General features: G+C 43.9%; 1 protein-coding gene across 5 annotated transcripts; it reads left to right on the forward strand.

Annotated features, from left to right (window-relative positions):
- The first annotated feature begins 4,120 nt into the window (after positions 1-4,120).
- On the forward strand, positions 4,121-47,595 carry TGFBR1 (transforming growth factor beta receptor 1). Of its 5 annotated transcripts, none has more exons than XM_046673057.1 (10): positions 4,121-4,321; positions 8,032-8,277; positions 11,182-11,424; positions 16,307-16,537; positions 20,338-20,505; positions 22,466-22,622; positions 24,380-24,504; positions 25,531-25,661; positions 28,813-28,934; positions 44,670-44,745. In XM_046673057.1, exons 2-10 carry the CDS (start codon positions 8,142-8,144, stop codon positions 44,728-44,730), a joined length of 1,374 nt encoding a protein of 457 aa, XP_046529013.1. In that variant the 5' UTR covers positions 4,121-4,321; positions 8,032-8,141; the 3' UTR covers positions 44,731-44,745. The 5 variants fall into 5 exon arrangements, with proteins under 5 accessions (XP_046529013.1, XP_046529029.1, XP_046529039.1 ...); XM_046673073.1 differs by lacking the exon at positions 44,670-44,745 and adding an exon at positions 46,569-47,595 and having other exon boundaries at positions 4,123-4,321; XM_046673064.1 differs by lacking the exon at positions 4,121-4,321 and adding an exon at positions 5,573-6,145.
- The last annotated feature ends 24,022 nt before the right edge of the window (positions 47,596-71,617 follow it).

A 71,617-nucleotide genomic window follows, 5' to 3' on the forward strand; every position in this document is an offset into this window, starting at 1 on the left:
GCCATGGCTACAGTTAACAGTAAATGCTGTTGACTCTCTTTAATCTGTTGTTAAACAGATTCCCCAAATCTGCTAAGCAATTATCTTGTACTTGTACGGTTTGTTTTATTTTGAACCTAAATGAAGGCCTTTGTATTAATTGCCCCTATTAAATCTCATTTTGCCATTTAGGCAGCCTATTCTTAGTGTGCTTTTTTCTGATGTCAGTTAACATTGTATCTGCCAATTCCTTGGAGGTTAGGAGACTAGGAAATGGAGGTATTGTGGAAAAACAAGTGATTGAGAATTTAGGAGTGCCCCCATTCTTCCAAGACGGAGGTGTGTGTTGAATTATAAATGATGCTTCTTAAGTGTTTTAAAGATGATAGAAGTAAATGGAATTTGTCTGGAGAAATGTCTGGGTAAATCAGATTTTTGTTTTGAACCCCAAAATTTGGGAGTGAAATGTTACCTGGGCTAGAGGAGAGTTTACTTTCGCATTGTCACGTTGTGTGGTGCTCGGTATTTTGATGCGCTCACTTTGATGTTACTGCCTCGGGGTAACCCCAAGTGGGTGGAGTTCAGAAGAACCGCTGAGGCGTTTGAGGAACAAAACCCAGGGCAGTAGGCTGGGGGGAGCTGGTGGTCAGGGTTTTAGCTTTGTTCACAGAGATATGCAGCATATTTTAAAAAAAGAGGAAAAGAACCTATATGGTATGCTTTCCCCAGAGGCAGAAGAGGGAGAAGAGAAGCCAGGCCTCCTTGAGAGGGCGCATGGTGTTCGGGGTGCAGAGGACAGAGGAAGGCAGATTACTCAGGAGAACTGGAGTGGAGGAACAGACTAGACGGTAGATGTTAACGGGGGTTGACATCAGTACCGGAAAGTCTTTGCTCTAAGTTCTGACTTTTGCCTTCGCCATTGCCAGCAGTGGTGTGATCTGCTAAGCACACTGAGTAAAGGGCATGTGCACCTTAGGCCCTCTCCCTACCTTTTGGTGCGTGTTTGTAGTATTTGGAAATATTCACTGTGTGGGAAGGCATAGTTGTGCTATAGTAGGCAGGGTGAGGGAGAGAAGGGTCGTCACCAGCAAAGTCGGACGGTGAAAAGACTGGAATTCAGTCTCTGTGAGAGAATCTTCATCCCCCTCTTCCTTTTTCACTGCTAAGCTGTCTCAGCAAGAAGAAACCTAGGAGTTCTTCCAGGATTCCAAGGGGCTTTTTTTAAAATCACAGATACCACTGTTAGAGGAATGCTGCTGTATTTGGTTTGAAAATGTTGACTTTGCGCTAAAAGGCAAGTCAGGCAGAGTGTTTCCTGGAAGGCAGTTACAATAGGAGTTGGGAGCACAGGTGCAAGGCCGGGAAGTTTAGAGATGTAGATCTGAGAGGGAGCAAAGGGCTGAGTGTGGAAGTCGGTTGGGGAAGTGTAGTGTCAGGTACACTCTTAAAGAAAGAGGTGTCAGTGTGTCTCAGAGCCTAAGCAAATTCAGAAAGAAGATTGAATTCGCCCGAAGGGCGTTACTAGTGAATCTCAACAAAGTGTTTCAGTTGAGTTCTTGATGGGGGGCCGGGGAGGGAAGATGGGTGGTGGAAGCCTAGAGAGACCAAGTAATAAGGGTTGGGAAAGGAAAAGAGTATTGAAGTGTATGCATAAACGGGGGCTAAGTTGCATAGACGCTGTCTCTCTAGGCCTGGGAAAACAAGGTTTCTGGTACTAATGTTTATTTAGTCAACAACGCTAATAGAAATGTGTGTTCCATGTACTATTCGCAGGCTGTCTACATTTCCACTTCTCTAGCCAGATATATGGCCTTGTGAATCAACCCTTGGTTGCCCTGGCATGAGAGAGAAAAATAGTGTTTCGATGTGTGACCTCCAGACACATTGAAATGAGGCAAAGATGGAAATTTCCCTTATTGTTGGGACCAAGAGCCAGAATCTCAATTTAGGATTCATCACTCCGATACTATTATACAGCAAAGATGGTAACCCCAAGGGTCCTGCTGTCCCTTTACTGCTGTCACTTCCTTTGACAGCTAGATGTTTGGTTTCTGACAGTCCTTCACATCCCACCAACATCTTCAAACTTTGAAAATTCTGTGATTTATTCTGCAGGCTTTGGGAATTTCTACTGCTAGTAATTGTATTTCCTGGCACAGAACTGACAATTTTCTGTGAACACAGTAGCGTTTCATCGCAGTGCTAAATCATAGTGAAATCTTTGTGAAGACATTTTAATGGGGCTCAAGCTTAGGTTAAATTTTAGTTGCAGGAGAGCTACCAATGCAAATGATTCAAGTGATGATTAAATGAATTATACCTTCCATGCCTAGCCAAGTTTGCACATGCATAGGTTGCAACAACTACATCATGTCTTACCTTTCTGTCCAGAGGCTGGAATTTTCTTTTGACCTTGATTGTGAAATGTATTCAGATTTCAGAAATGTTAAAGTGTGGGGGAAATGTGCATCTTAGAGTTGAAGACGCTGTGGCCACCGGTAGAGATTGGGGCATGGAAGCAAAGGGTGGCCAGGGTAGGACAGAGATACTAAACAGGGAATCTGGTTCTTACCTTTACTATCTAGCAGGACAGTCAAGCTCTAGAGGTCCATCCAAACAAGAAGCTGTGCTATTGAGCCACCAGGGAGTCTTGAAAGGTTGGAGTCACTTACCATAGGGTGCAAGTGCAGAAGAGAGCCCACATATAGTTTATTAATAGTGAGAATTCATATCCAGCTCTAACCTGGGTGGAGTATTGTTGCAAATCATTTTGGTACTCTTAAATTTTGGTTTCTTCATTAGTAAAATGATAGAACTGAATCAGAACCAGCTCATGAAGATTTCATGCGGTTCTGTCAGTTTAGGACTCTAGTGGAATTTTAGGCAGTCTTTTTGGAAAGAGGTGTTTTTCTTTGGTGGCCTACAAATAAAAACCATGTTTGGAACAATGCCATTTATTGTATGCGATAATTCTGTATCTTCATATAATTTTAAAATGTGTTAATGTACAGTATCTTGTTCGACGATTTCAATGAGGTGTTGAAATAGGTCAGGAAGGTATTAACGTTCATGTTACTGGTGAAATGAAGCCATTGTGGTTAGCATCTTGAATAGGTATATAAATCTGATGATCTTATTAACATTTGGGGACGCCAGCCACCAAGGAGGAAATCCTGCTACTGAGGAGGAAAACCCTGTCAGGACAGCTTTCTCACCTTCATCCATCTAGCAAGTTGACATATTCTCCAAGTTCTGAAGTTCTGACTTGACTGTCCTGTGAAGCTTTTCCTGATCTGTCTTCTGCCTGGGCAGAGGTGAAGCCCTTTGATTAGTCTCCCGAAGACTCTGGATTTTAATGATCTGTTTAATGTCTTACTCGTCCACCCTGGCGAACTCCTTTAGTCCAGATGCCTTGTCTTCTTCGTTCCTGCACCCCGTAGCCCACATAATACCTGGCATATAGAGAGCTCGATGAAAAAGTGCCAAATTAAGTGAAAGAATCCAGTGGCTGGGCTGGTGTTAAAAGATGCAGCAGAGTAGGGCATGAAACTCGGGCTCTGGCGTGGGAGGAGCACATCAGGGTATAGCACTTTTAGAGATGGTGCCCTGTGCGTGCATTTAAAAGCTAAAAAACAACCCCTAGTTAATAAAAGAGAGGTAGCGAGGGGTCAGATCTATTAATAAAATAAATTTGAATTTTAAAAAAATGGTAATTAAAGCTCATGAATTCATGGGAATTTTTTAATTCCTGTTTTATTTTACCCTAAACTATATTACTATATCATATACATTTAACAGCAATCTTATATTCAATCATGACTCTGATTTAGAGTGCTGAAATAAAATTTTTAAATTCCCGCAGAAAATAAACCCTTATTTGGTTAATTTTTGTGTTATATGATGTTTATATTTGTCTAGTAATCTGTTCTTATTGAAAGACTCTTGTTAAAAGAAGCCCTTTGGCACTGACTTTCTCAAACTTGCCATAATGTAATGGCCCCTTTGAAAGGAAACGTGCAAAATGTCTTTTTCATAATGTTACTTAAATTGTATAGACATGAAACTAGATATAAAACTTTTATGTTTTTGGCTCATTTACAACTATAAATCAAGTCTGCAAATTAAATACAAAGACAACTACAAAACTAGCAGAATTCAAATTAATACAGTTATTCAGCGTGACAGATGATGTTTAGGTTTCACAGTAGGCAAAAATAGCCGTAGGTCTGATTGCATTTTAAATCCGTTTCTGTATTTTAACTGCAGTGAGCCTGAAAGCTGCAGTGCCGGGTCCGTAAATGCTGTTGTGCAGTGTGCTGTTCACGACGTCAAGGCCTTGTTTGTAAGTTCAGGATGGTCAGACCTCGTACCTAACCAGAACACGTGCCAGCAAGCCTTCCTCAGATACCAGGTTTTATGTGGTGTCAGCTGTTATGTTCACTTGAAGATGAGGTTAACATGGTGACATTGCTGAAATCTTTATTAAATGTTTTTCTAAACCAATTAAGGCTGGAAGTGAGAATGGAAAACTGTCATTGCTTACTTACAGCCACATTTATCGCTAATGAACTTTTCCAGATTTACCACAAAGATAGGACCTGTGTAATACTTGTAGCTTGTGTATGGTATTGGCTGTTAGACTATTGGCTTCTGAATATACCGTGAATATACCATGCCTGTATCACCATACGCTCTGATGATTCAAGTTCCCTGTGGTTTTCACTCTTTCAATTACAGTTACTGTGAAGCCTTTGCTCACGCTGTGCACCGTGAGGACCTTTGGCCTGTAGGAGGTCTTAGCACAGCTGGAGAAGCAGCTGTGGAAGCCTCCTGACAGTGCTTGTTTAGATAGTGGTTACTTATGTTCCAATTTCATTTTAGATTATCTTTTAAATGAAAATATTTTTTAAAATTTGTACACAGTTCTCAGACTCCCCTTCTCCCTCATATTTGTGACCCCCTGTTTGGGAACCACTACTTTAACAAATATTTTTCTTATCACCATCTAGGAGCCCAGGAGTCAAAGATGGGAAAACAAAACAAATTTAATAAAACTTGGCCCTTCTTAATACAATGAGAGACATTTTTTTTTTTTTAAAGATTTTATTTTTTCCTTTTTCTCCCCAAAGCCCGCCGGTACATAGTTGTATATTCTTCGTTGTGTGTCCTTCCAGTTGTGGCATGTGAGACGCTACCTCAGCGTGGTCTGATGAGCAGTGCCATGTCCGCGCCCAGGATTCGAACCAACGAAACACTGGGCCGCCTGCAGCGGAGCGCGCAAACTTAACCACTCGGCCACGGGGCCAGCCCCACAATGAGAGACATTTTAATAGCAAACTATAAGTAGATTGATTTGTGCTATCCTAAGGTAGATTGATTTGTGCTGTCCTGAGGTATGGAGAGAGGGCTGTGGGACCACTGAACCGAGCTGCCGAGTTAGCTTAAAGGCAGGGAAGAGGTTTAGAGCACATGATGGAAAAGCGTTTGTTTGCATAGGGTCTTAAAGGATGAGAGGGTGAGTCTAAACTAGGCAGAGAGATAGTGTGTGTAAAGACCAAAGTCATAAAAGACGTGATTTTCATAGTGGTGAGAAGTGTGTGGCCCTAGATGGTGTTTGTAATATGAGTGATAAGCTGGAACCCAAAGTGAAAGTCTTAATTGTTATACCAAGTGGTTAGCTCTTACTTCGCATCGTCTGTGGGAGCCGTGAAGATCTTAGCACTGGGAGTGTATTCACGGCGGTGTTTTCTATAAAGCAGTCACCACAAGGTATTGTGACGTTCTCCTTCAGGAGCCATTGGAGCTCTTCGAGGGCCGTGACCATGGGTTAGTAACCTCTGTATGTGAAGCTTTGGGTAGAGTAGCTGATAAAGCTAACGTTTGGAAAACATTGGTTGAATAACTAATCATGAGTAAAGAGGGTTCAGGAGAGAAGGATGACAATCTCCTGTGGTGGTGGTGGTTTTAATCTTTTGTGGGTGACAGACCGCTTTGTGGTTCTGTTGAAAGCTACACACTTTCTCCTTGAAAATCCAAATACGTACAACTTTTGGCTTACAGTTTCATGGGATTCATGTACTCCTGAAGCCAGTTCATAGGTTTCTGCTTCAGAATCTCTCCTTAGGAATTATACCCAGGGAACCTATAATCACAACCAGACCTCACCGTGAGTAATTACTGTCTCCTTTAACAGTCTTTAAATGTCAGATTATGATTGTGTCTCTTTCTTATACTTTTCTTGAGTTCTTGTCTTGCTGGAGAGGAGTTAATTCAAATAGCTGAACTATCTATGAAGAAAAACAAATTTTTTATAATGATCAAGGTAAAACTTGGGTGGTCTGTAAAGATAATAGACAAGTGTGCTAATTAAGCCAGAACCAAGAAGCAGCTGCTTGAGGAGGTCCTGGCATTCCTGAATTTGGGTTTAACAAGTCAGTGGGGGGTCCCCAAGATCACCCTCAGACTCGATGATTTGTTAGAAGGACTCAGGACTCAGGAAAGCTGTTATACTCATGATTATGGTTTATTACAGTGGAAAGATACATATTAAAATCATCAAAAGGAAAAGGCACATGGGACAAAGTCTAGGAGAAACCACATGCAAGCTTCCAGGTGTCTTCTTGCCATTGCTCAGCAATAGTGTGACACCATGCGTGAAGTGTTGCCAACCAGGGAAGCCCACCAGAGCCTTCATGTCCAGGATTTTTACTGGGGCTCAGTCACACAGCCTGGCAGCATTCTTATCAGGGAGAATCTTTCAAAGGATCAGAGCTCATCTCCTAGGAATTGGCCAAGGGCCAGTCCTGAAGACAGGCCTGTCTTGGGAATGCGCAGGGTTTGAGCAGTTCAGGCCTGCTGAGTTAACCCTTTCCTGCACACGAGTTAGCTGTTCAGAGAGTTAGCTTTCTTCTGGCCTGCCTGTCTGCCTAGCCACTCTTTCTAGACAGAGTAGACCTCCTTAGTCTCATCGTACATGGCTGTTCCACATACCTGGACTCGTCCCTGTCTTTCCCAAGTGATTGGAAAGTTTGATTGGAGTTAAGTACATATCTCTGCTTTGCAGTTTCCTGAGATCATAGTGCAATGTTAAGTGCCCATTCTGTCACTCATTCAGCAAGTACTTTTTGAAGGCTGCTATGTACTAGGCTGAGTGCTAGATGTGGATTTACAGAAATGATTAATATGGGTCTCTACCCTCAAGGAGCTTAGAGTTTCATAAGGAAGAGAAAAACAAAAACAGCGATTCTGGTAAGCAGTGTGTGTTTTGGGGAGCAGCTACCCTCGTTGGAGAGCATGGTGGAGAGTGTGTGTGTCTGTGTACGTGGGAAGGCGTTGAGGATAGTTGGGGAAGACTTCCCTAAAGGAGTCACTCCATGAGCCGTGAAGATCAAGTAGACACACGTGGGCATGGAGCTAGTGTTCTCTAGTCATTTCTGTAGCCAGGTTGCCTGTGTGGTTGGAGCATGTGTGTGTGGTTACTGGTACAGTCTTGTTAGCTTGTTGAGAACTACCCTCAGCTACAAGATACATGTCTTTCCAGGGTTTGTACAAAAGAAAAGAGTGTCTAGCTCAATATGTATCTATTTCCGTTACTCCGTTGCCATAAATCCGCCTAAATGACATTTCCAATCTGCGTTGAGTAGGTAGTAGTATTTTCACACGTTGCTCCCCGGGGGGGAGTATGTGAATGCACAGTTTTGGGCTAAGAATGAGTGTAATCATTAAAAATTTAAATGTCCTTTTTTCAGATGGGAGGGCAGAAGCTTTCCTTACCTTGATGAAATTGTATGTAACAATTTTTCTATACTTAGAAGCAAAAAAGTTTTAGGAAAAAACCTGGGTCGGAATTTCATCATGTTTGGCTCCTACATATGTATGCTCCCAACAGAATTTGGAATTTCTAAGAGTAATAGAGTTTTGTTTTTTGAAGAGTACAAAGAAATTGTATGATTATAACAGGATTAGGGATGTATTATTGTAGTGAATATGGGATAATTTCAAATTGTTAACCTTGAGAATTTTTTCTAATAGAATCTTGTTCTCTTTTTCCAGCATTACAGTGTTTCTGCCACCTTTGTACAAAAGACAATTTTACTTGTGTCACAGATGGGCTCTGCTTTGTCTCTGTCACAGAGACCACAGATAAAGTTATACACAATAGCATGTGTATAGCTGAAATCGACCTAATTCCTCGAGACAGGCCGTTTGTATGTGCACCGTCCTCAAAAACTGGGTCTGTTACTACAACGTATTGCTGCAATCAGGACCATTGCAATAAAATAGAACTCCCAACTGTTGGTAAGTTGTTGTGTAAGGTTTTTTTCTTGACACTATAAGAAAACCTCTTAGACTCTGACTATGATTTTAGTTATGGAAGGGATCTTAGAAGGCATCTACCCCAGCTTGTTCAGTTTAGAGGCGAGAAGTAACTTGTCCATAACTGAGAGTTATAAGACCAGCCAACATCCTGACTCCTGGGTGTGTGTTCGAGAATGTGGGTCCAATAATAGACCTTCTCTGAGATCTGGAATGCTTAAAAGAGGAGCCTCTTAAACGGGAATCCTGACAAAGCCCGCCACCGCGGGATGTCCTCAGAGTGTCCCTACTTTGTCCTCAGAGTGAATTTCTTCCTCCTTGTATAATGCTCCAGCCTTTTAAAGCGATCGATTATGGGTGGGAATTGAGAGCAGCACTCAACAGTCCAAATGCCTTCGTTTTGTGATTTCACCTTGTCTTATGACCTTTGTCTAAATTATTGTGTATGATTTGTAGGTTTTTGGTCCTTCACCGTAGTTTACATTTGAAAATGTCTTGGCAGAGCCAGGAATTTGGTGGCTTCATAAACTCTCAGGACTGGATTAATTTTAAGATTCTGGTTTAAGATGTTAGTTTGAGCTCATGTATTTAACCTTCTATCACTTTCCTCAAATCCCAAATTCCTAACGTAATAATCAAAGCAATATAAACATGGGGGAAACATATTAGTGCTAGGAGAATTAATGGAAGAATGCCACTCACACACCTACACTCGTAAGGAACTTTTCCAATTTATAGTGCAGATGACGTCAGACTAGTGGAGAATCGAAAAGAAGCGTTTTAAGTATTTAAGTATTTTAAGAAGAATTTTACTATGAAAAGAAGTGAAAGGACCTCTTACAACATCCCACCAGCACCTTAAGCCGAGAGGCTGTGGGTGAGATTAGGTTACAGGGGCCCAGTCGCACTTCTCCTTTCGGAAGCACCTGGTGTCAGCGCTCCGTGGGCAGACCTCAGCGCTCACTTTTCTTCCACTCAGGCAGGCAGGTGTCGTGCTCTTCACGTCGGAAGCACCGCTGTAGCCCAGAGGAGAAGGGCCTGCCCTACCTGTTACAGAGGGGAGGCAGTCCTCCACCTCCTGCAAACGGCCACAGCAAGGGAGAAGCAGATCTTCAGCATGGGGGAGCTCCCCATGGCAAGGCTCTGTCAGACTAATTTTTCTGATTTTTATGTAGGCATCTGCAGTTCTCATACGACAAAGAAGATGATAATTCCAGAATTTCCCATTTCTGTTATTTGGCCTTGAAATATCTGAAAGGAGACTCATGGACCTTGTGAAGAACTCGCTTCGTTGCTAATGCTAAACATTTATAAATCCCTCATCCCCAGTTCCCTGATAAGCAAACAGCAAAAAAATTACCAAATGAAAAGATTCAGTGGTTCAAAAGGAGTGAACTGAACTGGATAAATCAGAGTAGATGTCATCCTATGAGACAGACTTACCACATGATAGGGAAGAACTTTCAGGCGGCCCAAAGTCTGTTTTCAGTTATTCACTGTGAAATGAGACATTTCACAGTTGTTAAAGATCGCTTTCAGATGAGAAGCGCAATTGATGAATTAGTTTTGAAAAGGCAATATTGAAAGTGAGCAGCAGACTGGATCCTGTAACTTTATACAGCGTGAGACAAGCTTAAGGCAAGACAAGCTCGAGAAATTGTTACAATTCAGAGAAAAAGACAGTTGGAGAGAGAGAGGACAGATCGAGGTGATCCAATATGCTTAGTTTAAAAATTTCAGAAAAAAACACAAAAGCAGACAGAAGAGGGACGAATACTATGCAAAATGAACGAAAAAATATTTAACCCAAATACATATAATGAAAAAAATATCAATTTCAAGAATAAAGAAAAAAATCAGTATACGCATTCAGTACGAGTGAACACTGGTTACCTATACAAGGGGAAAAAAAGATTTTTTTGCTTTTTTAAATAACAGAAGGCAATGGAACATCATATATTGTTACCCCAAATTCTTTAGATAAGCCAAGGTTTTTCATATAAAAAGGCAACCACCAGCCATCTTTAGATAATTATTAAATGTGTAAGGATCCATATACTCTTTCTGAAAGAAATTGCTAGAATTAGGATTCTATATCATGAGAAATCAATCCAAATAAAGATCTCAAGAATGGCAAAGACTTGATATGAAAGAAATGGTGGTGAGCAATGAATCTTCAAGACTCAAGATGAATGCCAAAGTAGTTGTAATTAATGTTTCTAAAACATTAATTATTAAAAGATTATAAGAAAATAAATGATCTTGAATTAGAAGTCCAAGTAGTTAAAATAGACTAGAAAGTATACACATGCAAACTCTCTTAAAAAAATGACAAAGGATATATTTTGCATGAACAAAATTGATGGAGATATATATACACACACACTAAAATATGAGTTGTTTTGGGGTGGAGATTGTTTAGTTTTTTACTTTTGCTCATCTCAATTTATACTTTTTTTTTTTCCTGCTATGAGCTTATACTGGCCTTGGAATAAGATGACAAGCCAAAAGTACTTAAAAAAGAAAAGACAACTTAAGAAGATGTTAATAAGACTTGTTCCAGATGATTGGTTCCTTCATTAGTCACCTGAGAGAGACAAATGTTGCTAGTCCTAGAATGTTGCTGGGAGCTGACCTTGTTCTTTAGATGAGGGCTGAAGAATACAGGAAGAATAAGTGGATACTGACAGAGCTGGTGGTCTTAAAAGGAGGGCGAATGGGAGAACTCTGAACCATTCACCTGTTTTGGGTTAGAGCCCTTTGGGCTCCTGTAATGAGGCTCTGTCACTAACGGTGGTGTGGCCAACTGCAGAAATTGTGGAGGCTTAGGAATTGTGGATGCCACCTACAGTGTCTTTATTGTTGTTGATGTTTATTTCACTTGAGGCCCTTTTTCAGGAAAGCCATCATCTGGCCTTGGTCCTGTCGAACTGGCAGCTGTCATTGCTGGACCAGTCTGCTTCGTCTGCATCTCACTCATGTTGATGGTCTATATCTGCCATAACCGCACTGTCATTCACCATCGAGTGCCAAATGAAGAGGATCCTTCATTAGATCGCCCTTTTATTTCAGAGGGCACTACGTTAAAAGACTTAATTTATGATATGACAACATCAGGTTCTGGATCAGGTGATGTAATTGTTTTTCCTTGTTCCTAAGAAGCCTTGTTAAAATTAACTGTATTATTTATTTTATTAGTTGGCTAAGCCAGTTGGCTTAGTTCATTGAAACTTGGGATAGAGTGAATACTAATCCAGCTTTGAGCCTAATCAAGGTCTTTAAGCTTGGTCTGTATCTGATTGTGGCTAGTTTAGACAGATCAGAACTTTTATTGTTGAAATAAGTCAGTAAGTCAGCTTCAAGTGTGTATAAATTTCAGAGCATTCTCACCTTCTCATGACTCCACAGATAGTAAGAATAAGGACAGTTATTCTCATATAGGTGAGGCTGAAGTTGAAAGATGTTCAAATGATCTGTAGCTACCCATTCTATTCAGAGTTGTTTAGCTGCTTTATTTCTGTGTTTGAAAGCAGGCATGACAGAAAATGTGTTTGCAGTTGTGAGGGTTGTTTGCCTTTTTAACAAGAAATTGCTGTCTTTTGCTCAGGGCTAATTTTTTATTAAAATAATGAGTTTTTAGTTATTTTTCTCACTTCAGAAAAAAGTCTAGCCACGTTGTTATTTCCTGTAGCTTTATGGGTCCACAGCCCCTGTGGTGTTGCTCTCTGCAGTTCCGTTTGTTGGGTTTTGTGGGGTCAGAAATAGCCTGGTGAACTGCCGGAATCATCTCCTGAGGTGCGTTTTGGCATAGCAGGGCTTCGCCTGTAAACCGAAGGGGATTTGTCTTTTACTTTTTCTTGCCTGTGCTTTGGAAGGATAGTAAGAGAGGAAGACCTCTGTCCTTTACAATGTTGTAATTTGACACTCGGCTAGGAATCAAGAGATCTAGATTCCACTGCAAGCTTTGTCATTGATTGGCTGTCTGACCTTGGTTAAACCGGGTTTCCTCTTTGGGCTTCTGCTTCCTCATCAGAATATGGAACAGGTAGTGTTGGTAATAATACTTAAAGTGGTTTGTTAGGACTTTTAAATGAGATATACTGTCCTTTGAAAAGTATAAATCAGCTTCAAATAAGGGGCTAGATTCATGGATAAAATGAAGATTTGAAAAGAGAGAGAATGAAAATTTCACTAATTTTATAGTCAAGTGACTAAAGGAACATTAAAGCAGAAATTGTGACTGGGGGAAGAATATGACTGAAGCACAAGGTCACATCTGATCAAACAGAAAGTTCACACAGTGACAGATGTCTCTTTGTTTTAAGGAAATCACTATATATTGATGCATATCATATCAGTTCGTTCAAGTGTGGGGAAGCCAGTTTCCTGACCTGAAGTCTTCTGTGGAATTCGGCCGAGTATATTCAGTAAGGGAGTTCTGTCCGTGACTGCTGGGACGCAGACGGGCTGGCGCCGGGGCCTAGGTCTCTGAAGGCAGCCTTCAGGGAGCCCTGAGACTGGTGTGAGGAGGGAGGCACTGAGAGGTTGGCTTGAGATGGAGCAGCCTTAGTACTGAAGGTGTGAGCCTTTGGGCAGCAGTGGTAGAGGAGTGGAGAGAGACTGTGGAGGGCTTCCTGAGGTTTCCCATTGATTCTGCGTTAGTGCAAAGGGTTCCCAGAGAAGATCGGCCCCATCCTATAAGTCATCCTGGACCAAAAAACTATGACAAGCAAGAACCAAAGTCACAGCAAATCAGGGTGGCTACAGATCATTTGGAATTAATCCCCTAGACCTGTTCTCTGGTTGCCAAACTTACATCCAGGGAAATCAGAGCCACTCATGCTACTGGGCACAGTGGTATGCATGAGGCCTCAAGGGGAACAAGCCTACCTAAAGAATTAAAAGGGATTACTGTCTGGGTGGCAGTTGACTTCTGAATAAGAACACATTCATTTACCTTTTAAGATATAGACATGAAGTAAAGAATGGAATTATTTTTCCATTTTATCTGTATCTCTAGATCCATCAGGGCCCACAGCTCTGTTGTCTGAAAGCGTCTCCCCCTCCTTTGTGCCTTAAGCCCGAGAAGCTTGTCCATATGGTTTGCTGGCTCTCTGGCTTTGCACAGTTAGCTGATGCCTCTTGCCTGAGTTCTCTCATCTTTAAAATGAAAGTTATGGACCCTGTCCTGTGCTCGTCGTCAGACTGTTGTGAGGTTCAAATGGGACAATGTTCATGTGAAAGCATTTGGTAAATTGTGAGGTTATGTCCAAATGTCAGATGTCACTCTTTTTTTATTTTTTGAGGAAGATTAGCCCTGAGCTAACTGCGCTAATCCTCCTCTTTTTGCCAAGGAAGGCTGGCCCTGAGCTAACATCCGTGCCCATCTTTCTCTACTCTATATGGGGGACGCCTGCCACAGCATGGCTTGCCAAGCAGTGCCATGTCCGCACCCAGGATCTGAACCGGTGAACCCCGGGCCGCCAAAGCGGAACATGTGCACTTAACTGCTGCCCCACCGGGCCGGCCCCAGAAGTTACTCTTATTGAAAAGATATTTGGAAGAAAAATCTGACATACATTATCAATTTACTGTGTTGTACAAAAAAGCTTAGTTTAAGGCCTCCTTTCCCTGTCCTAGTTCCTTGTGTGCTGAATGCCTCCAGATTTATCCAGCCAGAAGCTAGCTTTTGTTGAATGATAGCAGAAAATGCCGTCTCTTTCCCTTCTATTCATTATAAAGCCTTCACACCACCTTGTGCGTGGGACTCACGCCTGTGAGTGAGTACAGTGTCTATTCATAATACCCTTTTTAGTTCTTTCACTCATTGAGGGAAAAGTAAAAGTAGACATTTCGTGTTGTGAGTTCACATATTTAGCTCAGTACCGTGAGCATAATTGAGGAAAAGCCGTATCTGCAGCTCTCAGAGACCGTACGTTTTAACTCGGGAACTGCAGGGAAGACGGTGGGGAGCTGAAGTCTGGCAGCTCAAACCTTGAAGCTAACCCATGCCCATTGCACTAATTTGAATCACAGGTTGTGCATGCACCTTATTTAAGCCGCCATTAGATTAGAAAGTGTGTGTGAGCATGCGCACATGTGCCAGTTTTTGAACGAGAGTGAGTCTGCCAGGCCAGTGTTCGTTATGTCTTGTTCATGCTTATGATCTCTTATAAGGTACACGTGGCGTTCAGGTCTTATTTCTGTTCACTGCCTGTGAAGCTGCTTGGACCGTTTCCCTGTTGAAGTTTTCTCTCAAGCAGTTCTAAATGTACAAAAGAGTAAAGCGGAGAATATAGAGATATGAATTAGGCCTGTTTATTTTTGTCTTTAGAAGAAAATTTACTTTTAAAAAATGCCCAGGTATTCATGTGGCTTATATTAACCAATTATAGATAATATGATGAATCTAGATTTGGCTTTTAATTTTAGTTCTGCGTCTGGAATCCAGTGGTGTTGGGGAAGACAGGAACTTTCCTTGTCCTCTTGGCCTTTCTTGACCGTCCCATTTTTGGGAGTCCTGAGTGTGTCAGGCGTTTTCAGCCTCCAGTCTGCGATTCCTCTTGCTGCTTTATTCCTTGCCTTTCTAACTTTCAGGGTAGCCTCCTGAAGTTAACTGTTAAGTGTATGTTAAATCTTTAAGTACATGGTGCGGCCCTGTTCAGTTAGCGAATTAGTGTCTATGCTCAACAGCATAATTAGGATTCAATTTATTAATACAAAAGAGTTCCTTGATTTAGATAAGGATTTTTCACAAATCTGTTATTAACTAGCAGTCTCCTTATAAACATAAAAATAATTGTTTATAATTAGACTGCTGATTACTTCATAGGAGATGGGGAGGAAAGGACCCATTTGAGAAACTTAAAGATGAAAAGAGGAAAACTTCTGATCAGTTTGAAGACTTAACATTTGGATTTATAAGCGTTTCACATCAGGGAACCAAAGAGAGCTGATAATTTCATTTACTATCATTGGGTTAATTTGATCAAGCAGGGAACTCTGAATTACGTCTAATAGATTGTATAAGTGACAGACTAGTGTGGAACATGCTGTACACTAGTATTTTCGTTGTCATCATTAGTATAATTTAAGATGTCAGTTCCTTAGTCCTTGGGGGTATGATATTAAGTTAATTGGCATAGTCCCAAATATAGTGTTACTTAAATGTTGTAGGTAGTTAGCAAATTCTTTTCTGTAAATGAAATGTGTGGCAATATTTAAAAATATGTATTTAAGAGTAAGGCAAGTTCAGTTGGTGAAAAAATGCCAGTGACCCGTTACCAAGGTAAGTTACTCGGCATCATTCTTTGAGCTACTAGTGTTGCCTAGGCCTAGTTCCTAGCACGTAAATTGCTTGTCTTGAAATGGTTTCTGTGATAATTTTTACTGATTAAAAGTTAGGCCAGAATTTACTTCTGTGTTCCTGGTGTTCACATATTTTCTCTTTCCATCAGTAAAACCGTTACCAGATTCATCTTTCTAAAAGAAGACTTTTAACTTTCTTCTCATTCGTGGCCCCGTTTCAGAACTCTTTACTGGTTCGTCTTTTACCCACAGCCTTCACTCGTTGCCTTGCGCCTGGCATTCACTCTTCGTATTCTGGTGATAGCTTACCTGCCTTCTGTTCCGCTGCTTTGCCGCATACATCCCTTTCCTGTTGATCTTGCTGCTTCCCTAACCTGTGACCTTCATTTCCTCCTACCTAAACATCTTACTCACCTCCTCCTTTTCTCCTTCTGTAAAAGACAGGCTAAATTCAACTTTACAAAGCCTACCTTGCCTGTCGAGGCAGGAGTTTCTGGATTCTTTTATTGTATTTATTATTTTCCTTTTGTCGTGAGTTACTGTTTTTGAGAACGCACTCTGTAACTCCTCAGTGAGATTGTAAATTCCTTCCGGGTAGAGCTAAAGGGCTTATATGTTTCTAGTCACCCTTTAATGCCTGTCATGGTGTTAGAAATACCATATTGATTGATTATTATCGAATACTGTTTATTTTTATCTTTAGGTTTACCATTGCTTGTTCAGAGAACAATCGCGAGAACTATCGTGTTACAAGAAAGTATCGGCAAAGGTCGATTTGGAGAAGTTTGGCGAGGGAAGTGGAGAGGAGAAGAAGTCGCTGTTAAAATATTCTCCTCTAGAGAAGAACGTTCATGGTTCCGTGAGGCAGAGATTTATCAAACTGTAATGTTACGTCATGAAAACATCTTGGGATTTATAGCAGCGGACAATAAAGGTCAGTAGCGTTCGCTTCTCCTCTGAGTATAACAAGATCCACTGAAGGCTTTTTACAGGGATGGCTGCTAAAGCCTGTCAAGTTTGATGAGAAATAGATGTTTGTCATGTAGATTAGATCCCTCAGGTCGATTAGGATGTCTTAGGAGCCTTTAGAAACAGGAACTTCAAGAGTTTCTTGACTCTTGACGCCGTGTTACTCAATCTCTAATTGTTTTATAAAATGTGAAGAGCTTTAAAAAGCCTGTTTCCTTCTAATCTCTTCCTGAGCGTTAGGGCATTCTCATGTACACTAGTGACCCTATTTATATCGAGAGGAAAAATAACTTCTTAGTGTATTCTATGTTTTCAGTTGCCTGGGGCTTCATAGATTAATCTGTTAGGTAAACTCAGTTAAATTGAGAAGTGGTTTCTCCAAAACCACCTTGCCATCGGTGACCACGTGGACACTTTCTTGCCTGTGGCACAGATGCTAGAGGCCGAGGACAGCTCAGATGCCGGGGACGGCTCAGATGCCGAGGAAGCAGGGAACTGAGTGATCGTCAGAGCACGTGGGGCCTGAGCAGTGGCTTCAGCCTGGACTTCAGCTGCTTGCTTGCTTCCTTACTGCCTTTGTGCCCACGATTCCTGCTTTGATAGCGGCTGTCGGAGACTGTGTCACAACTCTCCTCATCGTCAGCCTGAGTCAAATATATTTCCCAGCTTTCCTATTTTTAAAAAAATGCTATTGTTATCTTTTGTAGGTTGGCCAGACCATAGTCGTGTTTTTTCTTCTGTCCCTTCCCATTTTCTTCAACAATGTTTATTGCTTCAAGATGTTGACAGTGTTTAATCTCGGTGATTATGGGTGATTTTATGATTTTTCTTTTTGTTTCTCTGTATTTTCAAATTTATTTACAACGAGCATTTATTATTTATTTTTTAAGGTTTATTTATAGAAAATTTCCAATATCTAGAAAAGTAGAGACTAGTGTGATGAACCCCCATCACCCATCTTCACCAGTTAAGTTCACTGCCAGTCATATTTGATCTCTGATTCTACCTACACTGCCCCAACTAAATTATTTCAAGCCAATCCCAGATAACATATCTTTTCATCCATAAACATTTTCAATTTGTATCCTTAGATTATGAGGAATCTTTTTTATGAAACAACCACACTACCACTGTCAATTTTTAAAATGACATCAAATATCTAGTCAGTTTCAAATTTTTGCAGTTGTCTCCTATTTTTTTTTAAACGGTTGGTTATTCACTTTAGGATCCAAAGTCTGCACATTGCATTTGGTTGACATTTATCTTAAGTCCCTCAAAGTCTAGGTTCCTTCTCCATCTTTTTTTCTTCTTTCAGTTTATTTGTTGAAGGAACTGGATTGTTCGTCTTGTAGGGCTTCTCACATTCTGGATTTTGCTAATTGAGTTCCCATAGTATCTGATCCTACTCCTTGTATTTGAAAACTGGTAGTTAGAGACTGAATCTGACTTAGTTTTCTGGTTTCCTGAAAATATTGTATACTTCCGATCTGCTGTGTCCTTTCTACCGTGTCACACCAGGAGGCATGTAGTGTTTGGTTACCTCTTTTCTGTGATTTGGGGCAGTGACGGATGTGACGGATGTAGGCAGCGATTATCAATGGCTGCTACCAGTTCAGTATTACTTAATTTAAAAACAAAACAAACAAAGCAGTGATCCTAGTCTGACCAAGTCTTCCGTTTTCATTTTCTTCTGTCTTTGAGACTAGGTTCTCCACCTCTCAAAACAACCTTTATTATGTTCTGTGACTCTAGGCTTCCTTTATTTCGTATTTCTTGATAGTCGTCTTTGTTTTCTGAAACTCTTCTTACTGATTTGTGTGAAGTGTCTAATTCTACAAATAGTCATTGCTCCCTTAAAGAACTCACCCACATTTGCGGCTTGATGCTCCACTGTGGTGGCAGACTTCCAAATCTGCATTTTGAGGCTCAAACCTCACCCAGGCCCACCATATTTTAGGCATGTTTCATGTTGCAAACACACTGGCACAAAACGCTCCTGCTGCTGTGCGCGGAACTTTCTCTTCCCACTTGCTCAAGCAGCAGCCGAGCTGGTGCTGTCCTCTGGTGGTCACCGTGGGAACCAGCTGACCCTGCGGGCTCTTCCCTCCCCTCTCCTTTCTTCTTTGTCAGGGTTGGCAGACTTTGCCCAGAACCTAGCCCCTCCACCGCAGTTCCCTTTTCCTTTACCCTCCGGACTGAGTTAATTCCACCTCAGACGACCCTTTCTACGTGCATAGCCTCTTATATCTCCTTTCTCCTTCTGCCTCTCTTGTCAGTTACCTCAGTCTCTGTTCATCCATCTGCCTGTGTTATTTCTTTCTTGTATTTGTGAACCTTGCACAATTCAGTCCTTGTTAATAACTATGCGCATAAAGCCAGTGATGCACCTGTCTCGAGGAAAAGAAAAGGTATATGTTTGAACAGAATCAGTTTATAAGGTTTATGAAGAACAAGTTTATAAGTATCATGAACCTCTAAATTCTTTTGAAAGTACCCAGAAATCCCCTCCACAGTCTTCTGAGAACATCTTCTTCCTTAATCTCTTCTGATCAGAGTTGCTTTCCTTGAAGTAAAATACAGAAGTTGTTTTATGTCACTTTGGGTTTTTTCTTTTTCTTTTTTTTTTTTTAGAACTAATAATGAAGGAAACAGCACATTTTAAGTTCTTATGTGCCATGCATTGTACTAAATGCTTAAAAAAAATCTATTATCCTCTTTTTTAAGTCTTCTGAACTGTCTTGTAAAATAAGGTATTCTTGTTACGTAAGAGAAGAAACCGAGGTTCGTTGGTTAAGAAACTTGTCTGAGGTCCCGTAGTAACAGCCAGACCCTGATTCCACCCCAGGTCAGAATGACTCCAGGTGTGCGTGTTGCGCTGAATTGTGCTGCTTCCTGCTATTGTCATGCTTTTTTTTTTCATGGTTTCATGAAATAGTAGGTTTTCCAGCTATTTCTAGGTTAAATAGGCTCTTGTGGACCAGCCTAGCCTACAAGCCTAGCCGGAACCTTTACCACGATTCCCATGGGAAAACAAATTCACGTATCCACTTAGAAACGAACTTTTGGAAGGTGCGTTCCTAGTTGTCGAAGTTCAAAATCACCTTGTGTAAAACTGGGTTCACTCCCAGCTTTTTCTCCTCCTGGCACTTAATTTCCCTTCTCAGCTGCCTCATGTGTCAGGGATACCCCACTGTTGTTACATTTTTCTAAGCTGGAAGCCTTGGAATCATGGTCGTCTTGTCTGGCTTCTTTGTGAACTATATACAGAGTGTGTCATTAAAGCTTGCATTTCTTCATTTAAGCTCACTTTCAGTTTTGTTCCATACTGTTGCATTCCCACTGTGGCCACACTGGGCACCACATACTTCTCACCTTCCTCCCTCCCTCCTTCCAGAAACAACCATTGAGCACCTAAGCTGAACCGGGCATTTTTCTAGGCACTAAGGAGTCCCAGCTCTGCTACTGTCTGTGTGGACTCAGGATTGCCGTCTTTGAACTATGATGCCTTGTCTCTTAGATGGTGTTAGTTATCCTTGCCTTATCTCAAGAATGAGGGGCTTACTCTGAGGATCTAAAGGATATGTATGTAAAAGTATAAGACAAACTGAAAATAGAAGAAAATATGAAGGAAATATATACAAACTTAAAGTACTATCATTTTGTAGTTGTGAGAGTCAAGATTGAGAATAAAAAGTGATCACTTTTGAATACATAAATAGTAAGTGTTCTCCAACCCATCTGAAACATTGTTATTCTACTTTGTAGACAACGGTACGTGGACTCAGCTCTGGTTGGTGTCAGATTATCATGAGCATGGCTCCCTTTTTGATTATTTGAACAGATACACAGTGACTGTGGAAGGGATGATAAAACTCGCTCTGTCCACGGCAAGTGGACTCGCCCATCTTCACATGGAGATTGTTGGTACCCAAGGTAACTTAGAGCAATCTTGTTATTTAAGCCTTAAATTCCCATGAATCTAATGTCTGTTCAGAAAATTTTTGTAGGAAGTTAGCCTAATTGGAGATGTTTAAAAGTTAGAGGTTTTAGATGAGAACATTTTATCTTTCTGTTGAAAATCTCAGGTGGAGTTAGGAATCTGGGAATTTGTTTAGAGCTTCTCTAGTCATTGTAACAACACTGGTATTTTTGTGAGTTCTTAAAAGTAGCATTCAGTCATGGGATTTTGAGGATCTTGATTTTAAAATTCGAGTTTAAGAGAATGTATTTTTATGTGTAGTGTCAAATGAAATGTGAAAATGCTTTGTAAGTATCAACATGCCATATAAATGTTATCTGGTCATCTGACAATTATATTTGTCCCTGAGATAAAGAGACTGCATGAGATACTTTTGCAGTTGAAAAATTAAATACTAAGTCTTAGTTATGGAATTCTTATGCTGTGGCTTCTGTGCTGTGCAGGGGAACAGATGCTAATGCCTCTCCGCTCTGGTTGTTATCCACCTGCTACCTGAGGGCCCCCGCTCCCCACTGCACCATACATGTGCCATTTTGTGTCTTAGCCAGCCCCATCTTTGTAATTATTATCATTGTTGATTATAACAACTCTATTGAATTATAATTCACATATCATATAATACACCCACTTAAAGTATACAATTCAGTGCTTTTTAGTATATTCACAGAGTTGTGCAACTGTCATCATAGTCAATTTTAGAACATTTTCGTCACCCCAAAAAGAAACCTTGTCCCCATTAGCAGTCCATCCTCCTTTCCCCCGAACTCCTCAGCCCTAGGCACCCGCTCGTCTACTTTCCATCTCTAAGATTTGCTTATTCTGGACGCTTCATAGAAATGGAATCATGCAATATGTGGTCTTTGAGACTGGCTTCTTTCTCAGCATATTGTCAGGGTTCATCCGTGTTGTAGAATGTTTCAGTACTTCATTCCTTTTTATGGCTGGCTCATAATTCCGTTGTATGGATTCATCACACTTTGTGTATCCATTCATCGGTTGATGGACATTTGGGGGCTATTATGAATCATGCTGTTATGAACATTGGTGTAAAGTTTTTGTGAGGATGTAGTTTCAGTTCTCTTGGATATATACCTGGGAGTGGAATTACTAGATCATATTGTAACTCTAGTGGTTTGAGGAACTGCCAGACTATTTTTTCCAAAGAGCCTGTACCATTTTACATTCCCACCAACAGTCTATGAGGGTTTCAGTTTTCTACATTGTAATAATTTTTTTCTTTTTGAGGAAGATTAGCCCTGAGCTAACTGCTGCCAATCCTCCTCTTTTTGCTGAGGAAGACTGTCCCTGAGCTAACATCCATGCCTATCTTCCTCTACTTTATATGTGGATGCCTACCACAGCATGGCTTGCCAAGTGGTGCCATGTCCTTACACGGGATCTCAACCAGCGAACCCTGGGCCACCGAAGCGGAACATGCGCACTTAACTGCTGCGCCACCGGGCTGGCCCCTAATTATTTTTTAATAACACTTTTTCTAGTGGTTAGTATTCAAGGTTGTACATTTACTAATGAGTACATTCCAGTTTATAGGCAAAGGAAATGACCTAGATTCTTGGTTCTTGGACTGAAATATCAGTCTGTGACTAGGGTTCCTATAAATTCATAGGGTTTCAACAAACAAACTAATATCTTTAACCCCCAGTCTTTGAGTTGTTAAACTTACATTTTTTGAACACTGTCGTTTGGAGCATATCATTTTCTTTGAAGAAATGTAATTTCAGGAACTTTTGGTATAACAGTTGACTTGAGGTTGCTAAGTGACAGCGCAGGTGTTGTGGGTGATGTGGGCTGAAATGCTTGGTTCTGGGATGAGAGGAGAGGCTTTGGAACCTAAAGTGAGAGTTGTGATTGGTATTGCCTTTTAAGGAGTCATGTTTAATTTTTTTTCTTTAGGAAAACCAGCCATTGCTCATAGAGATTTGAAATCCAAGAATATCTTGGTAAAGAAGAATGGAACTTGCTGCATTGCAGACTTGGGACTGGCAGTAAGGCATGATTCGGCCACAGATACAATTGATATTGCTCCAAACCACAGAGTGGGAACAAAAAGGTACACTGTGAAGGAATAGTGTTCAACATGTTCTGGAATCAGTTTCTCTTCCTTTTTCTTCTCATTTGTATATACTTATCTTTTCTGAAACTCAAACTTGTACTTTATTAGATTGTCCACGGGTAGAAGATCTCATGATCTTGCCTGCTCTGAAGCCAAGGCTACCTGACTTAAAAGATGCCTGCTGAGGAAAGGTGGCCTTTCCAGAAAATATTATCATTAGTTATGTTATTACAATAGCAGCAGTGGCTAATGTTTATAGGGTACCTACTATGTGCCAGTCATTTTAACGAGTCTTTTATATATATTAGTTCATTTAATTCTCTCCTCAAATGCTGAGCTGTAGGTAACCAAGCTGTGTTCATGTTTTCACTTCCTAAAAGTATGCCTTTTTCTCTTCCATAGAACTTTTGCATGTGCTGTATCCTAGAACATGCTTCCCCCTACTGTTTCCCTGACTTGTACTCACCCTTCCTTTCTCTTTGGAAGCCTTTCCTAGGCTGTTAGGTCTTCTTGCCAAGAGCTCTCCTAGCACGTTGAACCGTTAAGGCACTTACCATGTTGTAACTGTCCATTTATTTGTCTGAATATTCCATTGGATTGCAGGCTGCTTGAGAGTGGCCTTGTATTCCCAGCATCCATCACAGTGCCTAACTTATAGTAGGTCCTCAGTAAACATTTGTTGAATCCATGAGTCCTCAAAAGAATCTAACTAGGTAGGTGTTACTATCTGAATTACTCTTAATTCAGACAAGGATACTAGCACGTGGAGGTTAAGTAATGTGGCCAACCTGATACAGATGGTAAGCTGAAGAGCTGAGATTGGAACCTGGGCCTTTCTGCCCCAGGCTTGGCTCCGTATATCACAGCGTGTTGCCACAACATGTCTTCAGGCTGCTTCTTTAGCCTTGAATAGAGCCACGCTTTATTCTGTCTAGTTGTGTTTATGATTTCTGGCGTTAACAGGGACTCTCAGAACCCTCACTCAGCGGTGTGTCATGAGCAGAAGTTGTTCAAGAATTGCCTTCATTTTTACTGGCCGAGATTATACACTCAGGGTTCTGGGACAGTGGTTGCTGCAGGTCCTCATGCATCCTGATCTGTATCCTTAGTAGGATTTGTAAAACTTCAGAACCCTGCAATGTGGCATCAGTAGGAGGACGGGCATTCATTTTAATCTATTATTTTGTTTCCTGGAGTATCCCTGCCTTTCCTTTCATCCTATTGTATGAGAAGACGTCTAGATTATAGTCCCTGCAAAGGACATGACAAAGTACATTAGGACACTTGTCACAGTCACAGTTTTTAAGTGTGTGTCTGTCATTGAAACTGAGATGAGGCAGACAGCATGAAATGCTGTTTCAGCTTCCCCTGGGCTTTAGTTGACAGCATTAATTTGCAAACTAGTGTGGATATATATTTTTCTTGAGTCTAATATGATCTCAGTTCTGTAATATTGTAGGTATATGTCTGTCTACGTACAGAGAGATGTCTGCAAGGATGTCTATCAAAATGTTCACACTGTGTGGTAGTAATGGAATGATGTTTCACTTTGTCCTTTATGTCCTTTGGGAAAATTTCTCTAAGTAGTATGAGTCATTTTAAAAAACACCTAAACCATGCTGAAAGGGGAGAAAAATCTTAAAGTTAATACTGATTTTTCTTTATAACTATCAGGAATAAAAGAAAACTTATGAAACAGTTCAAAAGTAATGTGGCCACCACTCCATTAAATAAAATGCTGACTTCTTTTTTAGGTACATGGCCCCTGAAGTTCTAGATGATTCCATAAATATGAAACATTTTGAATCCTTCAAACGTGCCGACATCTATGCAATGGGCTTAGTGTTCTGGGAAATAGCTCGACGATGCTCCATTGGTGGTGAGTTGCTCCCTCTCCCCCAGTGGTGTGTCATGAGCAGAAGTTGTTCAAGAATTGCCTTCTTTTTTACTGGCTGAGATTATACACATCAGCAGTCTGAAATCGTGTTCACTGGGCGATCACTGAGAGAGCCAGAGAGAGCAAAGGAGAGAAAACTTGGAGTGAGGGGCCTGCTTCATCCTAGTGTGTTCTTTTCCTGTCTCTGCTTGAATCTTGGGAAGCCTCAGAAACCAACCCCTTTTTTCTTGGAATATAGTTATTTAGAATGGATGAACGCTTGAGAGGCCACCCAGGAAGCTGTTTCTAGCATGTGCTTGGGTCAAACTAACTTTTTTCCCCCTGAGATTGTGGTTCTTTTCTCCGACTTTTAGCTAAAACGAGATATACAGAATGCAGTTATACTGCCATTCCATTCCATTCCATTCCTGTTAAAAGTAAGTTTTAACTTCTAAGTTTAGTTTTAGATTGAGCACTCTTGATGTTTACTGGAGACATCTCTCTTCTCCCTGGGGCGCAGGCGTGGCTGAGACTCGGGCCTGAGGTGTTTGAGGCCGCGGGGCCAAGTCTGTCTCTGCATGGTGGCAGATAGGACAGGTGATTGGCAGTGCAAGTAGAGGAAGGGACTTGCACCTCAGGCTGGCCTTGTGGGAGTCACAGCTCGGTGATAGAGTGTATACCCCTGTACCAACTGAGAGGCTGTGCACTCAGAATAGAAACTTGTTTCTTGAACATTAGGGCTCTAGGGAACACGTCAGTCTGGGATCACAGCTCATAGTTAGGCATCATTAAAATAGCCTTTGCTGATCCCTGGTGGTGTTTAGTTTCAAGGTGTAGGCCCAGTACCAGCTTGGGGAGGTGGGTTGTGGAAGCAGATAGACCAGGCTGTAAGGCCTGTCCCGCTCTCCTGGTTTAGTGGGACACTATAATAGGGCTCACAGGTGTTCCTTTTCTGTCTGGTCAAAGAATGCTCTAGCATTATCTCAGTAAATTCTTCAAAATAGATTTTTTTCTTCTTGGCCTATATAGGAATTCATGAAGATTACCAGCTGCCTTATTATGATCTTGTACCTTCTGATCCATCAGTTGAAGAAATGAGAAAGGTTGTTTGTGAACAGAAGTTAAGGCCAAATATTCCAAACAGATGGCAGAGCTGTGAAGTGAGTGTTTCTTCTGGATACTATGTGATTTTCTAAACTGCTGCTGCTTAGGAATTTGCTAGGAAATTTACTGTTTTTCTTTAAGGAAAACAGACACAAGGATTCCCTTTTCTTTCCTTTTCATGGCAACTAAACCAATGAGTAAAAAGAGAATAATTTGGCTTCCATGTTCAATTTTAACCACGTTGGAAAGGCTATCATTGCATCAGAACCATGTGTGGATCTGCCAGTGAGCCGAAGCGCTTCCCTTCCACCCGGGCAGCGGAGTGCTGGACGGACTCGGAGACCTGTGTTCCAGACCAGTCCGGCTGCCGTTCAGTCTGCTTGCGGCGAATCACTTTCATTCTCTGGACCTCAACGTGCCTTTTTGTAAAATGAGGAACTTGGATAAGATGATTTCGAAGATGATTCAGACGCTTTTACATCGTATTCGTCTGATTGCCCGTATGACTGTTCCTGAGGGATTTGGGGAAAATGCTTTCCAGCAGTATCCGAGCTTCTCAGCCATAGCTCTTAGAAAAGCTTTACAAATGTTTTTGTAGTTGTAAATTTAAAGAGTTCATAAGCCAAATTTTATTTAATCTGTCCTTAATTGCTAGCTGTTACTATTATAATATTGGTGAGGCAGGGCATTTCCTTCCAGATTTGAATTTTGTAGCTTAGGAAGAATAAAAAGCTGGTCGCTTAAGTAGTTGATTTTACATTTTAAAATAATGTAGGACTCACCAGAACCTTTGACATCAAGAGAGCTCCTTAGCTCCTTCCAACACAGTCAAGTATCTAGGCCCAGATGAAGTGCATCTAAGTGAGCTCAAGGAATTTGCATTTTTAACAAATTAAATTGGGCTCTATTTTGTCTTTTAAAAATTGGATCTTGATACTGCAAAGTATAAACTTGAAGTATGTGTGCACTCATCCAATAATTAGAGCAGATTGGGGCCGGCACTGTGGCTGAGTGGTTAAGTTCGTGTTCTCTATTTCGGCGGCCCAGGGTTTTGCCACTTTGGATCCTGGGCACGGACATGGCACCGCTCATGAGGCCATGCTGAGGTGGTGTCCCACATAGAAGAACTAGAAGGACCTACAAGTGGAATATACAACTGTGTACTGGGGGGCTTTAGGGAGAAGAAGAAGAAAAGAAAAGATTGGCAACAGATGCTAGCTCAGGTGCCAATCTTAAAAAAAAAATTATTATTAAACCGATGGCTTTTTAAGCATGAAGAAAAGTTAGCAGTTAACATTAAGAGCACACTTAGAACTTGCAGTTACTATCACATCATGCTGAATTAATGCCATCTCTGTCATTTTTGGGTATCCTCCATTTGGTTAGTTTTCTGTGTACTTTCATTAATTCAATCTTTCACTTTTCTAGGATTTTATAAATCTCCTCTCAATAGTTGAAACACATCAAGACTATGAAACTGATCGAATGCCTAAAGAAGTGTCTTCCGGAACCTTCTGGCCTTTTCCAGTCTGGACTGGCTGCTCTTAGCCAGCTGTACAGCTTTCATTTTGGGCTAACCCTTGCCTTTCGTCCTGGGGTTCCCTTGACCTGTTCCGGTGAAGCTCCCTGCGCTCCATGTCTTCCTGTTTCTTGGTTGGCTCATTTCTCCCTCTTTCAGGTCTCTGCTCAGATGTTACCTTGTCAGTGAGATGTGACCTCTGTACCTATTTAAAATCGCACCCTCCTTCCGTGTCATATTTTATCTCTTTCTCTAAGTGATGTTTCTCCTTAGCACTTAACACTGACAGTCCGTGTATTTTATTAATTAATTATATGCTTTGCACTCTAGATTATAAGCTTTGTGAGCACAGAGATTTTGTCTCTTGGTTCACTGCTGTATTCCCAGCATCTAGGATGGTAGATGGTAGGCACTCAATAAATGTTTGTTGAATGAATAGAAGTATGTGCTGGGCACTTGGTCCTTTTTATCTGGAAATGAATGTTCATTTCTAGGAAATGTCCCTGACCTATTTCTCTGATTTGTTCCCTCCATTTTCCTCTGTTCTCTTTCTTCAGTTCTAGTTAGGAAATTAGACCTCTAGTCAGACCTCCTGGACAGGACTCTGATTTTCTTATCTTTTCCCTCCTATTGTCCATTTCTTTGTCTTTTTTCTCCACTTTCTGGGACGTTTTCAGCTTTTATCTTTTTTTTTTATCAGGTTTTCCTTCCAGTTCTGTAAAGTTTTTCCAGAGTCAAGCCAGAAACAAAAGCCCATCCCTGGTAGACCCTGCATCAGTGTTGTCTGATCTCTGAGCATAGTAAGGATAGATTGTTGGTGTTTTCTTCTCTCTGTGCAGCTTCTCTTTCTCCAAGTTGCTGTTTTCTGTCTGTGTCAGCTCCTGCATTTCATAGTACTTTCCCCAGGTGTCTGATAGCCTCATGCTGTCTTCATGTTTAAGAGCGGGACACTGACAGCCAGGAGGACGCTCGTGTGCGGGAGGCGGCTCACTGACCATGGGCTTGCGGGAAATGTCACTGGGTTGCTTCCTTGGGCTGACACTGACGCCGGTCTCTTCAGGCCTTTCCTCTTGGGCTGCTCACTTTGCCCAGAGAAGATTCTCCCGGCCTCTTCCCTGGCGGAGTGTGCACCAGCTGCTGCCTGTGTTTTGGGGAGAAAGCGTACGGTCTTAGCATTTGGTGGGTTGTCAGTGTCGAACTTTGCCCTTCCGTTCCCCAAGCCGGAAAGCTGTGTTTCACCCTCTCAGATACAAACCTCTGCTCTTCTGCTGGGGTGGGGGCAGTCCCCCGCTCTGTGAAGGTGGGAGGGGCGGGTGTCTGGGGTTCTAGCTCTTGTGGTCGATCCTCCTGCTTTTAGCCTGAACTTCACCCCACAGGTACTTGATGCCTTTGAGGGGAGTTTCAGTGTGAGTCAAGTTCCTTCTTTGCCCCAGCACAGCTCTGGTTAAGGTTCAGTTTTCTCAGGTCTGCTCAGTCAGTGCCCCCGTCCGCTGCTTTCCAGCTGCTCGCACCAGTACCCTATTGATGAGAATTTAGGTCATTCCTATTCTTTTCCTGTTACAGATAATGCTGAAACAAAAAAAACTTGTACACACATCATTTAGAAAGAAACTTTACAGGTAAAGATTCTTATCCAAATCAGTGGAAGTGGTGCGTGTGTTAATTATTTTTCCTGTGTTTTCTTCTAGGCTCTGAGAGTAATGGCTAAAATCATGAGAGAATGCTGGTATGCCAATGGAGCGGCAAGGCTTACAGCTCTGCGGATTAAGAAAACATTGTCACAGCTCAGTCAACAAGAAGGCATCAAAATGTAATTGTGCAGCTTGGCCTGGGCTCTGCTTTTCCTTCAGATCTGCTCCTGGGTTTAATTTGGGAGGTCAGTTCTACCTCACTGAGAGGGAACAGAAGGATATTGCTTCCTTCTGCAACAGTGTAATAAGGTCAATTAAAAACTTCCCAGGATTGCTTTGGACCCAGGAAACAGCCATGGGGTCCTTTCTGTGCACTATGAACGCTTCTTTCCCAGGACAGTTACAAAATGTTGTGTAGTCTACCTTTATCTTTTATTAACACAAAACTTGTTTTTTTAAAACATAATTGCTGGTCTTAACTTTAGGTAGCTCTGCTGTGCTAAAGATCGTCTTTAAGGGTAAAGGAACTGGATTGCTGAGTTATATGAAACATTTCTTATTTTTAAAGAAAGTGATTTACTCCTGGTTAGTACATTCTCAGAGGATTCTGAACCACTAAAGAGTTTCCTTGATTCAGACTTTGAATGTACTGTTCTATAATTTCAGGATCTTAAAACTAACACTTATAAAACTCTTATCTTGAGTCTAAAAATGACCTCATGTAGTAGTGAGGAACATAATTTATGCAATTGTATTTTGTATACTATTATTGTTCTTTCACATATTCACAACATTACATGCCTTCAAAATGGGATTGTACTATACCAGTAAGTGCCACTTCTGTATCTTTCTAACGGAAATAAGTAGAATTGCTTAAAGTCTGTATATGTTAAAACCTGAAGTGTTTTAACTGAAAAAGTTTATTTATCTGGGTAACTCAGACGTTTTCTGTTTTGTTTTTTGGAAGTTTTGTGGTGTGTCATTCAGTATTCCATTTTGAAAATGCCTTTCTCCTACCAAAATGTGCTTAGCCCACGAAAGAAGTGAAGTGTCATTAATTGGTAAATTATCATGGTCATGTTTGAATATTCTCACATCCAGCTTTTGCATTTTAATTATGTTGTCTAAGTATACTTAAAAAAATCAAGTGGCACTCTAGATGCTTATAGTACTTAAGTTAAAATTTGTAGTGTACAGGCTAATTTTTCTCCAAGGGAAAATCTGTCTAGCTACTTGTGAAAAGTTGTGTTGCATTCTGTAAGCCATTTTGTTCTTTATCTGATCAGAGACAGTGTTATTTTTTTAAGAAATGAATTACATTTAAAATTAGAATATGGTTAATGTTAAATAATAGGCCTTTTTCTAGGGAGGTGAAAGTAGTGAATAATTTGAGTAGATGACAGGTGTGCGAGAGAGTCACCTTTGTTTTGTAGGAGTCGCTATTCGGTGGGTTTTGTCTTTGTAACAAGGTTAGAGTAGCGTGTTCTGAGGTCTCACCACACTCTGAGGAAGGCAGCTCTTCATTCCGTCTTTCCTTCTGCACACGGAGTGCGGCTGTGTGGTTCCATGGCCATGTCATGAGTTCAGTGCACCCTTGATATTTGGGAGAGAGGAAGCTAAAGAATATTCTGAGTACAGGTTCTCCATTTGCGGATGTTTTCAGTCAGATTAGATGTTTAAAGCAAACTGGTCATGGTCTTCTCACATTAAGTTGAAATTAGCTTATAAGGACTGGTTTTTATTTCCAGTGCTAAAAGTCTTTGTAGGGCTTGTACCATTTTCAAAGTTCTCTTATCACTGTGATCTTATTCTGAGGGAGGAAAAACTGTCATAGCTGTGAGGCAAGACATTGACTTTATAGTACTATCGATTTCCCATTTGAAAGGGTCAGAATAACCCTGACAGCATTTTGGTCAGAAAGAGACAATGGCCATTCACGCTGACTGAGCTGCATTCTGATAATGTCTTATCTCTTATACGTAGAATCAATTGAAAGACTATTTGGTCTTAAACCAAAGTAATTTTAGAGTGAATGACATATTACATAGGAATTTAGTGTCAATTTCATGTGTTTAAAAACATCATGGGGAAAATGTGCTTAGAGGTTAATATTTTGACTCCAAATTTGAGTTTTTTCTGTAGTTACCATGATTTCATCAAAGCAAGTGAATGAGTTTGAGAGGTTTGTTTTTATAATTGTGTTATATTTCCTGTTTCATCTCTAGCTCTATGATCAGGTACTTTTTTTTTTTTTTTGGCCATTTCTAAGCCTACCAGATCTGCTTTATGAAATCCAGGGGACCAATGCATTTTATCACTGAAACTATTTTTATATAATTTTAAGAACATACCAAAAGTTCCTGTCTGATTTAAAGTTGTGACACGTGATTTCTCACTTTCATATAAGATAATAAACTTCTGCTGAAGGTATTGAGTCAAAGATCGAGTTACAGTTATGGTGTTCTTGCCTAAGTGGATAAAATGTACTTTTGATAAATCAGGGAATTTTTAAAAAGTTGGAATTTAGTTCTAAATTGGGTTTATTACTGCAGCTAATTCCTTTTTTGGCTAATGATGGTTTGATAAACCCCAGCTGTCTAATATTGAAAATGAAAGTAACTTAAACAATGAAATAGATCATGATTACTATGGCCATAACTGCAGATAAATTTGACTAGAGTATTAATTTTGTTATTTAGAAACAGAAGCCTTTATTTATACTGCCTATCTTCAGATGCTCACCTTCCAGGATTCAGCTTGGCTGAAATACACCTGCAGGCAAATTGCCTGTCCACATCCATTTTGTCAATATCCCCAAGGAATAGGGGTGGACAGGTGTCACTTGGTGGGGCGCAGACATCCTAGCCCTTCCTTCATAACTTCAGCTGTTTCTCCCCACCTGCCTGCCTGCTGGCCCCTGGCTCAGAGGCCACTCTCTTATACCACCTGCCCCGCCCTGGCCCCCCAGCAGCCTTTGACTGAATAGCTGCTTTTGATATCTAAGTGAATGGTGGATGGATGTTGTGGGGTACTTCCGCTTCCTGGAGCCATTGGATGTTGCTGGGAGGGGTCTCCACGTTTGGAGATTGGGTGGATGAGGGCCCTACTGGCTGCCCTGCTTTGACTTCAGCCGTGGCCAAGGAGGGGGTGGCAGCCAGGTGGCGGCTGAGGGACAGTGGGAGTTGTGCCAGAAGCAGTGGCCAGTTGTATCCTCTGTAGGACAGGGTAAGTCCCAAAGAGCTGAGCCTGTAATTCTGCTGTAATGATAGTGCTCAAGAAGTGCCTTGAGTCGTGTACAGTGCCGTGCCACCAAGAATTCCAAATTTCAGTTCTTACTACAAAATTTAAGTGGTCACTTGGCCATTTTGCAGTTCATGCACGAGTTACCTTTTTTCCCTCTACATCTGAGAACTATCACGTAGAATATTTTGTAAAACAAGATGGCAAAGTGCTAATTAAAATGCACAACAGAATCAGTACCCCATTAGATGTGTCATATCGACAGTTTATTTTTGTCCTTGCACTGAAAGAGTGATTGTAAGTCAGCTGTTCCTTTCGCTTCTTGACTGTGGCAGTGTTGTGGCTCCAAATTGTAGAGATTCCAGATAATGATTCTGTTGCAGCTTGGTGGAAAATGCCAATTCAGATATTTCTGAGATCCTGAATAGCTCTGGACATGTACTGCAGCTTCTTGTGTCTGCTTTGGAATGCTGGAGTATCCATGGGCCCTCTCTCTGGCAATGCTGGACTTCTAGGACATTCTGAGGGTTGTCAGTACATTTAAACTTTTCAATCCCATTATGCAATCTTATTTGTAACTATAAACTTTTAAAAATGTGGTTAATAATATTCAACCTGTTTCTTAAAGCTTAAAAAGAACTTCAGTGAATTTGTTTTTATTTTTTAACAAGATTTGTGAATTTAATTATCATGAACCATGTTTTGATAACCCTTTTTCACATTGTGCCAATGGAATGGAGTGTTTGATATTTCTTTATATGTCAAGGAGATGCTTCAAAATGTCAATTGCTTTAAACTTAAATTACCTCTCGAGAGACCAAGGTACATTTACCTCATTGTATATATAATGTTTAATATTTGTCAGAGCATTCTCCAGGTTTGCAGTTTTATTTCTATAAAGTATGAGTATTATGTTGTTAAATTACTCAAATGGTACTGTATTGTTTATATTTGTACCCCAAATAACATCATCTATACTTTCTATTTTCTGTATTTTATTGTATTTGTGCAAAATTCTTTTGGCTTTATCACTGTAATCTCTGTCCTTTCAGATCTGTACAGAAAATGTCCATATAAATTTTCTTTTAAGTTGAATGATTTTGAGAAACCTGTAAAGAGGAGAGAAAAACAAAAACTGCAGTTCCCCATAAGTTTTTTAAAATTGTATATTGTATTTGTAGTAAATTCTGAATGAACTGTAAATAGGAAGTAGAAGAGTGATACTAATGTCAAGTCCTAACACTACAGTAGGAAAATGGAAGCAATGCAAATAAATTACTTTTTTTCCCATGTGCTAGTGGCATCATTTAAAATAAAGCACGTACGTTGGAGTAAATCCTGCTGTTAGGAAGTGCGGTGGCCGTAGGTACAGTCGGATCTTTGGATTGCTGCCCAGCACAAGTTACAGGATTGTCACGTGTTTGAGAAGTGCCGCCTGCCTAAAGGTGCGTCTGCCAGTGTGGTGGTTTCTTTCCACTTGCTCGCGGTGTTGATCTGTCGGGTCAGGATGGGACCCATCTACCTGTGAACTGCTTTACTTCTGGCTCAGCAGATGCACTAAATTTATGTTAAAGTGGTGTTATTATTTTGATTTAAAGTTTTTCAGTGATTTTCAAAGGAAATTTCGAGTATTTTCGTCTTCTTTCCTAATTTAAGGATTTGTGAGAATAGGTACAATTTGTAGAATAGGCTTTTTTTTTTTTTTTAAGTAGATTTGAACAGTTGGTGTCCTGAGCGTGAGCGCTTGGCTGATGAGAGCACTGAGGCAGTAGGCGTAGACGGAGGAGCTGTGGTCCGCAGACCCTGGACTGACTCTGAGAGGCTGTGCAGGTTGGACTGCGCTTGCCTTAAAGACTGGTCACTTCAATTCAAAGACTGGATGTAGGGATTTTTTTCTTTCTTCATCATAAAGAAGACATCAGCAGGATGTAGTGGAAAAAAGTGAAATTATTTTTAAAACGTTGCAGATTCAGAGAAACAGCGGACCCAGCTTCTCCAGGTCTCTTCTGCCTTTGGTGTTTCTTAACTGGAAACAGGGATTTGGGAGATGTGGCCTCAGGGACAGATCTGGCAACCCTGTACTTTTTTAAAGAACAGTGGGGCTCTTCTGGAAAGCGAGTAGAAAAACTTGATGTTACAGAAGCTAGGGCTCAGTCCTGTGGGGGTCAGCCCGTGATTTTTAAGAATTAGGAAAGATACAGTTAAATAATATTAAATCATCATGGAAATAAAGGATTCTTTGTGTGAGTTAAAGAGAAATGGGAAAGGGAAGAAAGTGAAGATAACTATTTTCTGTTATGAAAGAGTGGAACTATAAAAAGGGCGATTGGCAACTTAAGTGTTTCAAAGAGGGGAAGGGGACAGAGGCAGCTGGGGGAGGGCGAGAAGAGCAGGAGCTGTGAGCAAGTGTCGGCATGGCCCAGGAGTAAGATGCGCACGCGCTGCGCCTCGCAGCACAGAACACTCAGGCTCTGAAGGTTGTAATAGATGGTGTGCAGGGAGCTTGGGTTCCATGTTTAAAGGGAGGAGTGGATTGATAGGCTATAGGAATCTTAGACATTTTGAAAGGAAAAACAATGTGGGACGGGTAGGTAAAATTAGAACTGCCGCTTGGCGCTCCTGGTACCCTTAAGAGGAATCAGGTGGTCATCGGATTCACAGGCTGGAGTGATGTGGGCACTCCATGAGTGATAGATGAAATGCACTTTTGGGATTTAATTCCAGATGCGAGAGGTGATTGGCTAATACCTAGCGTTTGAGTTTTGTCCAACTGCTTTCATATGCATGATCTCACCTGATTTTTGCAACTAGGACAGATAGAGACCAACTGAAGGTGTCCTAAGGAGGGTACACAGGACTGAGAGGAGCCTGGCAATCTTGTCCTCTGGATGTGGATTTGCTAGACGGGTGAGGCCAGAGAGGGCAAGTATTGGGAGGCTCAGGAATAGCCTCCTCTCCCTCGCTGGCCTTTCCACCTTGGGAGCTTCTCTCACTCAGAACGTAGAGCTCAGCATGTCCCCTGGGAGCTCTGATTTGGGAGGCCAGTGGCAGCTGGCCAAGCCCCAGAGCCAGCCTTGGTATTCATTTCAGTCTCAAGGATAGTGAGGCCTTCTCCTCATAGCAAAGAAAAAAAAGCCCATGAAGCTGAACACACTCAGGATTCTCAATAGGCAACATCTACCCAGATCTGCAACAGGCTAGAGCAATTATAAGCAGTGTAAGTCGAATACACTCTGGATGACCTTTAGGCTCACTTCTCTTGTTCCTGAGTAGGGGAGACACAGGAAGGACACATGGGTACAGCCATTGCAGATTTTCCTATGCCAGGCTCACATCTGTCCTTCCTTTTCCAACTGTTGGTCTCACAAGAGTGTAGGGAAGGTGACTCCTGCTTCCCTGAGCTCCTGTAGCCAACTCAGAAGGGGTGGGCATCCTGGGGCTGCAACTCAGGTTTGGGGCCTGCAAATTCTGGAGGAAGTTGCCACTCTCCCCACTAGGCCCCAGAATCTCTGATATTCTCACATCCAATCTTAACACCTGCTTGGGATAACAATCTTCAGATCTCTGAGTCAAGACCACCAAGGACTGGGTGCTCAAGAGCGATTCCCATACTTTCAGGAAGCTCCAGAGACTGCCGGTTGGGAGCATTACAGGATTTGGACACAGCTAGCTTTCAAAATGAAGGCAAAAAATAAAAGAAGATGGCAAAATAAAAAGATAAAAAGACTAAGACGATTTGTTGCCTGTGGATCTGCCTTACAAGAAATATTACAAAAAATCCTTCGGAATGGAAATAAATGACACCAGATAGTAACTCGAATCCATAGGATGAAATGAAGAGTACTGGAAATGGTCTGTATGTGAGTAAATAGAAAAGACTGTATGAATGCATTGCTACCATAGCAAATTACTACAAACGTACCGGCTTAAAACAGCACCCCCTATGATCTGACACTTCCATAGTTCAGAAGTCTAAGTATAGTGTGGCCCGGTTGGTTCTCTGCTCCACATTTTAGAAGATCAAAACCAAGGTTTTGGCTGGGCTGCATTCTTCTCTAGAGGCTCAAGATGAATTGACTTTCAAGCTCATTCAGGTTGTTGGCAGAATTCAGTCCCTGTGGTTGTAGGACTGAGGTCTCCATTTCCTTGCTGACTGTCAGCCGGGGGCTGTTCTCAGCTCCTAGAGGCCGCTCACCTTGCTTGGCTGTTGGCCCTCTTCCCCCATCTTCAAAGGCAGCGGCAGCAGTTTGAGTCCTCATACTGCATCCCTCTGGTCTCCCCATCTGCTGCATCTCCTCTGCTTCTGTCTTCCACCACATCTCTCTCTGATGGACTCTTCTGCTTGCTTCTTCCACTTTTCAGGGCTCATGTGATTGCATTGGGCCTGTCTGGATAATCGAGGATAATCTCCCTATTGAGCAACCTTAATGTCATTTGCAAACTTCTTTCATAGCAGTACCTTGATTGAATAACCAGAGGAGGAGGATCTTAGAGAGACGTTTGCCTACCACAGTAAATATATTTTTTCTCTTCTTTAAATGGCATATTATTATATAAAGCAATAATAATAACACTATATTGTTGAGTTTATAACAGATGTAATGTATATTACAATAGTAGCACAAAGGAGGGATTAGGAAATGGAGCTATATTGGAACAAACTTTCTATATTTTGTTGGAATTATTGGAATTACTTGAGTATTAATCCAAAGAAGATGGTGATAAATTGAAATGCATGTTTTTGTAGTCCCTAGAACAACCGCTAAACACTCAAAAAATACAGTTAAAAAACAACAGAAATTAAAGTGGTACTCTAAAAAATGTTTAACGCAAAAGAAAGCAGCAAGTGAGGGAAAGAGAAGCAAAAAGATGAGACATTTGGAAAACATATAGCAAAATGGCAGCCATAAATCTAACCGTACCAATAATTTCATTAAGTGTGATTGGACTAAATACTCAAAAAGTAGAAATTGTCAGAATGGATAAAAAAGCAAAGCTCAACTATAGGGTGCCTACAAGAGACACTTTAGATTCAAAGATACAAATTGAAAGTAAAAGTATGGAAAAATATATACCATGTCAATAGTAATCATAAGAGAGCTGGAATGACTATATTAATATCAGACAAAGTGGGCTTTGAGACAAGAAATAGTACTAGAAATAGCAGACATTTCAAACAACAAAAGGGTCAATAAATCAGGGAGATATAACAAGTATTGTTATCGTGCAATTATTAATTGTACCTAATAGAACCCCAAAACACATGAAGAAAAAAGTGACAGATTTGGAAGGAGAAATAGACAATTCAATGATAATATTTGGAGATTTCAATATTTCTCAATAATTGAGGGAACACCTTGACAAGAAATATATAAAAGAGAACACTCTCAGCCAACTTGTCCTGACATTTGTCGAACAGCATTCACCAACAGCAGAACACACATTCTTTTCAAGGCCACTTGGAACATTCTCCAGGGAAGACCATGTTCTGTGCCATAAACAAGTCTCGATGAATATAAAAGGATTGAAATCATGGAAAGTATCTTCTCCAACCATGATGAAATTAACAGTCACCAACAGAAAGCAACTTTGCAAATCCCCAAATATTTGGAAATTAAATAACATTTCTAAATAACCCATGTATTAAAGAAATCACAAGGGAATATAGAAAATAATTTTAACCAAATGAAAATGAAAACATATCAAAATTTATGATATGCTGCTAAAGCAGTGCTGAGAGGGAAATTTATAGTTTTAAATACCCTATTTAAAAAGGTATTTAAATCCCATCAAGATAGATGCAAAAATCCTCAACACAATATTAGCAAACTGAATCCAGCAACAAACAAAAAGGCTCATATACCAGGAGCAAATGGTATATAAGCTGCAAGCTTGATTCAACATCCCAAAATCAATGTTTTACACCATATTAATAAAAAGGGATAAAACCCATATGATCAACTAAATAGACACAGGAAAAGCGTTTGACAGAATTCAACATCTGTTCATGATAAAAACTCAACAAACTAGGAGTAGAAGGCAACTTTCTCAACCTAATGAAGGATTTTCCAATCTATGATAAACCCACAGCTGACGTACTTAATGATGGAGGAGTGCTTTTCTCCTGGAATCAGGAACAAGTCAAGAATATCCCCTCTCATCACTCTATTCAACATTGCAGTGGAGATTCTATCCAGCTCCTGCTTTCCCTCCCCCTAAAAAAGATTAAAGGCATTCAAATTGGAAAAAAAAAAAGTAAGACCACCTTTATTCACAAATGACATGATCCTGTAAGATCCTAAGGAATCCACCAAAAGAGCTACTACCGAATTTAGCAAGCTTTTAGTTTTCAAGTTCAATATCCAAAAAGATTGAAATTTTCTATATTAGCAATGAACAATCCTCCAAATTTAAAAAATTTCCACTCACAATAGCATCAAAAAGAATACAAGAATACATTTATTTCACTGAAAATACAAAAATTGCTGAAAGAAATTAAAGATGTAAGCAAATGGAGAAATATTCCATGTTTGTGGATTAGAGGATTCAGTACTGTTGTAATGGCCATTATCCCCAAACTGTTCTGCAGATTCAACTCAATCTCTATCAGTATTCCAACAGGATTTTTTGTTTAGGAATTGATACACTGATCCTAAAATTTATATGGAAATGCAAAATATCTAAAATAGCCAGAATTAATTCTGAAAAAAACAAAATTGGAGGAACTACCTTACCCACTTTTGAAACTTACTATAAACCTGCAATAATCAAAACAATGTTTATTGGCATAAGATAAGCAATATAGAGCAATGGAACAGTACTGAGAGTCCAGAAATAAACCCTTCCATATGTGACCAAGTGACCAAAAAACCAACCAAACAAAAAAAACCAGACAATACCAAGAGTTGATGAGGATGAGAAAAACTAGAAACTTCATACATTGCTGGAGTGGAAAATGGTACAATCCCTTTGGAAAACAGATGGGCAGTTTCTTAAAAAGTTTAATATTAACCTATGATGTGACCCAGTAATTCCATCTTTAGGTGTCTGCGCACAATTGGGTTGCCAGACAAAATACAGGACATCCAGTTAAATTTGGATTTCAGATAAACAATTTTTCAATATATATATGTCTCATGAAATATTTGAGACATACTAAAAAATTGTTGTTTATCTGAAATTCAAATTTAACTGGGCATCATGTATTTACTTGCTAAATCTGGCAACCCTAATCCAAGAAAAATGAAAACATCCACACAAAGAATGGTTGGTGAATGTTCATAGCAGCATTGTTCATCATAGACTCAAATTGAAGCAATCGAAATGTCCACCAGCTGGTGAGTTCATTTTCTAAAAAGTGTTACATCTATTCAATGGTTTACTATTCTATTCAGCAATAAAAAAGAGTGGACCACTGGTACATCTTGCAACATGGATGAACCTCAAAACCATCATGCTAAGTGAAGTAGGTGGGATGCAAAGACTGCCAATGGGTGTGAGGCAACTTTTGGGGGTGATGGAAATGTTTTAAAACTGGATTTTGGAGATGGATGCACAACTCTATAAGTTTACTAAAAATCATTCATTGGAGCCAGCCCTGATGGCCTAGTGGTTAAAGTTCAGCGCTCTCACCACTTCAGCCCAGGTTTGTTCCCCAGTCGTGGAACCACACCATCTGTCTGTCAGTAGCCATGCTGTGGTGGTGGCTCACACAGAAGAACTAGAAGGACCTACAACTAGAATATACAACCATGCACTGGGGCTTTGGGGAGGAAAAATAAAAAAGAGGAAGATTGGCAACAGATGTTAGCTCAGGGCAAATCTTTCCCTGACAAAAAAAATCATTAATTGTACGCATATAATGGGTGAATTATATAGTGTGTAAATTGTACCTCCATAAATCTGTTGAAGAAATAAAATCTGTCTCTGCCACTCTTCCCACCCAGCATGCTGTTGAAGCACCCTCGTGTTCCCTGACACACCCTCCTTCTCCCCTCTCTGCTCAGGCTCTGCCGGAACTGCACCTTCCTCTCCTCTGCCCTGCTAACTTGAACCGCCCCCAGGGCCCAGCTCAAATGTCCTTGCCTGCACCCTTCACGGTCCTGCCTGTTGGCAGATCACTGGTCCTCTGCAGTATTTCCAAATCACTTGCTCAACCTCTAACCGCACTTCATTCCCACCTGAACCCCCTCACGGGGTTTTAGGGCTCTCCCTCTTCAGCTTGAAGGAAGCAGATGGCTTTCGCACCTTTCCCTTTCCGAACACCTAACGTAAGAACTAACAAAATAGGTTCTGTGATTATGGGGAGGCTAACTCCGCTGGACCCTTGGGCTCTCAGGGAGCACAGTGTGTTTGGGGTGCCCTGTCAGAAGCACAAGACCACTTCTTGGGGGAGTCTTCTCTCTGTAGCTCCCCGCCACGCTCCGTTTATGAAGCCGCGTCGTATAGTACGTGTGCTTCCCCCTGAGCCCCTGTATCAGTGTTGTGTCCTCGATTGGTGCCGTGACCTGTCCGTGCAGCGAGATATGGCACCCCGAGAACAAGGGTCATGTCTCATTCATTTCTGTGAACCTGTTGCCTAGCCCAGGTTTCACTCAGTGCAGTCCCCGAGAAGAGTTTGTGGAATGAATGAATGTCCGGTTAAAGGAATCCTAAAAGCACAAACTCATCTGAGAGAGTGCAGCCATACTGCTGGATGTTTACTTTCTAGAAGCAAAGTCCTTCACCCAGATGGAGGCCGGCAAGCTTTTCACAAAGGCGGTCCAGCCCCAGCTTCCCCTCGTCTCGGAGAAGACCTTTTTGTGTGCTTGCTCACCACCCCACCAATCTCTAGCTTCCCTCTTGCTATTCCATCTACTTATTCCATCAGCTACTTCCATCTCCTTCTATTAGTTTGTATTTTTCTCCTACTAGATGTTGTTTTTTCTAAACAATGGGCTCTCCTTGGAACCCAGCACCTTTTAGTGAGATGGAAGTTTGGGGCTTTTTGATTTAAATTATTGGAAGTCAAAGAATATTTTTATATTCTCAATATTTATTGAGGATTGACTATATAACAAATCCTATACATCTTGTTCACCTCTTCCCATTTCTTTTCTTGTACTGTCTTTCCAAATGAAAAAGCTACCAGAATTCTTATTTACAGCATTCCAGACTCAGCCCAGCTTATGAGTTTAGTGAACCAGATGATTTTAGAAATCTTTCCAGCTCTAATATTTTGGGATTTGAATATGGGGTTTACTTTATGCTTCTTTTTTAAACCAATAAATGAATGAAATCTGCTTTGATCTTACTGGGATGTTAATATTTTCAACCTTTCCTTTAAAAAAGAACGAGAGTTTGGTTCATTAGATTCCAGGGCCTGGGTTTTAAGGAATGTGTCCTCAGCGTGGACAGTGTGATGTGGAAATCCAGTGCTTGCTGAACACAGGTTGGGTTTAGCAGGATGGCCCACCAGGTAGAGTGCGGTTCCTCTTGGACCCTTTGATGCCGTAGCTGTGTCTGAGTCATTCTCAGAGCCACTCTGTGGCTCTGTGACTCCGGGTGTAAGGGCACTTGCACAGTTTTTGATGTGTGGTAGGCACCCAGTAAGTGTTTGTTGAATGCCTGCATGCCAAGTCCATGTGGTCTAACTTCTCCCAGAAATGCAGACATTCATTCTATAATTTCCAGGATAGAGGGTCACACTGCGTCTCTCTTTACCCATTTTCGGTGACCAGGGGTGCATCCACTATTTCACAGGACAACCTAAGTTATTTTTGGAAAGTAATACTTACTAAAGGGTCTTTCTAGTACCCTATCACTCCTCTTCATTGGGCCCACACACCAAGCCTTTGCCCCAGTACAGCCGCGTCAGAAACTTGAGACCACGTCCCTTGGGTCAGCTCTATGCTTGGGGACAAAGCATCTCTCAGACTACTGCCCGTGCTTTCCTGAGCACCCCTCTGTGTGAGGATACTTAACTCGCTAGGGATCCATGCGCCCTGGAGAAGAGAAACCAGATTTCAGGTCTGTGCAGGTCTCAAAAGGAAATGTTATTTATGAAATTAAACGAAAAGCCTTCCCAACTCAGCCTGTTCTCCAAGAAGTCTTCAATAGATGGCAGTGTTGGTCTTTCATTGGTTTTTGGTCTGTGGGTTTTTGTCGTTGTTTCTGTTTTTATGATTTAGAACAGCTGAGGTCCCGGTCTAGCTTTAGATTGTGGGTTCCACAAAAAGTAGTTCTTTTTACTCAATCAGTCTGTTCTGTTCAGGGCCTCACCAAAAACCCTAAGTCCCCTAGGCGGGCTAATAATTAGGTAAATCGTCAAACTAATATTCTATTTAAAATGTTTTCATTACAAAAGTTGTACATGCTTATAAAAATTCAAAAGATACAGAAGTGTAGGAAGTAAAAGTGAATGAAAGTTTTCCTATGCATGTAAATTACATAGACAACATTACATATATAAATATCGTTCTGCAACTTACGTTTGCTTCTACGTAGTGTGCGTTCCTCCACGTCAATACAAAACATCTTCATTCTTCCCGCTTTCAGAGTTTATCACATTTACGTTCTGTTCCAGAACTACAGTCAAGTCTTTTAGGCTTGAACTCCTGAGTACTTAAACGCAATAAAAATAGCACTTATTATACTGTGGTTCTGTAAATATTAATCACTGCAGAACAGAATGTGTTCAGATCTTTAGAGGAAGAAAGCCAGTCCCGTGGATGGAACCCCTACCACACCACCGCCAAGGTTCAAGGCTGTCTTTTCACGTCATTTTTATTTTCCTTGGCTTTCACTGCTTTTTGTTAGTTTGTTTTAGTCTCATGTTTCTTCAAATCTCATTCTTACATTCCTTTTGCTTTGCTCAAGCACCTCCTTGGGTAATTTGTAAATCGAAGCGCATCTGTCATACGCTTTCCCTGCATAGCTGAAAATCTCTTCTCCCCTCTCATGGCTGGTTTGGCCTGGAGTGTCATTTAGGCTCAAATTCATATCCCACTGGAATTTTAAAGGCATGGTTTACAAGTATTTGTAATATGAAGTCTGATGTTAGTCAGATTCTCATTGCTTTGTAGCTGACCTATTTTCTTCTTTCTGCAAGCTTTTAAGCCTTTATCGTTTTTCCTGGGGATCTAAATTTCCACAGCTGTCTAGGTCTGGATCTTGTTTTTATTTATCCTGCTTAGTACCCAGTGGGCTCGTTTAATCTGAAGATTTGTGTTTTCTCCAGCTCAGAAAAATTTTGTTATGTCTGATTTTCCTCCCTCTTTTTTTTTTGCTCTTTCTGTCTCAGTCTCCTATTGAATGAATGGATGGTGACCTCCTGGGTCTTTCCTCTGTCTCTGGACTTTTCGTGCATTTTTCGCTGCTTTGTGTTTTTCCCATGTTCTAGGAGATTTCACTGAATTCTGATAACCAGTCTGGTTTTTGGTCTTGGCTATTCTATGATTTGTTCTGTTTGCCGGATTTTTAAATTTTGACAATCATTTTAAATTTCCAGAAGTTATTTCCTGTTCTCTGATGGCTCCTTTTTAATGGCTGCCAGCTCTTGATTTAGAAATTTAATATGCGCTCAAATCCCTCCAAAGATACTCAGAGTTTTCTTCTTTAATATTCCCTACTGCATCTTGCTTTTTTCCAGGATGGCTCCTTTCGTTTATTTGTCTTTGTTTAGCTCTTTCATGCTATTGGTCTTCCTCAAATGTTTGCTGACCCAGGGCTTTTGATCCTCTTTCACAAATGAAGGACTGGACAATCTGTCTAGAAGGCCGGTGAGCCCCATTTCCCCGCGAGGCCTCTCCCTTGAACGGAGGGCTGGCTACAGGCCCCTGTGAGTGGTTGGGCCATGTTGTCAGCAGGCTTGCTCCAGACCGCAGCCTGGAGGGCCACGTGTGCCACTGTAAGGAGAGGTTAAATAATGGACTGCAGCACATTGCTAGGTTTTCCTCTTGGCAGAGCAATGACCCTCCCCTTGCCATATATGTGTGTTGGGATGTCTAGAATGATTTTAAGCTCTATTCTACTTCTTCCTTGAGTTTCAACACTCATGTTAGGAGCCCTTCCTGGATAGATCACTCACGTTTTTTTGAGAATAATATACGGGTCCTGGGGCAATTGGCTCCTTATGGGTTGAGGGTATGTTGAGGAGTAGGGGGAGGAAGAGAGGTGGAGGCCCCAACAGGCCCAGCCACTTGCATGCAGTGCTTTGCTCAGTTATTTAGATGAGTGCCCTGTGGCCTACTCTTGCTGTCTGTGTCTTGGCTCTGAGTTTGGTGTTTTTCTGGAGCTGCCTCGAGAGGGGACGTTCTGGGTCCTGGTGTTGGGGCTGGTCTTTACCGCTGGTCTTTCTCAGTCAATCCAATCCCATCTACTTTCTAGCTTCCCGTATTTTCTCAGACTTTCTGATCTGCTGGCATCTTCTCTTGTTTTCTAGCACCGATGTGATTTAATTCTTTTAAAAATACCTTATCTTTTATTCTAATGGGTCCGTGGTCTAGTGAAGAGGTGGATGTATGTGCTCAATTTGTGACTTTCAATATAGTATATTTTTCAAACTTAAAATTTTTTCTTGGTTCATGTGGTTGAAAAGGGATAAGACAAATCTATAAAGTGAAAATGTGCCTTCCATCCTGCCTAAGACAAAGACTACTAACCCCTTATATCTATTCTTACTATTCTTTCTTTAGAAACAAAGCCCCAAACTTTGGCTGGGCTCATGACTGTTCGACAGAGGAGGGCACTTCCTAGGTGTGGCCAAGTGACAGTTCCGGCCAACGGTTGGTGAGCAGAAGCAGCATTCTCAACATCCGCCCAGCTCCTCAAGGGCAAGGATGTGCCTTCTGCTCCTGGATTTCCCCTTTCCTATTGGCTGGATGTGGATGCTGTGGGGAATCATCCTTGTCTGTGCAGAGGAGGACCACACTGTAGGGGTGGCGAGCAACAAAACGGAGGGAGCCTGGGTCCCTGGCACTTGGTTGCCATTATACCAGCCCTAGTATATGTGTGAGACAGAAATGAAAGGCTATCTTGTTCAAGCCTTGTATTTTGAGGTCACTTCTTACAGTAGCCTATCTCCCACTGATGCAATCTCTGGGCTACTCAGTTCTCCTCCCTGGAGGCATCCAATGGGAACACATTGCTGGATCCTTCCAAGGATATTTCCTGCATAGATGAACAAATACATACATGCATGCATGAATGCGTGTGTATATATATACACAGTGATGCATGCATGTATATATATGCATGCAAGAATACATGCACATACATACATACAGATGCATGAATGCATGCATGTATATGTGCATGCATACACATACACCCAGATGCATGAATGCATTGTGTATACATACATGCATGAGTGCATGCATATACATACACATGTGGCTGCATGCATAAACACACATGGGTGTATGCATGCATGCATGTGTATAGCCCCCTCTCCATTTCTACGTAAATGGTGCTGTGCCAGACAACTATTCTTTAAAGAAGAGGCCAAGCTCTGTTTAGAGCAGGAGGGTTGTTGGTGGCAGCCCTCAGCTCAGCTTCTCCTCTTCCCTGCTGACAAATTGAGCTCTGCCTCAAATGTCCACACTGCCGCCTAATGAGACCAAAACTCAACCCACTCCACTCTGAGACAGTTGCTTACTCAAGCATGTCCCTCAGAGGACTCATTACTCCTGCCCCCTGAAGAAAGAGGTAGGATAGTAACTCGACTTTTGGTCATGAGCACTTTGTAGTGTATACAGATGTCAAATTATAATGTTGTACACCTGAAACTTATATAATGATATACACCAATATTACACCAATAAAGAAATTTATTGAAGTGTTACAGCCACAGAGAATCTCCTTGTGAGGCGTTCCAGTAAAGTCATCTTTTTCTCCCCCTATATCTTTCTGGGGTCTTCGTGTGACAGGAGCTGGTGCTCCAGGTGGATGCCCAGTGGCCCACACGTGTTCCATGTCTGGTGCTAACTGTGGGAGCCCTGAACGTGGATGTCTCAACTGAAGAATGAAGCTGATTGTTGAAGGCCCCCTCAAATGGTCTCTTTTCTGTCTGCCCGTCTTCCCCTGCCCTACGTCCCAGTGTTGGGTCCCAGTGCCCTGAACTGATCTTGTGAGACAAAGTACTGGAGATTGGACAGCGTCTCCTCTGAACTTTCTATCCTTTCTAAAAAGAAGAGAGAAGCCACGAATCCATCTACGGTGGGGGAAGGGAAAAGGTTTCTGCACGTGGGCAGGTGGAGGGGATCCATCTCAGAGCAGAGGGATGATCCCGGGGGCTGCTGCCCGTGCAGCCGTGGCAGCCACAGTATTGTCAAATCTGTGTCTTCCCAATTTTCCTTCCTCCTTCTGCCCGTCTGACTCCTGCCTGGCTCAAATCCCGTATCCTCCCCTCCAGGTAGCCCCTGTCTCCAAGCTGGAAGTGTCTGTCTGTCTTTCTCCCTCTCACACACAGACAGACAGACAGACACATACACACACAGGCTGTTTCTAGAGCCCATCACAAGGGTGCTTAGTAACTTAGGAGCTTCTTGTGGAACCAATATCCTTTTGAAAATGTTATTTTATTTTTTGAATAGGTAATGCACTTCAAGAATCCGCAAATGGTACGGCCCCTCTGGAAAACAGTATGAAGTTTCCTCAAAAACTGAAAAATAGAACTATCATATGATCCAGCAGTCCCACTTCTGGCAGTAAGGAGATGAAATCAGGATCTCGAAGAGATGTCTGCATTCGTGTGTTGACAGCAGCAACAGGCAAGACATGGAAACAACCCAAGTGTCCCTCACTGGATGAATGGAGAAAGATGTGGTATGTTTATATACAACGGGACATTAGAGAAAGAAGGAAATCTGGCCGCTTGTGACAACTTGGAGGAAGCTTAAGGACATCATGCTAAGTGAAATAAGTGAGACAGAGAAAGACAAATTCTGTATGATATATATTTCATATGTCTATCAGGTGTATGTGGAATCTAAAAAAGCTGAACTCACAGAAACAGCGAGCAGAATGGTGGTTCCTGGGTGCTGGCGCAGGGGCGAGGAATGGGGAGATGTTGGTGAAAGGGGACAAACTTCCTGTTATAAGATTAACAAGTTCTGGGGATCTAAGGTACAGCATGGTGATTATAGCTAATAATCCTGTATTATACACTTGAAAGCTGCTAAGAGAGTAGATCTTAAATGTTCTCACCACAAAAAAGAAATGGTAACTGCGTGATGGGAGAGAGGGGTTAGCGAATGCCATGATGGTGATTATTTTGCAATAAATATCAAATCAACACATTGTACACCTTAAACTTACACAATAAATATGTCAACTATATCTCAGTAAAAATGAAAAAAAACAGAAGAATCCAAAAACCAAAGTTTCTTTCCCTGAGAAGCTTGACTCTCCTCCTTGTTCCGTTCCCCGTCCCTCCGCTGCCGTTGCGAACCGTGTTGATTAGTGTATCCTTCCGGAGTTTCTTTATGTAAATGTGAGCATGTATTCTTGTTCCTCCCTCCTTTCTTCCACAAAAGCTGTCTAATGTCCTGCTTTTATTCTTTTCCATTATTGATGTGGATTAAGGCTGCCCCAGCTAGAGAAGCCCAAGGTGACCTGGCCTACATGCCAAACTATATGACCCAGTGGATTTTTTTTATGGTATGAATTAGGGCTGCCCCAGGGAGAGAAGCCCAGGGCATCCTCACCTACATGCCGATCTATATGGCCAGATTCGTATCTAAAGTTATATGACCGCCCAATAACCAGGCCCCATCTGCACTGAAATCATTCGATGACTTTTTACATCATCTTTTCTTTTTCCAGTAAAAATAAGTCACGTACCCATGCCTTATAAAATTAGCCCTAACCCTCAACTTGGGGCAGCAGCAGGAGCTCTGACTGCCCACAGGTCCTGTCCCCATGCTATTCTGTACTATTCTCTAAATAAAAGAGCACCACTGCCAGACCTTGAGAGTCCAAGAAATCTTTCTTTCGACTCCTTGGCTCACCAACCCCGCATCATTTCGACCTGGAGGTTTTTAACTTAATAAATTAAAAATTTGTATACATTTTCATTTTCACAATAAAGCATTTATAGCTGTAATCCATGCTTGCTACAGTAATTTATTTTTTTAAAAAAGAACAATGTATCCATTGTTACCCCTTCCTGAGGTGTCAGGGGAGAAACTGTCCTGGTGATAGGTGTGGGGACCTGGAATTGGCCACCCCAAGATATGTCTCTTTGGTATCAGGACTATTTGAGGTTGATTGCTTTTGATAAACTGGGACAGGGAAGGAGGCTCTGAGGAATGGAACTTGCCCTTTGTTAGGACATATTTACATTTGTAAGGTAAATCTCTACCTGTAAAATGTGCCTCCCTCTCTGTACCAGGAAGAAAAAAGGAGATGACGTTCTCTCTAAAAACTCTTAATCAATACCAAAGGCAATGACTTAAAATCTGCATTTTATTGTGCCTGTCTGGTAACCTCCTGTAACTGACTTCCCTCCCCCTCCCAACTTTGGCATTTCTTTAAGGATTAAGCATCTTTCTTTAGGCTGGGAACTGATTGCAGCGCTCATCTGTGACCCCCCCTCCCCCCGCAGCCCGAGGCAACACACGTGCCACCCCGCGGCGTTCACTGGGACAGCAGACCTATCTGTCGTTTCCATCGAGTTCTGTGCTGACAGAGCAGCCTCGTGACTATTGTAAAAGGGACATTTCAATCACATGTGAAACACCCCGTTTGGGGGCTATATAACCACTCTGTGCACCCCACTTCTTCGGTGCCCTTTCTTCCTTTGGGAAGAAAGGCCCCGGGCCATGGTTCCTCATAAAGCTTTGTTTAATTTTCTCTTGCTATTCTGTCTCATGTGAATTTAATTCGTTCTCCGGCCAAACGAACTCCCATTTGGGGAGAGGAAATGTCCACCTCCCCTACACAGGAGAATCCTTAACCACACAGACAGGTGGGCTTTGGAGGCTCCGGGCCCCCCAGGGGTGAAGGGCTTTCTTATGAAGGCTCTGCCTGCTGGGAGAGGAGCGGCCTCATGTCTGGGGATGCACGTCTGGGATAGGCACGATTTGGAGGACCGTCCCCAGCCCTGAGCGGCTTTAGGTTGTGTATCAGTTGGTTCCATCATAACCTGGAGAGGAGGTTTATTAAGAGATTTATTGCAAGGAATTGGCTTCGATAATCATGGGGGCAGACTAGATGAGTCTGAAATCCGTAGAGGGGGCTGTCAGGAAGGGCGGCTGGGATGCCCGGGCGTGAGCCGAAGCTGCAGGCCACGGGGGGAATCTCCTCTTCAGGAAAGCCTCAACTCTGCTCGTAAAGCCTTTCAACTGATTGAGTCAGGCCCACCTACAGTAATCTCCCTTCTCAAAGTCAACTGATTATGGACTTTAATCACACCTACAAATGCTTAGATTAGCATTCGTTTGAATAACTGGGGACTGTGGCTTAGCCAAGTTGACACATCCGACCGACCATCACAGGTTGACTCAGCTGAACACAACCGACATAGAGCAGATACTTAGTGAGGGGTGTTGGGTTTTTTTTGAAAGCAACTTGATTTCCTCAGGTGATGATAACTCAGGCTTATCACTGGTCCAGTTAGCTGTTCTTTGTATCGGGGGAATGAAACCTTTTTGCCAATGTCATCTTGATGAATCCCTGACTCTCATAACATCCAGTGGGAGGAGACCCGACCGGCCCGGTTCGCGGTGAGGAGCGCAGCATGAGACTCGCTCACACACCCAGGAAGACCCACTGGGATTCTTCTCTGCCTTCATCTCGGTCACCAAGGGGTTAAGCCTGCCACAGCCTCCGCCAACCCTCAGGGGCTTCAGCCTGGACTCCACGGCCATTAATCATGTGGGACCAGGGACAACACTTACCAGCAATTACCGACAGTAGCGGGGGACAGTAGCGGGAGCATTGTTTCCCCTGCCTGCGCCCGTCCGCACACCCAATTACTCTAAATTAACATTTACCAAGCAGAGTGCCTGTTAATTGAAGGGCAGTAGAAAGAAAGGCCACACACCTACCCGTCTAACTTAATAACCTCAAAAGAAGCCATTAATTAAGAGGAAGCGTGGCCCATTCAGACCTTGTTTAGACAATTGCTGTTAACTGCCTGGCGTGTTTCTGATCCTCGCTCCGCACCGCCCCCTCGCCAGCACCTCAGGGTATAAGAAACACACTGGCAAGGAAAACTTCCCTTTGAGAATGTCCACCCTGGCCGGGGTGCTTTGAGATTCCTGGAAACAATCTTATTGTCTAGATGGGGAAGCTGAGGCTGAGACAAAGGAAGAGAAGTACCCAGGGTCACAGGTTCAGGGGGCAGCAGGCTGCCTCCCGGGCCTGCTCCTCTCCACTCTGCCATGTGCCTGTGAGGTGGTTTGAAATGCTCAGGCAGCGTCCCCTCTGGTGAGGGCGGACAGTCAGGTTTGCAAACTTTCATGCACTGAAGGGAGAAAGCAAGAGGCTCCTAGGAGGGGAGGGGGAGGGGCGCCTGCTGACCGGTGCCCTTCAGGCAGCCTGGTCTGAAACCCCTTCCAGGCTGCTCCCAGCGTCCCTCCCCACGTGTGCACTGGGGCTGGATGGCACCGAATCCCCCAGCCAGCAATTGGAGGGTCCTTGAGACGCTTCTCCCTCACCCTTACCTGCCAGCAGTTCCCAGGGCCCACCCGTTTGAATCCCTGGCATCACTCAAACCCAGCTCTTCTCTCCTGTACACATTCGTGGTCTCCACCCCGGCATGCCCTTTTATACGCCCCAGGTCGGTTCTCTCTCCTCCATTCCCAAAAGCTGATGAGGATTTTAGGCTGGTTACTTTTAAAACTGCAGATGAGAAGCAGGCTCCGAGGACTGGAATTTTGCTTGCCCTTTTGAGAGATATTTGCATTTGTGAAGGAAGGGGGGATGACCTTGTAGGGACCCGAAATTAGCCACCCCAGGATATGTCTCTTTGGCATCGGGATTGTTTGGGGCTGATTGCTTTCGATAAACTGGGACAGGGAAGGAGGCTCTGAGGAATGGAACTTGCCCTTCTTGGGACACATTTACATTTGTAAGGTAAATCTCTATCTGTAAAAGGTGCCTCCCCCTCTGTACCAGGAAGAAGAAGGAAGATGACCTTGTCCCTAGAAACTCTTAATGGGGAAGGCAAGAACTTAAGTTGGTTGCTGTCTGGCAATCTCATGTAACTGATTTAGGGTGGTGGCTTCTAACCTTTCTAACCTTTACTTAATCCGATTTGATTCTTGTCTAAAAGTCATGGATCACCCAATGACCAGACCCCACCTGCACTGATACCATTGTAACTTTTGTTCATGTTCTTTCCTTTGTCTTGTAAAGAGATGACTCACATGCCCATGCCTTATAAAATTAGCCCTAATCCTCAACTCGGGGCAGCAGCAGCGGCTCTGCCTGCCCATGGGCCCTGTCCCCACGCAGCAGCAGCAGCGGCTCTGCCTGCCCATGGGTCCTGTCCCCATGCCAGAGGGGGCAGCAGAAGCAGCAGCAGGAGCTCTGCCTGCCCATGGGCCCTGTCCCCATGCCAGCAGGGGCAGCAGAAGCGGCAGCAGCAGAAGCTCTGACTGCCCATGGGTCCTGTCCCCATGCTATTCTATTCTCTAAATAAAAGAGCACTACTGCCAGATCTTAAGAGTCTAAGAAATCTTTCTTTCAACTCCTTGGCTCACCGACCCCGCATCACAGCGACTGGTTCCCAATTTCCTGACTTGCCTTCAGCCCCTGCCTCATCCCTCCGTGTTCCTATCAGACAACCTCTCCGCCCTCCCCAAGAAAATAGACAACACGGGGGTGGAGGGGGGTTCTGCTTAGCTTCCCTTCCTTCCTGCTGGAGCTCAGCCTCCCTGTCCACGGGGCTGCCCTTCAGTTGTGGACGTGGGCCGAGGCCCCACCTGGGCTGAGTCTGTGCCTCTCAAGACCCTGCTCCTCTCTCTCTCTCTCTCTCTCTCTCTCTCTCCTGGCTCACTCCCTCCTGGATGCTTCCCACACACTGGAAGACTCTCAAGTGTCTCCTCTCCTAAAATGGCCCTACTTTCCCCCCAGGGTCCCTGGCTGCAGCCCTCCCTTGGCTTCCGGGAAACCACCTTCCTTTCAGGGAGAGCCCGCTAGCTAGTCTTACAGGCATCTCACGCTCCATGTTCACAATGAGCTCGTCATCTCCCCCTTGTCTGCTTCTCCCCCTAGGGCTTCCCATCTCGTCCAAAGTGTCACCATGCACACGGGAGTCATCCCTCCCCCCATCTCTCCTGTCCATCCACCAATCAATCACGCAGCCCTATAGTCCAGACTCTAAGGAGCCTCTGTCTTCCCACGAGTTACTCTAGTTGTGACAAATTCCAGTCTCACCTTCCTACAGCCGGAGTGATCTTGCTAAACCGATATTTTATCAAGTCACGCTCTTCAGTGGCTCTGTATTGCCCACGTGTCAAAGGTCATGCTCTTTAGAACATCCTAGAAGCCAGATTCCTCAAGACCACCAAGTGGCATCACATGCTGGAAAAACTCATGGACTAGGACAAGAGGTCTTGTCTCAGCCTCAATTTTCTCATTTTAAAAAATTGGACAAATATCCCCTCAACAATGTTGGTTCTTAGAACTTTGATATCCACTCCCTGATTTAAGTCTGGAAACAACACTTCCACAAGGTAGGTATCACTGTCCCCATTTTATGGGTGAGAATAATTGAGTCTCACAGAGTCCCGAGGTCACAAAACAACTAAGGTGGAATTTGAATCCAGTCTATTTCAACTGTGCTCTTTCCATGATTCCACAGCTGACCGACCCAAGGGACAGAGGTGGGGGCTTCGGGGGCTCAGAGACCCCTCTGCCCACCCCGCAGGTCTACGAGGCCCTCGAACATGGCAAACACCTCCTCCCGTGTGCCCCTGCCCTGGGCCCTGAGCTCCAGGTCGGAGGGAACCTGTTCCCAGCTGAAGGATGACAGACAGCAGAGGATCAATAGCCATCTGTCCAGGCTCCACCGACAAGCTAATCTTTTCGGTAAACATTTCATTAGCTCCTGCCGGGCTGCTCGCCCCTGCTGACAGGAGAGGGGCCTGGGGCAGGGCGGGGCCCCCTGCTTCAGGACCGGCCGGTCTGCAGGATCTCCGGGCCCCTGAGGTCCCGCTGAGCTCGGCCTCCATAGCAGTGCCACGCGCTGGAGGAATCCAAATCGTCCCCTAGATTTTTGTAAATTCCTGGAGACTTAGGTTCTTTTGGTTTCCTCCAGCTCTTCCCCAGAGAAGCTTTCTGACCCACCGTCTAAACGGGGCCGCCCCCTCTCCCGCCGCGTTATAAGCGCTGACAACTTCAGCTTTCCCTTCGTCAGGTGTGTTATATAACAGTAGCAAACAGCCGGGCGCGCCTGCCGAGGGCTGGGCGCGCTAAGCGACGTCCGTGCATCGCCTTTGGTCAGCCCACAAAAGTCTAGGAGGTGGGGGCCATCACCCAGCCCCATCGGGCAGGTGGGCAGAGTCTCCCGGAGGTTATGGAGGAGCAGGGCTGCATCCTGGGTGGGCCACCTCCAGGGCCCACGCTCTCGCCCACCACGCTGCGCTTGCAATGTGAGGATCTATTTGGCGAGCTCCAGATTGGGGGCGCATCTGATGGCTCCACCGCCGGGGTCCCAGCGCAATGATTGTTTAAAAAAAATGACACAAGGTATTATACAGGAGTTCGTTTAGCCTTCATTGTCCTCACGCTAATGGAGATTAGAGGCTGGGATTTATTTGCTTGGGGGGCGGCGGTGTTTGTTTTTGCCATGCAAATTTACTCTTCTCCTCAGCTGCTTCCTGCAAATAGGGCTGGTTTGGGTGATCTCTCATTTACCCCACCTCCCCTGCTTCCTAAAACCACAGCATGTCCAGGCGATTTCCTGATGCTAGCCTATATCCCCCTCTCGCGGAGCTATCAACAAGCGACGCCAGCTCTGCGCCTCCCGCCTCCCGGGTACCCCTCATTTTCAGAATCACTTTGCTGGGCCTCCCGCAGGCCAGCAGCCTCTCCACTCCCTCCTGGTTCCCCTCTTCAGTCTCTTGCTTTATTTCTACTGCTTTAGGCAGCCTTTCCAAGATGATTTTGGTTTTGGAGTTTTAAATGTCTCCAGGTTCGAGAACAATCATTGCTTTCGGGGGATTTCCACAAAGAGAAAAGGGAAATATTGACATCATGCCAATGATGTCACTCTATACGGATAGGGGCAAACGGTGTGAGGGTACAGCCCCTGCTGCTTGTAGACGTATGGGAACACAGGTTCACTGCTACTCCATCATCCTTCTTCATGTCACTAGGAAAGGACGGAGCTAGAACTCTCCGTGTCTGACTCTGAAGTCCTTGGTCTAAAACACTACCTTAGGGGCCGGCCTGTGGCGGAGTGGTTAAGATCGTCCGCTCCGCTGCAGCGGCCCAGGGTTTCACTAGTTGGGATCCTGGGCGCGGACTTGGCACTGCTCGTCAGGCCACGCCGAGGCGGTGTCCCTCATGCCACAACTAGAAGGACCCACAACTAAGATATACAACTATATATGGGGGGGATTTGGGGAGATAAAACAAAAAAAAGAAAAGATTGGCAACAGTTGTTAGCTCAGGTGCCAATCTTTAAAAATAAATGAATAAATAAATAAAAAATAAAACACTACATTACAGGGTCTCCATTAGCCATGCTGTTGGCAGAAAAACAGAAAACACTGATAAGCTAAAATAAACAATTCAAATCACCCATCACGTCTCCTCTTAGAGAAAACCACTGTCAAATATGGGATGTGGTGGTTAAAAGCGTTCAGACTTTTTCCTATGCATATATGCAATAAAAATATTACCCTACTAGGCATAGGATTCTGAAGCCAGACACTCTCACTGAGCACTATATGATGAATTTATTTCCGTGTCAACACACATATTTATCTCGTTTTTAGTGGCTCTGTGGTTTTCTCATGTGTGCCTGGAATATGACTTATTTAACTAGCTCTCTATTGATGCCCACTGTTTACAGTTTTTTTTTTTCTTGAGGAAGATTAGCCCTGAGCTAACATCTGCTGCCAATCCTCCTCTTTTTGCTGAGGAAGACTGGCCCTGAGCTAACAGCCGTGCCCATCTTCCTCTACTTTGTATGTGGGACGCCTACCACAGCATGGCTTGCCAAGCGGTGCCATGTCCCCACCCGGGATCCGAACCGGCACGTGTGCACTTAACTGCTGCACCACTGGGCCGGCCCCTATAATTTTTTAACTTGTTACACAATGCTGCAATGAATATCGTTGGATATACGTCCCTGTGTACCAATCTCAGTTTCCTCCCTAAGGCAGGGTTTCCCAATAGCAACACTATTGACGTTTTAGACCAATCGTTCTTCTTCTGGGGCTCTGTCCCGTGCACTGTAGGATGTTTAGCAGCATCTCTGGGCTCTACCCACTAGATGCCAGTAGCACAGCCCTTCCTTGGTATCCTGGCAGCCAATATCTCCAGATTGCCAAGTGTCCCCTGGGTTGCAAAATTGCCCCAGCTTGAGAATCAGTGCCCTAAGGACAAAGTTCTTAGGTCAAAAGGTTAAAGGGTATGATATTTTAAGACTTCTGTTATCTATTGCCAAATTGCCTTCCCAAAGTTGCATGATTTACTCCCACCAACAGTGTATGAGAATGCCCAATTCACCACTCTTATAAATATGAGCATCAACCTTTAAAAAAACTTGACTCATAAGACAAAAAGTTCTCACACTATTTGATATAATTTTTTGTTACTAGGGTGAGGTTGAACGTGTCGATTGAGTTGACTGACTGTTGTTTCTGTGAACTCTCTTTCCTTATAATTTGCCATAGTTTCTCTTGGAGTATTCATTGTTTTTCTTATTTTTCCATGTCGTCTTAGCTTGCTGTTTGTCTTTATGTGTTGGTGTTTGTGGCAGTTTTGTTTAAATTTTGTTCAAATTTTAAGCTAGTATTGGTTTTAAAATCCCTGAGAACCTCGTCAGCAGTTTCTGGGGAAGGCGTCTTGGCACATTGTCCTTCTCGGGGCTCTAGCTGTGTCCCTGCCGGGGAAGTTCCAACGCGCTCCATCTTTGCCTGGGAGAGGATCCCATTTGGGTCATTCTCTTTTTTCTATTAAAATCTGCTGAACGTTCCTTTGTGTTTAAGTGCAAAGTTCTGGCTCTGGAAACTCACATCTCAGGAGGCAGCCTTGATCCGGGAAGACTGACCTGGGGCTTCGCCATAATTAGCTCAGGTTAATTATTGCCAATCTGTAGATCTGCTGCGCGGGGCCCTCTCTTCCCCTGAGCCGGGGCCTCTGGAGGTTTCTGTTATGAGCTCTGAACCCTGAGGGAGTACTTAAAGTAATGAATTTTCCTGTAATCAGATTTGAGGGTTTGTTCCCTGAGCCATCTAGTCAGTTGGAGAATTGAGCACTGACTGGTTTATTTGGCCGAAGGATGCTGCCGATGAAGCACAGAGCAGCCGAGAACAACCCGTGAATGTATTGAAAAAATGACTTGACATTTTACTGGCACCTGTCTCTTCTGTTTCATGGACTTTTCAGCAGAAACAGTTTTATTTGCAGGGAGAGGATATCACCTGGGAGATATTCAGGAAAAGATAGGGCAGTTTTTGTTTTGATTATCAGGGAGCAAGAGCCTGATCGTCCTCGAGGGAAACCTTGTGAGTTTCACCCCATGTGTCTTCCCTGTGGGAGTAACACAGTTTATACACGTTTATAATATTCCATTTGTTCCACATTTATTCCACATTCATTCGTTCATTCATTCATTCCAGCAACAGGAGGCACTGGGGATACGGGATGCAGGACCCGTGCTGCCTGCCCGTCTTAAGGCGCCTACACGCTGCCTGCATTGTTGGGAGAAAACACACACTTCGTGTGGGTTGCTGTTATGTACATGGGGTCACAATGGGAAAACCTATGGAGGCCCAACTGCAAAGCTGTTCAGGGATCAGAAGCTGGTTCAGGGATCAGAAGATGAGGAGATGGGGCTGAACTGAAGACGAACGGTGTGTGAGGAGCACACACCGGTCAGCGGACAGGCATCCTGTGGACGCCAGGTCCCTCTCCCAGGAGAGTCTCCCATTGGAAGCTCCGGGAAAATGCAGCCACCTCACCAGGTCTGAACTAGGCTAAAAGCTTCTTGTAAATGGACTTCCCAGTCAAAGAACGGAGGGGAAAGTTCAAATCCTCTGTGTTGCTCCTGAGGCCGCAAGGCCAGCAGCAGAGGGTGCTCCGGTGGATGCGCTCCTCTCCTCTGGCAGCCTCCCAGAGGGCACCAGGCAGGTGCGCCCCAGGCCAGGGGCCGCCAACAGAGTGGAGCATCCAAGACCTGAGGCTCCGACGGCCCCTGCCGCTGGAGGCCAGCACGGAGCGGTGAGGACAGGCTGCAGCGGGGACCTTCTGCCACCTGATCCATCACTGGAGTGGATCCGGGTATCCTTCTGACTCTCGACTGTGCTCCTTTCTTGTTTTTCTTTGCAGTTGCGTGATTTTTCTTTCTTTTTCAGCAAGTCTCATGGGTGATATAACCGGAATTCTTGAGATGGAATTTACACTCAACCTACTTCTCAGGAGTCGCTCACTGGTTTCAGGTGGGAACGTAGGTTACAAAACTTCAGGAAAAAAACTCTGAGGATAGAAGTTCTAGAAGGGAAGTTCATTCTAGAGGGATTGGAAACTCTCAAAAATGTCATTCTGAGTTAATTCCATTCTGCAGTTAGTTACAATGAAGGGAAAAGAGAGAGGCAGCCAAAGACACAGGTGTGACTGCCCAGGACACTGAGCTGGGCTCCAGCAATGCAGCTGCCTTCTGCTGAAGGTGGGAGGAGAGCACACACGCACGCTCATGCACACAGATGTGCATGACGTATGGCAAGGACATGCAGGATACGGTCAGCATGGCAGCCCAGCACGGCCGAGATTTGCAGACAATGACAAAAAGGCTTCGCTGGTTCTGTTCTGTGTGAGTTCAAAATTGCGTTTAACTGCAGGTAACAGAGACCTGAAAAACCATGGCTTAAAATAGGGGTGCATTTTCTTCTCTTAGGCCGGGCAGCGTTGCTCTGGCTCTCCACAATGCCATCAAACCCTTGGGCTCCTTCTGTCTTTCTGTTCTGCCGTCCTTAGTGAGTTGAGTGGCTTCCATCCACAAGTTCACCTCATGGCCCATGATGGCTGCCAGTGCTCCTACCATATCTGTGTTCCAGGCAGGAAGAAGAGGTGGGGAAGAGCAAAAAGGATACCTTCCAAAGGTGTCAGCCTCCTTATTTCCTAGAAATCCTCCCATGTACACCGAATGTACTTCTGAGTACATCTGACCACATCTGTCTGCAAAACAGGCTGGGAAATGTGGTTCTGTACTGGGGCACATGGCCATATTCAATGATACAGGGATTCTGTTACTAAGGGTTCGGAGGGAATAGACCATGGAGGGCAACTACCAGTTTTTGACACAAACTTAAGGAAGACAATGAACAAAAAAGGAAAAGCAACACCTTCCACCCCCTCAACCTGGGGTTCATGGTGCTCTTACCCAGCAAGGGAAAGCCAAAGACTCGAAGCTTTAGCTCATTTGCTCCCATCCTCTCTTTAAATGCTAGAAGAAAGTTCAGACCCAGGGAAGTCGAGCAGCAGCATTTACAATGGTTCCAAGTGAGGCTGGCCCCGTGGCCGAGTGGTTAAGTTCGCGCGCTCCACTGCAGGCGGCCCAGTGTTTCGTTGGTTCGAATCCTGGGCGCGGACATGGCACTGCTCATCAAACCACGCTGAGGCAACGTCCCACATGCCACAACTAGAGGGACCCACAATGAAGAATATATACCACTATGTACCGGGGGGCTTGGGGAGGAAAAGGAAAAAATAAAATCTTAAAAAATAAATAAATAAATAAAATGGTTCCAAGTCCCAGCCCCCTGGATTAGTTTCAACACGGGGCGGTGGAAGGACTGAGAACTCTTGGAGAATCTGACGAGGGAGGGGCTTGAATGGGATCACACCTTCTCAGGTGTGTCCCCAAGACGCTGCTGGATGTTACAGGAAGAGACGGCTCCCTGGTCAAAAAGTTTGGGAAACTCTGTATTAATCCAAGTGAATCCAAGTGAAGCTATTTATTTCACTGTAGAAAATGTTGGCCTCATGAATATGCTCGCTTACCTCGTGAATTTTTGTTTTTCTTTCTAAAGGGTTATTTGACTGTGGAAGTCACTTTTGCAGAGCAGCCTGTGGGATGAGCGTTCCAGAGAAAGCATTTGGGAAACAGTGGTGTGGTCAGTGGCCGTCTCCTCACCTGCAGGCCTTAATCTTCTCAAAGCACCGTCCACGGACGGCCTGCATCAGAATCATCTTAGCGCCATTCCAGACCAACTGGATCGCAATCGCGGGCCTGTGGCCTGGAAATCTGCATTTGACCAAGCTCTCTGGGTAATTCTTATACCCAGTGAAGTTTGACGTCCTCCAGGTGACAGAGCTGCGCCTCCACTTTACAAATACTATGACTTGATGGATTTACATCCAGGTAGCTCCTCCCAGCCTCCTCCAAACTCATTTCTCCCATCACCATTTAGTACCCAGATAATTTTCTCGTCTCTATTCGGAACAGCTGGCATTTATCTTTATTGCTGCCCTCTTTATTGATTTAGGTCCAGCCCTGCCATTCGTCAAGCTTGGATTGTATTTTAATCTTGTCCTCCAAAGTAGCGAGGATCCCTTCCAGCTTCGGATCATCTGGAGATCTGATTAGCTGGGTCTCCATTCCATCCTTCAAGTCATTAATGAAATATTAAATGGCCCTGGTTTGGTGCGCAGCTCTCCAGGGCTCTCAGCAGATGTGCGGCCCCACACCGGCCGCAGCCTTGGTGTGGCGCATCACAGGCTGGAGAGCACAGCCCGCGGTCCAGGTGTGGGTCACCACTGCCTCACGTACAAACCCGTGCATGTAACGCAAACCTATTTAGGAAAAAATAGAAGCTATCAATTAATTAATTAACCAATTGAATAAACATTAGTGTGACAAATGTCTTTAGGGCACACTCTGTTTTTCCTTTCACACGGAAGGCATGTTGACCACAGGGTGAAGACACTTACACCGAGGGTGTGCATTAGAAAGACCAATTTTTATGTAAAAGGCAGCTCAGCTCCGACTCTGTGCTACAGACTCTGTGCTACACGTTCCAGGCTGAGCCAGCCTCGCGACAAGCGGCTTCTACGCAACGGTGCAGTAAGAGCGCACTTTATTGAGCATTTCCTAAGTGCCCGTCGCTGTCCCGTCTCTTTATCTGTGTTCATACATTGAGTGCTCCCAACGCTCTTATGATGTGGGTGCTGCCATCATCTTCCTTTTCTAGAGCGAGAATTCAAACCCAGGCGGTGCGGCTCCAGCGTCCAGCCTCCGGGCCACCATCCGTACTGTCGCACCAGGGACTGAATGAATGACTGGGTAGGAGATGCCCACCCAGCTCCCTGAACCTGGAAGTTGGTAGAAGGCTGACCATGGTGCTAACAGCTTTTCATCAATTGCCTCATTTAAGGTTGGAAACCTCTGTCAATCAGCATTATTTGCTCCTATTGTATGGATGAGAAAATAGAAGCGCCAAGATAACTCCCCCAGAACCAACCCCTCTCCCCCGACTCGCCCCTCCCCGAGGCTGGCCCGCGGCCCCTGGGGATTCCTTGGAGAGGTGGAGGCCACACAAGTGGGTGAAGAAACAAGCCTTTGTAGGGGAGGAAGACATTTCCTCTTCCCAAATGGGGGTTCGTCTGGCTGGAGAACGAATTAAATTCACATGACACAGAATAGCAAGAGAAAATCAAACAAAGCTTTATGAGGAACTATGGCCCGGGGCCTTTCTTCCCGAAGGAAGAAAGGGCACCGAAGAAGTGGGGTGCACATAGTGGTTATATACCCCCAAACAGGGTGTTTCACATGTGATTGAAATGTCCCTTTTACAATAGTCACGAGGCTGCTCTGTCAGCACAGCGCTTGATGGAAACGACAGATAGGTCTGCTGTCCCAGTGAACGCCGCGGGGTGGCAGGTGTGTTGCCTCGGGCTGTGGGGGGGGGAGTCACAGATGAGCACCACATTCGGTTCCCAGCCTAAGGAAAGATGCTTAATCCTTAAGAAATGCCAAAGTTGGGAGGGGGAGGGAAGTCAGCTACAGGAGGTTACCAGACAGGCACAAAAAAATGCAGATTTTAAGTCCTTGCCTTTGGTATTGATTAAGAGTTTTTAGAGAGAAGGTCATCATCTCCTTTCTTCTTCCTGGTACAGAGAGGGAGGCACATTTTACAGATAGAGATTTACCTTACAGATGTAAATGTGTCCTAACAAAGGGCAAGTTCCATTCCTCCTTCCCTGTCCCAGTTTATCAAAAGCAATCAGCCTCAAATAATCCTGATGCCAAAGAGACATATCTTGGGGTGGCCAATTCCAGGTCCCCACACCTTGCAGGTCGGATGTTCAGTCGCCCCAACTCTACCCAGAAATTCTTTCTGTGGCCTCACCCTCAAACCTGGATGGTACTGACAGGTACGACCCCCACAAAGCCCACTTTTCTCCAGAGTTGCCCCATTCTCCTGTTGGGCTCGGTGGAGGCTGGGATATGGCGGCTGGGCTGAAATGTTCTTGTTCAGCAAACTCGCTGGCTCCACCCGGGCCTCATCCCAGGAGCTGACAGGACCAGCCCCTGCCTTCAGAAATGCAATGCCGAGCAGACGCCAGCCACAGACCCCGCTCATTTTGACAGAGGCAGAGGCAGAACCTGAGGTGTCGGGAGGGAGCAGGGAAGGCTTCCTGAAGGAGGGGGCAAGGGCTTGGCCTTGAAGTCGATTTTAGTGACAGCTGGGTTGGGCTGGGGCGAGTTCTGAGGGGGAGCCGACCCTCCTGGGCGGCCGGTGAGCCCTGGAGCAGCCCAGACAAACTCTGGCCATAGCAACCCCGAGTCCAATTCTCACCTGAGTCGCGCAGACTCAGCCCCAGCCAGACACTCAACTGCTCTTTCCTGAGCTGATGGACATCTCATTAGTCAGCCGGGCCACGGCAGCGGCGGCCAGGGCCCCCAGAAGAAAGAACCCTCACGGCCACTTCTCACTTGGCCAGTGAGAGAGGCTGGGAGACCGGCCGGGCTTTGTTCTCGGAGTCACAATCCGAAAGCACTTTGTCCTCTGGCCACCAGAGGGCGGTGGGCGCCCACACATCGGATGCTCCCGTAGCGCCGCCCGCGGCCGCGCGGGAGCTGGGAAGTCAGGGAAGATGACCCTGTGAAGAAAGGATGAGGAAGGCTTCCCCAGCCCCGCAGCTTCTAAAGTGGCGTATTCCGATCTTAGGGAGCAGTCTAGCCTAAGAATGGCTCCTTAGGTACAAGGACACTCGATCTGGGAAGTCAAGAGACCTGGGTTCAGACCCCAGCTCCGATGCTCAGCCGCTGTGTTTACCCCTCAGTCTTAGTTGCCTCATCTGTAAAATGGGATAATACCGCTTGTGGCTCCTGTCTCATGGGTGGTCATGAGGTTTAAATGAGACGAAGTGAGGGGGCTCTAAAGGATGTGGTGTGTGAAGATGAGAGATTTTGATGAAAGCTGCTTCTCCTGCTGGCGTTGGATGCCAATGCCCCTCCTGTCATGGAGAGGGAGGTGGAGATGCTCAGGATGGAGCTGCCTTCTTGTCCCGGAAGGGGGCTGCTCTGTAGCCAGAGGCACATGCCTCCCTCCATCTGAGACCTCAAGGGCCAGGGAGTTGGGGCCGCTGGGAAAGGCTTGGCCACAGTTCCCGGGGGGGGAGAGCTCTGGCCTGTCCACGCGGACTCAGTGTGTGACCCAAGGCGTGTCTTGCTGTCCGTCCTGTGGGCAGGAGATGGGGTCTCTCTGTGCCTGTCCGGCTCTGCCTTTCCAGTGTCTCCCAGCCTGCAGTCCTCCGGGCTGTTTTGGTGGGAGGCAGTGGCAGAGGGAGAAAGATCACCGCTATGGGAAGGGGCAGGGGTGCAGAGTAGCCCCCGATGCACAGGGAAGCTGGGGACATTGCTGTCATTCTTTGGACCTTAATTTTCTCATCTGTAGAATGGGCAGGTTGGACTGGGCAATCTCTAACCACTGTCTCCTCCCCACTTGTCCCAATAAATACACACAGAGTCCATATTGGTACTAAAATCTCCTGATTCTGATTCCATTAATAAACAAACAAACGAACAGTGCCTTGCCCTTTGGCTGTTCCTGACCTCTATGGTACCCTCAGGGCGTCCCAGCTGAGTGCTGCTTGGAGAACATTATCGTGAAGGCACATGAGGCCCTTCTCCCCACTTGGCATCAGAAGGAAAATGATGGAACAGTTAATCCATCTAGACCAGGGACCAACCCGGGCTGGCGGTGAGGATGGGGCATCTGGGTGCCTTCCTAATATGGGCTCCGGGGCCTGAACGCTAAACTCCACCTTCCGGTTGCCGCTGTAGCTGCCCCTCGCCCAGCCCTGCTGTCCGTCTCCAGCTGACTGAGGCTGCCGGCTCCATGTTGGTCCTTTGCAGCTCCTGTGGCCCGTGGCACCCTGATACGTCCTGTGGCCCGGATTTCCTCAGTTTTATCTTCCAGTGCTTCCACTGATGTTTGAATTTCAGTGAAAATACAAAGCAAACTGAAGTTTATGGGGTGTAGGTAAGGAGTCTCCGTCTGAAAATTCCCCAGAGTGGCACCAGGGGTGGTAACATGAGACACCTGAAGAAGGAAACGAAGGCCCAGCTTGTCTCTGCTTGTCTCTGCGGCGAGTAATATTTATGTGGTAAATAAATAAGAGAATTGATGTCACTGAGGAGTATGGGAGTGGAGGAAACTTGACCAAAAATAGAGGAAAAGTGGAAAAGTACAGCTGAAAGAAATCAGGAGCCAAAGCAGGAGGACAGGAGGAAAGGGAGAGGGCGAGGAGGCCATTAGTAACAGTCTCGTCACAAAGCCGGGAGGCAATGCATAGTATCTAAAGTTGAGGGAACAAAGAATTGAGGTTGAACTACGTATGTTGAGTTGCAATGGTAACTGCATTAATCATCAGTGCTGCTCACCGGGATATTTCTGCTTCCCCCTTGTTCTAGGCGCTTCCTGACCCCTGGGGTTGGACGGGGCCATGGATTAGTTCTGGCAGTTGACTTGTGAGCCAAAGTGATGTGAATCACTTCCGGGTGAGCATTTCACTGCTGGTGTGACGACTCTTCCTTTGGGACAGCGACTGCTTTGTGTGAGATGATGGCAACTCCATCAGCCTTGGCCTTTGAATGATTACAGCGTACAGATTCTGCCACTCCTTGTGCCCCACGGGCCTGCAATAGTGCAGCATGAATCCCTTTCTTGATTGAAGCCACTGAGACAGTGGGTTGGTTGTCACTGTAGCAAGACCTACTGCATTCTGACTAACAGGATAAAACTACGTTAAAAAGAGGGGGACGTGGGGGTGGGGGTTGTGGGGAAGCTAAACCCTCAATGATTAGAACAGAAAATCAATTGATAATATAGGGAATTGTTGAACCAAGAACTAGCTAACCAACATATTATTTGGAAATAAACACCAGAGAACAAGAAACAAAATTATGAAAAATGGTTACCCCTGGGGAGTGGAGCTCAGGATGGAAAATGATGGGAAAACACTGTTACTTTGTCACTTTAAGCCTTTTTCTACTGTTTGACTTTGGAAAGTAAATTTTGTTAGTTTCTAAAATAGATGAAATAGATACAAAGGGGATGGGGGAAATGAATCTGTTTCCCCGTCCTGTTCTCCAGTCCAGCGGCAACCATTTACTGGTGTCTTGTGTATTTTTACGGAAATAGTCTCAGAGTTTAGAAACATATTCAGGCTTACGAGCTTTTATTCTCAGTTAATGGCTCGTCTTGGAGATCCTTCCCTAACAGTGTAATTACGGCTTCTTCTTCTTTTGAAAAGTAGCTGAACTGTATTCTACTGTATGGATATACTGTCGTTCAACTGGTCCCCTATTGTTAGACGTTTGTTTCTTATTGTTCATATTACTAACAATGTTTGGTAAATATCTTCGTAAGGTATCATTTCGCACATGCGTGAGCCTAGGTAAAGGAGAAAATCTTGAAAGTGGAATTACTAAGCCTGTGCTTTTGTAATCTTGAGAGACCATCCAAATTGTCCACAGAAGTTGTACCAGCATACACTCCCTCCAGTAACGGATAAGGTGCCGAGCTTGTGACTTGCCCATAACATGGATTTGATTTGAATGGGAGTGAAAGTGGTGGGCGTGTTTTCTAAATTAGCCCCCAATGATCCATTGAAATAAATAAAAACAAGATTGTTCTTTAATATTGCATGGCCGTGAAGAGTTTTAGGCTAAATTTCACAAACTTCAATTCTTTTTCGGCTTTCACTCATTCCTTCATTTGCTCAACAAATATTTGTTGAGTACCTTCCATGGCCAGGGCTGGTGGACACAGTGTGAATGAATGGATGGGTGGATGGAGGGTGACAGATAACCAAACCATATTTCAGATCTACAGCTCCAGTGATGGAGCTAATGCAAGGAAATATTAGAGATTCAGAATATTTTTTCTTCTCTTAAAAAAATTATATTTTGATTCTGCCCTGCTCTCTTCTCTGTCAAATGTAGAGCTGCAGAAGCTGTGACTTAATTTGGGAGCGAAATTGTGAAACTGTAGTATTTGCAGCTCATGCCCACTCTCTCTTCCTTCTTCCATCCCTTGGATTACCACCCCCTGCCCCATCTCCATTTTACCGCCGTCCTCCTCTTTGCTTCACCCAGCTACAGTTCTTCCCAGTTTCAAATAAGCCTGCCTTTGCTGCTGGGTTACAGCAGGACACAGTCCTGCCTCCCCATTCCCTGTGACACCAGCACTACCTGCCTCCTGGCTACTTTCTGAAATGAAGACTGGATCCCACCATTCTCTTGCCTAAAGCTCAGTGCCTTTACACCCTTTGGATAACGCCCAGTGTCAAGGCTCTTAGGCTGTCATTACTTGGAAGAATGGTAAAGACTAACATTTATGGAGCTTTCAGTCTGCTAAGTGCTGTGCGTGTTACCGTTCTGTTTCATCCTTACAACCCTCTTAAGAGGTGGGCATCTTATTATCCACACTGTGCACATGGGAGGATTGAGGCACTGAGGAGAGACCCAGGCCTCAGGCCACCTAGTTAGGGAGGGACTGTGCTGGGATTTCAATCCTGTTTCAAATACTCCCCCTCAACCTCATCATTTTGACAAGCTTTCTGAGATTACTCCCAAGGGACAGAACTCAAGCTTCCTTCGTCTTCACCTGCAGGTTTCCTTATTATGGTCCTCCTTGAAAGACACTTTGCCTTGTGCCTCTCTGCTCTGTGACTAGATTGGGAACAACCTGAGCACAGGACCACGGCAGAGATACTCAGAAGACGTTGGTTAAATTGAATCCTCCTCCATTCTGGTAGCTTCCTTGCATCACATCCCTATTTTTCGTATCCCCTTCATCAACCTCTCTGCTTTCGGGCTTTGCACAAGTCTCCAGGGGCAGACATCCTTGTGGCCACATACAGTGTCAGCCCTGGACCCTGTTGTACCCCCTTCTCCTGGCCTGAGCTCCCTCCTCCTGGTCTCCAGCACGCTGCCCACGACTGGCCATTCTGCCTGTGACAGCTTCTTCCCTTCCATCTCCATCCACGACTCTCCTCCCCAAGACAGGGGGCTGTCTACAGCTTTGTCCTCACGAGTGCCCCATCCCCAGTGCGTGTCCCACGCATAGTCCACCCTGGGGGCTAGGAGCCGTTCCATAAACAGGAGCTGGATGAATATGTACGGGGAAGTAGCAAGGACTATATTAACAACTTGCATGGGTGTTGTGATGACCCACAGTGAAATATTCCCTCACCTCTTTGCAACATTATCATTCCAAACCACGGAATACATTAGGTTTTATGATCTACTCGCTTCTTTGGGGAAATATAAATCTTGAATTATCATCTTCATATGACAGGGCAAAGGGTCCCCTGGGACACAAGATGTTTAAGAACGTTAACGGAGAATCAGAAATAGTTGGCCATTAATATCGGGGTTTTGTTTATGGGTACAAATAAATCACAGGTCTAGGGCTGACCTGTAAAAATCTGCCCACGATGAAAACTCTGATTGCAAATGATGGAATGGGAAAACAATCTGAATTTAAAGAGGTGATGTGGGGGCAGGGTTGCAGCATTTAGGAGCTAATATTTTCTGACAGTAAATTTGTATAAGGTTCAAACATTCCTAGTCACCAACTAAGATAAATACAATAGAAACTAGAATTTATATTGATGTTCTTCAGCCATCTGAGCTCTGTAAGTAGGTCAGGCTTAAGGGAGCAGTTCCTTTCTCTAGGATCATTGAAAGGGGCCTCTCATGCTTCTTCTTTCACCATTAAGGTGAGGAACCAGTGGTGATGCTCGACACGAGGGGCAGAGGAAGGCGCGGGGCATTTGGAGCCCTGATGCCTGGAGCTGGGATGGGTCCTCAGGGGAAGAGCGCTGCTTTGGGGGTGAGAAGACCCACGTTTGCCTCCTGCGGGTTAGCCCTGTGCGAAACTGTCAGGTTCTTCCTTGTTTAAATCCCGTCACAGACTCCCCCTGGCTTCTAGAACAAAGTCTGACCCTCAGAATCCTTAGCCTGGCTTAGAAAATCCTCTCTGATTTGACTCTGCCCATCTCTTCAGGCTCATTTCCCATCACACCAGGCTCTCCCCTTCTTGGTCCCTTAACCTGCAACTTCCGCCCAGAATGTCCCTCCTCTTTGGGCTGTTTGGTGAACAACTGCTGGTTTTAAAAACATCATGAAGGTCATCTTGTCTCTGAAGCCTCAGAGGCTCCTGGAAATCGGTAGCTTCTCCTCCCACTTTCTAGTAAACCCTGAACGCCGTTCTCTCCCTCCGTCTTGTGACCTTGCAGGACACAGAATGACAGAACATATTTCCCTGCCTCGTTGTTCAGAACGGTGGGATGTGAATGGAAGAGCCAAGGCCTTAAGAGGCAGTGTGTGATTATATTCTCTAGTGCTCTTCGATTTTCCATGAGAAGAATGTGTCTCTGGCAGGTGCTGTTCCAAGGAGAATGTGGAGTCATGTGGAGTGAATCTGAATCCAGCCCAAAGCTGGAGGCGACCTCTGCTGACCTGCAGCCTGAAGCGGAGCTTCTCAAAGCACAGACTTGTAAGCAAAAACCAGATGCTTGCTGTTGGAAGCCACCGAGTTTTGGAGTAGTTTGTTACACAGCGTTACATGTGGCGACAGCTGACTGACACACTATTCCTTCCATGTTGGGCTGAACTGCAGAGAGGAAGTGTCTGTAGAGGAAACCAGCTGCTAAGTTTGGAGGAATTAAAAACATCAGGGCCGGTGCTCTCAGCCTCAGAGAAGCCCGCCTTTGGCACGGCACCATGTCTCGTATGGCAGGGGAGTGGTAAGGCTGCACCAGAGGGGCGAGAGGGCTACAGAGACAGCGCAGAGACAGTGCCCCTGGGCGCGTAGCCCATTCTTGGGTAGAGATCCAGGACTCCTCGCCGGCCTGTGGGGATGAGGGACCTCTGGGGAAACTGTCTGGTTTCTGTAGATTAGAGATCAGCACGGAAGCGAGAAAGCACAGGCCCTTGGCATCTCAGGCTACGGAACGTCTTCAGCTATCAGCCAGGTACCCCCAGGCCAGACAGGACCAGCGCACCCCAGGAAGACCCCAGCACAGGAATCCTTCAGTGTGAGGACATAGTAGTGGAGAATGAATGTATGTTGTTTTAAGCCACTAAGTTTGTGCTAATCTGTTCAGCAGCAATAGAAAGTGAACACAAGCTGGAGGCAGTATAATGATACAATAGTGGATTGCGTGATAGAATCCTGTTTTTGTAAAGAAAATGATAGAGGGTTATGGGAGAGAGTATGGAGTGGTGGTTACAGGTTCGGGCTTTTGGGGTAAACAGATCTGGGCATCTGGCTCTGGTTCTGTACCTACTAGCTGTGTGACGCTGGGTTAGTGACTTACCCTCTCTAAGCCTTGATTTCTTCATCTGTAAATCTCATATTCATGCTCTGAGGACTAGAATAGCAAGCACCTGTTAACTGGTAATATGTATTATTATTATACAAAAGGACCTACAGCAATGTGACAGTCATCTCAGTGTGAGGATGGCTTTATTTTTCTTGTCCTCATTTTCTTCCTTTTCTATAATGGACAAAATTTTCTGTGGCATAAGGAAAAAGCAATAAAAGATAAATTAAAACAAAGAATCTGAAAATAATTAGAGTTTTAAAAAATGTCTAACTCATTCTTCTTTTTTTTTTGGTGAGGAGGATTGGCCATGAGCTAACATCTGTGCCAATCTTCCTCTATTTTATATGTGGGTTGCTGCCACAGCATGGCTTGACGAGTGGTGCAGGTTCACACCCGGGATCTGAACCTGTGAACCTGGGCCACTGAAGCAGAGTGCACCGAACTCAACCACTACACCACCAGGCTGGTCCTTCTAACTCATTCTTAAATGATGAACTAGAATTCATTGCTTCTTGGGTAATATTTTTGTTACTTTAATATTTACAAGCTAGTTGGAAATAAATGTTTTCCATTGACAGTTCTTTTAAGTCTTTTTAAAAATGTGCAATGTATATTCTTTTTCCATCAGATTGCTTTTGCCCACATGGTTTGCTCCCGAGGTCTTGAAGTGGAAGGGACTCTTGAGTCGGGGCAGCAGGAACACAGCAGTGGGAAGAGTGTGTTGGGCGCAGGGAGCCGGGTCTTCTGAGAATGGAGCATCAGGCTGGGGCATCCTAGGACAGAGGGCACGTGGGCCCTTGCTTGATACTAGACTCTGGGAGGAAAAATCAATGTTAAATTGTGGTTTTAAGCAGATTATGTTTACTTAAGAAGAAAGTAATTGGTTGTGGGTATTTCTTTGCAAATGGCTTGAAACCACATCTTTACTTAGTCATGCAAATGTTAGCAGGTAAAGAGAATTTTATTTTTAATGTTAATTCACCAAACATCTTGAGTGCCCACCATGTGCCAGGCAGACTAGAGAGCGGATTTGGGCCTGGAGTGGTGAGTGGGTGAAGAGAAACCCAAAAAAGAATAAATCAAGGTCACTGGTTTCTGTGAGCTTGTTACCTACTTCAACATTTTCCATATTTGCTTTATCTCACTTTCTGTTTTTTTAAATTTTTTTGCAAAACCATTTGAAAGCAATTTCTAAACATCATGACTCTTCATCCCGATAAATTTCAGCATGAGTCTCCTAAGAATAAGAACATACTCCTATGTCACCATATATGATTATTACTAAGAAAACTAATAAAAATTCTATAGTATCTAATATTAAGTCAAATTCAAATATCTCTAAAATGGAATTTTTTAGCCGTTTTGTTTTAATCTACTCTCCTTTTGTTGTTGCTGTTGCTGTTTTTAATTACCTAGAGTGAAACTGGCCTTCGATCACTGCAGCCGTTGGCATCTCGGTGCCTCACAGAGCTTGCATCGCAGAACCCTGTTGGGAAGAAAGTCATCAGGCTCCGCAGGGCTTGCCCGGCACCTTCTTGTTAAGTGACAACAAATACAGTGTCTGCTAAGGAGAGCTGGTCCTTTCTGGCTCCCCTTCCAGCTGCACCCAGGAAGAGCTTAGAGCCACCTAGTATCTACTCAGAGGGGATTAAAGGGCTACAACACATTAGGTTTTTTGGCCCCTTCTGTGGTTGCCAATTTCATACTGATACCTTTCAATTCATCAAACATTTGTTAAGTGTCTACCACGCTCTGGGCCCTTTCCCACGTAGTATGTGGTTAAATGTTCATAGAAACTCAGCAGAGCAGTGCAGCGGCCACACATCACAGACCAGAAGCCCAGGGTACAGGAAACAGTACTATTCTTTGTTTCCTTTCAATCACCTTTGGACTCTGAGTTCTTTCCGTTACCGTGATTATTTTGCATTTCTGCTTCAGTTATTGTTGGGGTCCCCGTCCCTGTCCTCTTCCTTCCCTCTTTCCTCTCTCCAGCCCCTCCCACTCTCCCTTCCTTCTCTGTCGTTCCCGCTCGGTTCTGCCCTTGTCCACCTCCCCACCGCATCCCTCTTCCATCCCTCACCCTTCCTCCTCACCCCCTCCGATCTGTCTTCTCAGCCACATTGAGCTCCCTGAGGATGGGGTGACAGTTCATAGTCATAACAGTAAATTCCCATTTATTGAGGGCTCACTGCATGCCAGGCACATGGATGATTTTAATTAGTCCTCACAATAACCCTAAGAGGCAAGTTTATCGGTTATTGATGTTTTAGGCTGCAAGTAACAAGAAAACCAACAAATGGTGGTGTGAACAGTGAGGACATTTATCCTTTCCTTAATAGGATGTCTATAGGAGGATGTTGCTGTTCTTAGCTTAGCTGTCTAATGGTGGCATCAAGGACTCCAGCCTTCTGCTCTGCCCTCCTTCCTTGGGCTTTTCCCTCATGACTACAAGATGGCTATTGGGTCTTCCATCTACGTTCAAAGGCAGGAAGCAGGCAGAAGTCATGGTTGTGAGAGTCTTTCTTTTCCTGTGCTTATCTTCAAAGAAAGGATGTCTTTCCCAGGAGCTCACCTGCAAACTTACTCCTCTCAACTCATTGGCCTAAAACCAGTTATG

This window comes from Equus quagga, chromosome 1 (genome assembly GCF_021613505.1).
Source record: "Equus quagga isolate Etosha38 chromosome 1, UCLA_HA_Equagga_1.0, whole genome shotgun sequence".
NCBI classification, from domain to species: Eukaryota; Metazoa; Chordata; class Mammalia; order Perissodactyla; family Equidae; genus Equus; species Equus quagga.

Coding starts and splice junctions, on each gene's coding strand:
- TGFBR1 (XM_046673057.1), top strand. CDS start 8,142: ATGTGTATAGCTGAAATCGACCTAATTCCTCGAGACAGGCCGTTTGTA. Junction 11,425..16,306: donor AACATCAGGTTCTGGATCAG/GTGATGTAATTG, acceptor TTTTATCTTTAG/GTTTACCATTGCTTGTTCAG. Junction 24,505..25,530: donor TCGACGATGCTCCATTGGTG/GTGAGTTGCTCC, acceptor TGGCCTATATAG/GAATTCATGAAGATTACCAG.